Source organism: Heterocephalus glaber, unplaced genomic scaffold, assembly GCF_053883595.1.
Source record: "Heterocephalus glaber isolate CG9 unplaced genomic scaffold, H.glaber_assembly_v1.0 deba00001773, whole genome shotgun sequence".
Lineage (NCBI taxonomy): Eukaryota > Metazoa > Chordata > Mammalia > Rodentia > Bathyergidae > Heterocephalus > Heterocephalus glaber.
This window is the reverse complement of record NW_028258463.1, coordinates 8,386,506-8,440,182: the sequence shown is the minus strand read 5'-3', so window position 1 is coordinate 8,440,182 and position 53,677 is coordinate 8,386,506. Positions and strand designations below refer to the sequence as shown.

The following is a 53,677-nucleotide window of genomic DNA, read 5'->3' as shown; positions in this document are numbered from 1 at the left end:
CTTTCAGGAGTTAATGGGATTAACCTGGCTCTGTCTCCTTTTTTAGACACTTCTCCCCAGGTGTTTTAACAATGGCTTTTGCCCTCTTCACTAGACAGAAAGGAAAGGGAGTCACAGTCTAGCCACTGGCTGCCATCTTTTTCCGGAAGTCTGGCTGCAGGTTCTCTTTGCAGATGCTGTTATTTGGCTCATTAAGCTTCATTATTTTATTTCTTCACAATTAAAAGGATTTTAATTTTAATTTTCTCAGGTTTTTTGAGACAAGGTGGGCTTGAACTTGTGACCCTCCTGCCTCAGCCTCCAAGATAGCTAGTAGAAACAGGTATGCACCATCACAGCCGGCCTCTGCCTGCTTTTATTCTTTATTTTTAAAATAAATATTTTAGGGGCTGGGGATTTAGCTCAGTTGTTCTGCTGCCTGCTTCACAAACATAAGGTCCTGAGTTCGATCTGCGGTACCAAAAAAACAAAATAAAACAAAACAAAATAAATATTTTAGGCCAGGTATGGTGGTGCACACCTATAATTCCAGCCCTCAGGAGGCTGAGGCAGGAAGATTGCAATAAACTCAAGGCCAGCCTGAACTGCATAGCAAGCCCCTGTCTCAAAAACAAAACCCACACTTCAGAGGCTGAGACAAAAGGATTGCAGCAATTTTCAAGGCCAGCTTTGCTACATAGTGAGTTCAGGGCCAGCCTGAACTGTACAGTGAGATCTTGTCTCAAAATAAATAAAAATAAGTAAGCAAGTATGGCTCCTTAAGAGAATCGAGCATCCCTGGAGGAGAGATCCGTACACCCTAACACTGTGGGAACCCCAGGGACCCCCTCTCCGGTGACCCGGATGTGCTTCCTACTGGTCGCTAAGTCCCCTCCCATCTGCACCAGAGCTTTCGAGCAGCCTGTCGACCTTGCTAGTAAACATGAACCAAGGGCCCTGGGGATTTAGCTCACTGGTTTCACAGCCTGCTGTGCAAGCACAAGGACCTGAGTTCGATCCCTGGTACCAAAAAAAAACCCAAAACATGAACCAAGAGTCAAGGATCACCAAGTATTTGAGTAAAGACTCCCATCGGGAAGAGTCTAAAATAAACAAGAAAAAGGAACTTTGAGAAGACAGCAATACTTCAAGCAGCAAAAAAAAACACTTCCCCTTCTAATGCATAAATATATTTAGCAATATGTAAAAGCCATTTCCATTCATAAAATGAGAGTAGGCCTCTTACAAACATTTAGAGGATGAGAAAGAGCTTTGAGGGTTAGATACAAGGGGAGGGCAGAGCTCAGTGGTGGAGCACCTGCCTAGCCTGTGTGGGGCCCTGGGTTCTGTCCCCAGCACTGGGGGAGAAGAGGAGCTGAGAGGGAAAGAGAGAGCAGGGTGGCCGCTGAAGTTCCAGCTACTCGGAAGGCTACAGGAGGATTGCATGAGCCCAGGATTTTAGACACTTAGCAAGACCTGGTCTCAGAATGTAAAAAGGGTGAGGATGTAGCTCAGAGCAGAGGTGCTGGGTTCGATCTCCAGTACTGTTAAATAAATGAGTAAATAAATCTCGTGCTGCTCAGTGGTGGGCTCATGCCTGTGAGGAGCCACTGTACCCCAACCTGGAAGCACAGCGAGACCCCATTTCTTATTTTTAAAAAGGAAAGGAATTGTATTTTTTGTTTCTTTTAGACAACGTCTCGCTACGAAGTCCAGGCTGGCCTTACACTCACTGTGTCGCCCAGGCTGGCCTCAAACTTGCGGGGATCCTCCTGCCTCAGCCTCCCCAGTACTGGGATTACAGGTGTGCACCACCATGTCTGGCTTCTGTTGTTCTTCCTATTACCTTGTTTTCATCTTTTAAAATTATTATTGCTGTTTTTCTTGCTATTATCATTATCATTATTATTATGTGGTACTGGAGTTGAATCCAGGACCTCATTTGGGCTACATCCCCAGCCCTTTTTTACTTTTTATTTTAGTTTTGTTTTGTTTGGTACCAGGGATTGAACTCGGGTCCTTGCACTTGCAAGGCAGGCAGCAGAACCACTGAGCTAAATCCCTGGCCCCCTTTTTTACTTTTTATTTTGAGATAGTCTTGCTAAGTTGCCCAGGCTGCCCTCAAACTTCCAATCCTCCTGCCTCAGCCTCCCAAGTAGCTGGAGTTACAGGTGTGTGCCACGACATTACACGTGCCCAACTGTTGTTTTTTAACAGATTTATTTCACTTAGGATGCTGAATAGTTCCCTGGAATTTCTCATTGAATCTTCAAAAGGCCAGATAATTGAATGAGGTAACCCCACACCCTCTATTATCTACAGATCAGTTAAGTGGCTACCTGAACTCTGACCCTGTGGGGTGTCTGTCTCCACCCGCAGGAAGAAGCCCTGAAGGCCAGGTGGGCCCCATGGGCTCCACCCCACTCCCTGTGGAAGGGGTGGCCCCACGCCGGAGGGGGCAGTGCTGGGTTCAGAGCCAATGGAGACAACTAGAGCGCAGCCTGACAGAGAGGGTCTGAGGAAGGAGGAGGAATGAAAGGCAGGCGAGGCAGCGGTGATGTAACAGTGAGAGCCAGAGACCTTCCTAGTTCCAGTTCCTCTTGGGGTCCTGGCTCACTTCCCCTCCGGGCGGGCGCCCACAGCCGTGTCCCGTCAGCTCTGAGTGGGAGGACAGGTGACGAAGAGCATCACATTTGAGCGTTGTTCCTCAAGTCAGTCGTACTCCGCAAGTCAGGTCGCTGTAAGGGGCTGCGGAAGCCACGCATTTGCTGCTAGCACGCAGGACGCGTGTCCATCCCCGAGTAATGTCCGATGTCAGGCGCGGGGCAGGCGGGGGACAGCGAACACAGCCGCCGCAGGCCGCCTTTGGGAAAATTATTTTAAGGTCCATTAAAAGATTGGCCGCTATTCTGAGGTCTCAATACGAGAACTTTTAAGGTGTGGGTTCAATATGAGTAGCAAAGCTCTGGCCAATTCCTGATCACAGAGTTAAAGGTGAAAATGATCAATCAGCTGGGCCTGGTGATCCCAGCACTCAGGAGGGTGAGGCAGGAGGGTCGCCATGAGTGGAAAGCCAGCTGGGCTGCTAGGGAGTTCAAGGTCAACCTGAGCTACATAGCGAGACCCTGTCTCAAAATAACAACAAAAAAGTGAGAGCGATTGGTCAAAGCTTCTGCCCGGAAGGTGAGGAACACAAGCATAATCCGCAGCTGCGGATCACAGCCCAGGCTGCCCCCTCCTCTCTATTAACACTAGGCCCAGGGAGGCCAGAGCTGCAGGTCGGTGGGCGGGTCTGACTTCTGAGTGACAGCCCACCGCCCCCCCACACAAGCAGGGATGCGCCCCAGGGCATCGCGCATGCTTAGTGGACTCTACCGCTGAGCGCCTGCTCCAGCCCTTTTTATTTTTCTGAGACAGGGTCTTGATAAATCACCCAGGCTGGCCTCAAACTTGAGATCCTCCTGCCTCAGCTTTCTGAGAAGCTGGAATTAGAGGCGTGCACCACCACACCCAGCACCAGGTTGCCTTGTAAAGAAGACTGCATGAGTCCCTGAAGGTGGATCCAAATCTGTGAGCGGACAGCTGTTTGGCCGGATCAGAAAGCCTCCTCTAAGGGGGCTCTGGGTGTCACTAGGCCCCGGAGTCTTTGTCACATGCCGTCCTCAGCTGCAACTCCATTCTTCTGAAATGTTTTAATGTGAAAAAACATCAAACCTACCAAAATCCATTAGATCAAACAATTACCATTTTGCCATATTGCCTCTTCTTTTATTCCGATGTATTTTAGAATACATTATGAATATTGTCACGATTCGCCTCCAAATGTTTCCATCCGCATTTCTTAAAAACAAAGGCATTTTAGGGGCTGGGGATTGAGCTCAGTGGTTTCGCCGCCTGCTGCGCAAATGCAAGGACCTGAGTTTGATCCCCGGTACCAAAAAAGAAAAAAGGCATTTTCTTACAAAACTGCAGTGCCACCCTCACGTCTCACAAAGCCAACAACTTCTAGTGCTCTCTTACTACATTCTTATCTATATTTATCTTAATATCCCCTAAATATCTTTCACAATTGATTTATTTGCACAGATTCCTAACAAAATCCACACCTTTTCTCTAATTTTTTTGTTTTGTTTTGTTAGGCAGGGTCTTGCTATGTAGTACAGACTGGCCTTGAACTCACTATGCAGCTCAGGCTGGCCTCAAACTCATGGTGATCCTCCTGCCTCAGCCTCCGGAGTGTTGGGATCACACCTTTCCTTTGATTGTGATTCTCAAACCTTTTTTTGTTGTTCTTGCTGTTGTTTATTTGTTTGTGGTTTTTTTTGGGGGGGGGGATTGAACTCAGGACCTTGCGCTGTTTGTGTTTTTTGAAACAGGCTCTAGATATGTAGCCCAGGCTGACCTCAAACTTGTGGCGATCCTCCTGCCTCAGCCTCAAAAGTACTGGGATCACAGGCGTGCAGCACCGCTCTTGGCCAGCTGAAGTTCTATAGAGCAGTATTTCACTTTCTGGGTGTAGATAATTGCTTTCTCACGGTATCATTTAACTTGTTCTTCTAGCCCCCCTTTTTTTCTACAAATGCACCCACACACACATTATGCATACAATACATACTCTACACACATATAAGGTATATGTGCATGTCCAGACTTACATGTCTACACACATACATACATGTATACATGCGTTAAGGTACCATAATAAAGAAACCACAAAACGTCTAGCTCAAACAAGACGGAAATGTAATTCTTTTGCTTGGAAACCTCTCAGTGTAGGGGAAATAAGTGGCTCACCTGCGGGAATAAGCCAAAGCTATGCATTGGCCAAGTGTTTGGTGCTGTGACACCACTTCCTGCCTAGATTTTGATAGGGAGCCTTCTCCCTATAAAGTTGGCCAAAGGGAGTGGAAGCTGAGGCTGTCCATGCCACCCTCATCCCGGTGGCCACCCTTGGCCCTCACTCTGCACCCGGCCTTCCCTCCACGCTACGCAGGGCAGGGTGGGTGTGGGGGGAAGAGAGGCTCAGCGCTCTACAGCCCCTCAGCCTGGGAAGCCCAGGCCTCCCTCAGAGCCGCGGTGCAGTGTTTTGTTTGTTTGAGCACCCGCTGTCCGAGTTTCTGCACTGTGAACGCTGGTCCCTTCCCAGTCCCATGGCCGGAGAGAGCAGGAGCCTACGGGGCCTGGGCCCGTGCCTGTCAAGAGTTTCCAGACTGGCGTCTCCAGCAACTGGGTTGGGCTGCAGTTGGCAGAAGGAGAACCCCAAGAAGCCTCCGCCAGGCCAGGCGTCAGGGCCGTGGGTCTAAGTTAGTCCTCTCACCCCTCTTAGCCATCTAACATCGTCCATGCAGTGACAGGCTTCAGCTGTACTTATCAGGAGGAAGGAAGGGGCAGATGTGTGGGTTGTCCCTTCCTGGAAGCTGAACTATCCCCAACAACGTGCCGCTTATTTGTTTATTTTCAGGCAAAGTCTTGCCCGGGCTGACCTTGAACTCCTAGGCTGCCGTGATCATCCTGCCTCAGCCTCCTGAGTACCTGGAGTTCCAGTTACATGCACCATGCCTGTCTAACACGCTCTTAATATTGTAGCTTTGTATTTTGACATTTGATAACAAACGCCCCTTACTCTGTTCCATTTTTTGGGAAAAAAAAGATCTTGATTTATACTCATACACTTGTCTTCCAGATGAACTTTACACTTAGTATTTCAAATGGCCTTTAACAATCCCACCACTTGGGAGGCCGAGGCAGGAGGATTGCAAGTTTGAAACCAGCTGGAACTATTCAGTGAGACCCGATCTCAAACCTCCCCAAATAAAACAAATATAAAAATTTTTTAAATCCCACTGTGGGGAAAAAAATCCCATTGGGATTTTGGTTAGGATTATATTAAATTGATAGATTAATTGAAAGGAAGAATCCATCACATTAGAAGAGATTCCTTTCATCTAAAACCAATGTCTTGTATTTATTCATACTGTATTTTTTATGCCTATATGGAAGATTCATAGTTTCCTTGAAACCTTTCATTAGATTCATTCTTACAAAGTCAAAAGATTTGTAAAAATTGTAAGTGGGACATCACTAACCAGCATTTTCCTACTAGTAATTGTCAGTGTCTATAAGAGTCACCTGTTGGTTTCCATGACTTGTCTTAACCACATTGCTCAATGTTTTCACCCTTTTTTTTTTTTCCCTCTTCACTGTGTAGCCCAGGCTGGTCTCAAACTCATGGCAATCCTCCTGCCTCAGCCTCTGGAGTGCTGGGATGACAGGCGTGGTCACCTGCCCTTTTAATTTCAATTGGTCGAAGCGGCACAGACTAATGAGGACTCCGTGAAAGTGGGCGGCCCCATCCCGTGACTCATCTGTCCCTCCCCGGACGCAGAGCTGGCCCGATCCGCCTTCGTGGGCTCCGCACAGGCCCAGCCCACGGTCAGCAGTGCGTGGGGAGCGGGTGGTCGCCATCCCTCACACCCCAGGCCGTGTAGAAATCAGCAGACCTGAGGGCTCCTGGTCCCTTGGTGACTCCGCCACGCCTGTCTCAGCCTCTGCACAGCTTCCGGAAGTGGCTGAAAGAACCAATGAGAATCCAGACCTGGTGTTGTGCACCTGTAACCCTAGCTATTGCAGAGGCTGAGTCAGGAGGATCACAAGCTCGAGACCGGCATGGGGAATTTAGTGTGATCTTGTCTTCAAATAAAAAATAAAAAGTGGGCCGCGGATTTAGATCAGTGGTTCCACCGCCTGCCTCTCAAGAGGAAGGACCCGAGTTCGATCCCTGGTAACAAAAAATAAAAATAAAAAATAAAAAGTGCTGGGGATGTAGCTCAATGACCGAACTCTTGCCTAGTATGTGCGAGGCCCTGGGTTTCAGCCATTAAAAGCAAAACAAAACAAAACACCCTGTGACCATCACTATGAGGCATCCCACACCAGGGTGAAGGGCCACAGGGCAGTGCAGAACCCAGAAGGCAGAGCGGCTGTGTGGCCTTAGGCAGCTTGCTTAACTTCTCTGTTCCATAATCAGAGCATCTATGAAGTAGGGGTGATCACAGTACTGACCCCACAGGGGCGCTGTGAGGAGCGAATGAATTATTTATAAACCACAGAGCGGCTGCTGAGTGAGTGCTCCTTCACACAGTAATAGCTTTGTGTGTTGAAGTTCCACCTTGGGACTCCCACCGGCCATGGGCCTGCAGGTAGACTCCTCGGGGAATGGGAAGGACCTAGTGAAATTCCTCAAGTATCCACAAGAGGGCACCCCAGTTTTCCACAGGAGCCCACTTCCCCTCCGCGGACCTGCTGCTGCCCAAGGATGAGCGGCAACTCGTATAGAAACCGGGCGTGGTGGCGCACGCCTGTCACGCTGGGGCTCCGGAGGCCGAGGCAGGAGGATCGCCGCGAGTCCCCGGCCAGCCTGGGCTACATAGCGAGACCCTGTCTCCAAACAGCAATAACAACCTCCCATCGTTCCAGTTGGGGCACGAGAGCCCAGAGTGGAATCTAAGGCTCGTGTCGTCCTCCTAAGGATGGGGTCCAGAAGGAAAGGATGGGCCCACCGCCAGCCCCTGAAGCAGTCTCGCGCACGGGCCCTGGGGACCCCAGTGCACCCCATCCCGGCGCCCTGTGCGCGGGTCCTCTGGGCGGCTCAAGCAGAGGAAAGGCGCGAGCACAGGAAAAGAGGAGAGATGGTGTCGGCAGATATCCGTTTCTCCTTCCTCTTTCTCCTTTTTTCTCTTTCCTTTTCTTCCTTCCTTCCTTTTCTTTCTTTCTTTTTTTTTTCGGTACCAGAGATTGAACTCAGGACCTTGCACTTGCCAGGCAGGCGCAGCGCCACTGAGCTAAATCCCTGATCCCGGGCCTTTTTTTTTATTTTTTTGAGACAGGGTCTCACTATGTAGTTCAGGCTGGCCTCAAACTCACAGTGATCCTCCTGCCTCAGCCTCCGGAGTGCTGGGATGACAGGCATGAGCCACCAAGCCTGGCTGTAAGTGTATTCTTTAATTTTAATTTTGATCATTGATAGTGTACAAAGATAGCCTATTTTTAAGCAGGGTATGGTGGTACACACCTCCCTGCACTCGGGAGGCTGAGCAGGAGGATCACAAGTTCCAGCCCAGCCTGGGTACCTTACTGACTTAGCAAAACCCTGTCTCAAAATAAAAAGTAAAAAATGCTGGGGATGCAGCTCTGTGCAGAGAGGCCCCAGGAATCCCTAGCATCACACACACACACACACACACACACACACACACACACACACAGCCCCCAAAAAACAAACAAAAAGAAGAACCTATAATGGGGGATTTACCTCAGTGGTTTGGCCACCTGCCTCGCAAGCGAAAGACCTGAGTTTAATCCCGGGTACCAAAAAAAGAAAAAAAGAGAGAAAAGAAAAACCTACAAAAAAACTCTGCAAAATGTTCCTCAGCCTGTTTCTTAAGCGTCTTTCTTTCTGTTCATTTGTTCATTTCCTCTCGAAATTCCAGGGAGAGGCATCTCTGATTGGATGACTACTAAGTGCCTGTTCTCAGAAGTGGGGTTCACACCCCAGAAGTGACAGCCCCTGTGGCACAGGGTCCCCAGTTTCCCAGTTGCCCAAGCAATCTGCTTTCCTAGGGCAAAGTCATTGCCTGAATTATAATTTAATCTAAACCTATAACACCAATAGAAGCCTTCCAAAAGTTTGTTTTTTGTGACCCTGGGGACTGAATCCAGGGCCTTCACACTGATCTACATCTCCAGATTGTGTTTTAAATTTTTTATTTCAAGACAGGTTCTCACTACATTGTTAAATCGCCCAGGCTGGGCTTGAACCTGGGATCCTCCTGTCTGGTCCTACAAAAACGCTCGGATTGCAGACGTGCACCATCATGCCCGGTTTAGAACTTTTTTAAAAAATAAAGAAATGAGGCTGGGCATAGTGATGCATGCCTGTGATCCCAGCACTCGGGAGGCTGGGGCAGGAGGATCCCCATGGATACAAGGCCAGCCGGGGCTACACAGTGAGGCTCTATCTCTAAAGAAATAAACAAATAAATGTCAAAACTCCCTCCCTGAGCCAGGTGGGGGCAGTGGCTCAAAGGAGGCCCCCAAGGGACGTCTGGCCTGGAAGCCAGGGCAGAGCCAGGGCTGGGGCATCGCTGGGTGAGGACCACTTTCTGCCCCGCCGCAGACCTGCTTGTTGGAAGGGACCACTTCCAGGTTCCCTGCTGTCCCAAGGCCACCCAGAGCCCAGGCGGACGTTGGGCCAGAGGTCTGGGTGGGCCTGGACTGCCTGGTCAACCCGGTGTCCCCTCCTGTCCTGCCCATGTCCCTTGCTCGAGCTCCCGAGGGGACCTGGCCCCACCCAAGATCCCAGGACCCTGGGACAGTGCGGGGAGGATGTGGACCCGAGGCCACCCTGGTCCCCGTGGGGCGACACAGGCGACCGAGCCGGGCTCCTGGTCCTCGGCTCCATCCTTGGCTCCACCCTGTGGCCCCAAAGTCCCAGCCACCTCCATCCTCCAGCCGCCCGTGGGCCCCAGAGCAAAAGCAGAGGTGGGGCCTCGGCCCCCTGTGCCGGGACGCTCCGCCCTCGGGGCTCATTAGTCCCCAAGGGCCACAGCCAGCTTGACCTGGAGGGGACCCGCCCCTGACAGTCACAGGAGGGTGGCTGGGGACCCAGGCAGGTGCCCTATCTTAGGGCACCATTCCCTCCATGCCCCCCAACCCCCCCCAAGCACACCCTCCTATTGTCTCAAATCTATTGGGAAACTGAGGCACCGGCTGGTGTCTGCATGGCCACAGCAGGTGAGGCTCAAAGAGGGAAAGGGAGTAAGCAGCAGAGTCAGGGGCAGAACTCAGGTCTCCCTGCACGTTGTCCAGGGGCTCTTCCCTGTCTACACCGAGGGCATCCCTGGCATTAAACAGATGGCTGTGGCCATCAGCCCTGGCTTGGAAGAAGAGGCTGTCACTGCTGTCCCGCCCCTGTTGGGCTTTGCTAAAAGGAGAACCTGCCAGGCATGGTGGCACACACCTACACGTCCAGCACTTGGGAGGCTGAGGCAGGAGGATCATTGCTGTGAGTTCCAGACCAGCCTGGATTACGCAGTGAGACCCTGTCTCAAAAAACAAAACAAAAAAGGAGCAGAAGGGAGGAGGCTACTGTGACCTGCCCTTCCCTCCTGCCAGCTTCTTGGTCCCTTTCCAGGGTCCTGGGTGACATCGCATGAGCTAACCTGGAAGCAGCCCTATAGGTACTTTTCTCCTTGTCCTCATTCCCATCCCCTGCACCCACGCACACATACATACACGCTTCATCTTCCAAGACACAGGGAGTGTTATTCTGGCCACTTGTAACACTTGGAGGGCCCTGGGCAGGAGTATAAACACAAGCCCATCACTGGACTATGTGGTAAATGGATTTTTTTTTTTTGAGATAGGGCCTCCCTGTGTAGCCCAGGTTGGCTTCAAACTTGTGGTGATCCTCCTGCCTCAGCCTCCTGAGTGCTGGAATCACAGGTGTGCATCATCATGCCCAGCCAGTAAACGTTCAAAAGTTATAAAACAAACAGCTTAAAATGTGTTGCAAGGGTGGGGATTTAGCTGTGGTCCTGAACCTGCCTCACAAGCGCAAGGGCCTGTGTTTGATTCCTGGTACCAGGGGAAAAAAAATGTATCCTCCAGCACTGACAAATAATTCATTGCGGATTTCCTGTTTATGTGCGGTGCGGAGGATCAAACCCAGGACCTTGGCCTTGCTAAGGAGCATTTGACCACTGAGCTACATCCCAGCCCAGCTCCGGTGCTGGACTCAGTCTCCCCAGCACTTCTTGCCAGTGCAGCCCTGGTACCTAGGCCACTGCTGACCCCACTTCCCTGATTCTGTGGTCGCCATGAAGCGACTGCACTCATTCCTGGGCTCAGGCCACCCTCAGAAAGTGCACCTCAAGACAGCTGCAAGGGGCTAGAGGCCCATCGGCCAGGAATTCAGGGGTCTCTTTGGAAGCCCAAAGTTAGGGAGACACTAAATTCAGAGGTCCCCAGCGGGGCGCATGCTGGGCTCTGAGGCTGCAGAGGCAGGAGAGGGAAAAGCCCTCCTCCGACGGCCCCAGAGAGTAGGGGTCCTAAGCCAGCCATCCTGGGGGGCTTGTCACCGGCCGCCCTCCCGCAGGGTCTGGGAGCGGTTGGATACCCCCTAGAACAAGGGCGTCCCAGCTCAGGAGCGCTGCATCTCGAAGGGGGCCGCGGTAGGTGGCTGGAAATTGGCTGAAAAGATGACTGTGCTGCCATCTGTCACTCCAGAGCTGGGCCGCACCACACCCACATGCTCTGGGCCCAATGGGGGTGCAGCCACCTGCCAGGTGGCCTGCACGTGCGACGCAACGGGCCCTTTCTACGGCCCGCGCGCCCCCTTGAGGATGCTCGGAGAATCGCAGCTTCGTGTGGGGAACAGTGGACCGCCTCAGGCCAGCAGCCCGACCTCCCCCTTCCCTGCCCTGGCTCTTCCAGTCTCCTCTCCCTCCACATCCTCCCCATATCCCCTCCCACCTTCCCTCGTGGGGTCAGATCCTGTTTTTTGGTTTACTGAGACAGGGTTGCGCCATGTACTTCAGGTTGGTTTTGAACTCAATATGTAGCCCAGGCTGGCCTCAAACATGCAGAGATCCTCCTGCCTCTGCCTCCCAATTGCTGGGATGATAGACATGTGCCACCACGCCCAGCTACAGCCTTCATTTTGAGGGATCCCTCACCCAGGAACTCACACGGCCCAGCCTGCCCAGGGGGCACAGCGCCCACGGCTTGGACTGGCCCGTGTGGAAGCACTCCCTCTGTCGGTATTTGGATGCGTCTTTCAGCAACCCAGCGACTTTGTCTGCACTCAGTAACAACCTACGTTAGGAAGACACCCTGGAACTCCCAAATCCAAGGCCAAGTTCTCCCAGCCCCTGTGGCCACCCTGCCCAGCACTGTCCCAGGCACCTCAGGCTTGCTGGGGATCTCGATAGCTCTCTGAATGCTCTCTGGTGCGCTTGGCTTTCAGGCGACCTGGTTCAGCATCTGTACCCGGAACACATCACTGTGGGAGCAAGACCCAGCCCAGAGCCAGGTGTGGGGGCGCACACTTGTCATCCCAGCACTGGGGAGACTGAGGCAGGAGGATCGCTGTGAGTTCAAGGGCAGGCTGGGCTTCGTACTGAGACTCTGTCTCAACAAAACAAACAAACAAAACACACAGACCCGTACAGAGAATCTGAAGTACTTTCAACCTTTTTGGCCTCTTGCAATTCAACACCTCCATCAGCTACTCAATAACTTAATTATTATTATTATTTTTGGCACTCAGGATCGAACTCAGGACCTTGTGCTTTCGAGGCAAGTGGTGGCACCACTGAGCTAAATCCCCAGCCCTGGATAATTAAATTTTTAAAAATTACCTCTGGGTGGAGCACTGCGGGGCTGGAAGATCTGGGGCAGATGAGGTGACACCTCCTGCCTCTTCCTCCCTCTGTCCCCTTCCTGGACCCCAGAGCCTCCCTCCCTGCTTCAAGCTGTCCTTTGCCCACTCAGGGAAGGGGGACCCCAGCTTGACTCACTGGCATGCGCTGGGAGCTGGGGTCCTTAAGCCCAAGCTGCTCCAGTTCGCTCCAGGGCCCCTCTGTCTTCTAGCCAAGACCAGGCACTCGGGTCTCCCCCAGTCCCAGGGTGACGGGCTCTCCCTGGGCTGTCGGGACAGGGAAAATGGCTTTTCGATCTGGTCTCTCTCGATCCAATTATTAAAGCATGTGAAGTTGAAAGCAGGGTGGCTGTTCAGGTGTTCTGTGGGGCAGGCACGGGGGATGGTTGTGCACACCGGTTTCAAAAGGTTCTTGGGCCTGGGGATTTAGCTCAGTGGTTCCGCCGCCTGCCTTGCAAGCAAGTGCAAGGTCCTGAGTTCGATCCCCTTACCAAAAAAAAAGTTCTTGCCCAGTGTGGTGGAGAATGCCTGTAATCCAAGCCTGCAGGAAACTGAGGCGGGAGAATCGCTGTGAATTCAAAGTCAGCCTGCTCCATGGACATTCTTCATGGACACCTAAGAAGCCCAGTGAGAAACTGGGGTCTAAAACAAATGGTGAGGGAACATGAGAGCCAGGCCAAGGGGGGAAGGGATGGTGACAGCAGGGACAGGCAGGTGAGGCCTGGCCTCAGCCAGGTGCCATGCAGAGAAGAGCTGAGCAGGGGCACTTGGAGGCGAGGGATGAGGAGGCCAAGCTCCAGGTGTGGCAGAGGGTTTGGGGCTTTAGCTCGGGTGGGTGGGAAGCTGCACTGGCCCAGGGCTGCCCTAACAAACTGCCACCCATGGGTGACCTAAAACCTCACAGCTGAGCTGGGGGTGAGAACAAGGTCCCAGGAGTCCCGGGACCCTAGGCATTCTTTCTATGCCTCGCCCTAATCTCTGCCACCTGCCCATGAGGCCCACTCCTGTGTCTGGTTCTTTTTCTCCTTTGTTTGGGACAGGTTTCAGGCTAGTCTTGAACTCACTGTGTAGCCTAGGCTGGCTCTGAACCTGCAGTGATCCTCCTGCCTCAGCCTCCCAAGCGCCGAGATCACAGGCCTGCCCCGCCACGCCCAGCTCTCCCGTTGAACTCTTCTTTCTGCGTGTCTGTGCGCCCAGCTTTCCCTCTTCTTATAAGGACATCCGTCACTGCATGAGGGTCCACCCTAATCCCATATGGCCTCAGTTTCACTTATGTCTGCAAAGGCCTTCTCTGAACAAGGCCATCTTCCGAGGGAGGGACTGGGAACATATCTGTTAGGGACACAATTCAAGTCGCAATGGTGGCTTTGGTCCCTGCATGGGGCTTGAGTGCATCTTTTTCAATGAATGGTCACAGGTCAAAGTCTTTATTGGAGCTTGGAATGTCACAGCAATTCACCTGACGGAGAGGCAAACTGAGAAAACGAGCAAACATGGCGGACACTTCGGAACGTGGTGTCCGGGACTCCCGCCTGCCTGCAAGTGGGACACCGCACGCACCCACGCACCCACGCACCTACGCATGCACGCATGCGCATGGGCTCCCTTGGGTGGCTCTGAGCCAGGGCCTCGGAGGTCCCTGCCTCCTGGAGAGGGCTCCTCTGGAAAGGAAGCACTGGAGGACTGGGGGCGAAGGAGCTGGAAGCTGAGGGAGAAGGACGTGGGTGGCCAAGGACCAGGGAGCTGCAGAAAGGCCCGCTGGCCAGGGTCCGAAAGGAAATGCTGGGCGGAACTGCGGAGAAAAGGACGCCTCCTCTGCTTCACTCCAGCAGCCGGCGCCCTGGGCACAGAGGGCCGGGGAGCATCAAGGGGTCCCCCGTGTCCTAGGAAGGCACTGAATGGGGAGCAGATCCTGGGAGCCTGGAGTCCCCCCAAGCACCCCGCGGGGCACAGGAAGGGGTGACAGAGCGGGCAGGGTCTTACATGCCAGCTGTCGGGGCAACAAGACTGGGGAAGCGCGGGTTCCACCTGTGCCCCGCACGCGGGCACGGGGCATGCTGAGCGGTCCCCTCCGGCCGGCAGAGCGGGCAGGGCCGGGCCAGGGCTGCCCCTGGGCTCCGGGCAGCGAGGGGAGCCTGGCCTCACCCATGTGTCCGTGCCCAGGCTGGAGGCAGGAGAGTGAGGCCCGGCCAGGGCTACCAGAGCACGGCCCCGTCCAGGTTCCCGTAGCCCGGCTCGGCCCGCAGCCGCCAGTACGTGTTGTTGGTCACCCACCACTCCTTGCCGCTGCCGTCCATCTGCCGCCTGCGGGAAGAGGGCGGTGGGCAAGGGAGGCTGGGGGCCCCCAGGCCCCCATGCAGGGACAGGGCAGGCACCTGAAGAAGCGCGCCTGATGCGCGATGTTGTTCTCCTCCATCACCCTCCGCCTGTCCCGCTGCAGCTGCTCGATCCTCCGCTTCTGGGCCTCCGCGGCCTGGATGTTGCCCTCCTCCAGGTACCTGACGTCAGGTGGCCCAGGCCACAGTCAGGGCGCTGCCACCCTGCAGACACCCACAGCCAGGGCCGCGCCTCCTGTCGCCTGAGAGGCACCGACCTTTGGTCTGGCCGCAGCCGCGTGTCAGTGGACGGCAGCGCCCGCTTCAGCTCTGCCGTCAGCTCGTTCAGCTCCAAGGCGAACTGGGTGAAGCCGAAGTTGCGCTCATGGTCTGGGGGCATTGAGTCTGGGGGAGGTGAGGTGCTGGGGCTGGTGGGCTGCCACGGCTGCCACACCCTGCCCGGGCCGCCCCGCCACCCGACTTACTGGGTTTCCAGATGCACTGGCCACCTGGCGGGAGGCCCCGGTACAGGCCCTCGTGCCACTTCCCGAACAGGCGGTGGAGCACACGGCCGCTGCGGCTCAGCACGGCACCCTGCACCTCGTGCACGTTGGAGCTCCAGTACTTGGCCTAGGGCAGGCAGGCTGGCCTCAGGGAGGGTCCCTGGCCCCCAGCCAGGTGTTCCCCAGGCAGAGGCTGCGGGCCAGGGGAGGGGCAGGGGGCGCCCACCTTGCAGAAGGTGATCTTGCAGTGGCAGGAGCTGTCCTGCGTGTTGCGGATCAGCACCTCCCCGTAGTGCTCTATCCAGCGCTGGCCACTCAGGATGTTGTGAATGCAGGACGTCACCTTGTTCCATTCAAAGTGGTCCCCAAACCTGAGAGAGACAGGGTGCGGCTGGGGAGCATGTGGTGGGGCAGGAGACACCTGTGTGGCTGGAGCGGGTCACAGGGGTCTGTGGAAGGAACCCAGGAATCCCCGCATCGGCTCCACTGTGAGGGGCAGTCCCCTTTTTTTGAGACAGCGTCTCGCAGTGTATTCCAGGCTGGCCTTGAATTCACTACACAGCCTAGGCTGTCCTTAAGCTCATGGTGATCCTCCTGCCTCAGCCTCCCAAGTGATGGAATCACAGGTGTGCGCTGCTACCCCCAGCTCCCTATTTGACAGTTTTTCACAGATGGTTTGTGAGCCATTAGTCTTGACATACTCGTGCTGGGTTGAAGTTTCAACATTCCTTACTGTGAGTCACGGTCAGAAAGTTGCAAAAGGCACTGAATCAGGTGACAGGGAGGAGCCCTTCCCGCCATACATACTGTTCCAGGCTTCTCACCTCTTTTATTGCAGCTGCCTCAAATACAGGTGTAAAATGTGCAGGCGCTTCCATCCTGTCCCCAGGCCCCACCCATCCCGACTGGCTGCAAGAGGCGACAACCCTCACCCACCTGGGCAGGCTGACGTTGATGGTGCCCACGGGCACGATCTCCAGGGATTTGCCCCAGAACTTGTTCTTCCACTTCATGTCTGCAACGGGCGGGGTGGGAGTGGGAGGAGACACAGATGAGGCCGGCCAGGGGTCCGCCCCTGCCCCAGCGCCCTTTGCCCGGCTGGTGCCCCACCTGCTCCTCACCTTGCCAGAAGACGAAGTTCTCGGACTCCGCATGGCACGCCGAGATGGGGGGGTGGTGGGAGACCTTGGCGGACAGAGGGGCTCCCTCGAGGCTGTCCCTGAGGGCCCCAAGTCCCTCACTCCCACCGTGAGCCAGACCAGCTAGTTTGGGTCTTTGCCCCTTGTCCTTGGGGACCCCACCCTCCACAAGGTCCCCTGGATTCCTCTTACTCTTCCCGGGAGGCCTATCCAGTGCCCCGACAACCGTGCCAGGTGGGGCCCCTGCCTGCCCTACCTGAGGGTCCCTCACCCCTCCTGAAGGCCACTCACACCCTTGGCACGGAAACGCCATGCCCCCCATGGCCCTCCTGCCTGTCTCCCAGTCCCCCGGCACCCATGGCTCCGGGCAAGACTTCCGGGACCCCAACTGCTCAGGCCTGGAAAATTTTCCCCATCTTTTCAAAAGTGCCTAAAATCAAAACAAGCAAATGGCCTCGGCCCTTCATCCTTCCTCTGCAGCAGGCACTCTTTCTTTTCTTTCCCTCGTGTAAGTTTTTGGAAATGGTCTGTCTGTTTTTCAACCCTCCACTCTCCATCCTCTGTGACCCAACCTTCACCCCATTCTTACCCCCAAACCTGCCTCGCTCAGGAAGCCAGCGACACCCTGGGTCCCACAGGCCAGGGCTCTCCTCCTGCCCAACACCCCTCTTGGGGTCCCCGACTTCTCCCTCCCTGCCCAGCCCAAAGCCTCCTGCACATCTGCCTGAGGAAAGCCAACCCCACGGTCCTGTCTCCTTGACTCAGTTTCCCCCTCACATGCTCCATCTTGCCCCTCCACCGACCGCAGAACCCAGACCTGAAGGGCAAGGCATGCAGACACTCCCTGTCACCGGCCATGCTGGCCCCTCCAGTAAGGGCACTGTGGACACCGAGCCCACCAAGGTGGCGTGGTAACAGCTCTTGGGTCAGCACCTCAGGGTGGGGGCCATCGGCTCTCCTAACCGCCTGTGCCAGCCACCACACCCTGAGGCCCAAGATTCTCTACAAAGTGCAGTTCAGAGCCTGCCACTACACTGCTTCATATCCTCCCCTTCATGACTCTCTGCCTTCAGGATTTGGGGTGTTTTTTTTTTAGTCTTTTGAGGCAGAATTGCACTAGCCGAGGCTGGCCTTGACCTCGAGGTGGTCCTCCTGCCTCAGCCTCCTGAGACCTAGGATTACATCTGCCTTCAGGATTTAAAAACAAAACGCCACATCCTCCTTCCCTTCCCCTAGGCTCCTCAGGGTTCATCCGAGCCTTCTGGAATGTGCTCCACACTGGAACGTCCCAGTGCTCCCCACTCCCTCCAACTAACTCATCCTTCCCGAGCCGCCTCGAGGGCACCCCCTAGAGCAGCGTCCGGTGCGGCCTCCAGGACGCGCTGGGCCTCTTCAGGCCGGGCTCCGCCTGGAGCGGCACCCCTCCCCTCCCTTCCCCTCCCCTCCCTTCCCGGCCGGGCCGCCCCGCCCCGCACCTGCTCACTGATGAAGCGGAAGCCGCGGTCCGGCCGCTCGCACTCATAGGTCTCCCCGAGGACCGGGTTGAAGGGCTTGCAGCCGGCGCGGTGGTAGGTGGAGCAGTAGGCCGAGACTGCGAAGGCCGCGATGTACACCTGCGGCGGGAGGAGGACGCTGTGCGAGCCGGGCAGGGGCTGCCGCCCCCCGAGCAGCGGGGATGCCCAGCCGGCACCCGGGGACACCCCGTGGGTACCATGCGCTCGCAGGGGTCGGCCAGGCGGCTGGCCTGGTCCAGGAGGCTGCTGTACTCCAGCTCCTCACACAGCCGCTGCAGCGTGTTGAGCGGCTCATTGAGCTGCACGGGCATGGACACCTTGGACAGGTCCTTGCCGATGTTGTTCCGCAGGATGTTCCACAGGCTCACGTCAGCCCCAGGTCCACTGGCGGCCGGCAGGCAGCGGCGGCGCGGCGGCCCCGGGGCTCTCCCTGGAACACAGCCCCCTGGGCCACCCGGCCAGGTCACTCCTCCGGACCCCGCTCGCAGACCAGCCGTCTCTACCCGCGGTGGGCAGGGTGGCTGGGGATCGCGGGACTGAGGTGGAAGAACCACCCAGAGAGGACAGTGCCCCTGCCAGCCTAGTGCCCCAGAGCCTTGCCAAGTCCCAGCCTTGCTGCATACTTGCAAATAGAAGCAAACACCAGGAGGCTGATGATGCTGCCTCTTAGGAAGGAAGAAATAAAAAGACAGGCCTAAAGCCACTCTGCTAACAAGTGCCAAACTGGGACCTTTGTTGTTTTGAGATAGGATCTCACTATGTAGTTCAAGGTGGCCTTGAACTCACTATGTAGCCCAGGCTTGAACTTGTGGTGATCCTCCTGCCACAGCCTCCTGAGTGCTGGGATTATAGGCCTGCACCACTCTGAAAAGCAGGACCTTTCGCTTGTCTCTGGTGCTACATGACCATCTGCCTTTCTGTCAGACCCTACCCAGGGCTTCCCAGCCTACATGGCCCATGTGCTAGACCTGGTCCTGGAAGCTACCTGACTCAGTTTAGCCTTCCTCAGCTCCAGGCTCACCCCTGCGCCCGAGCCATTAGCCCACTGGTCACAAGGGACTGCCACCTTCCCCAAGCCCCAGCCCTGGGCTCCGCCTCTGCCCCCTGGCACCTTTCTGACAGCGCTCGGCTCCCCTGAGCTGTAGCACCTCCTCCGACAGGCTGCTGGTGACTTCACTGGTGCATGACTCCTCCTCCTCCTCCTCCTCCTCAGAGCCCTGGGCCAGGGACAATGGTGGCAGCCGGGCAGTGCCCAGGGCTACACGGACCTGCCCAGCCAGCCCTTTGGTGGGATGGGCGGAGAAGGCACTGGGGGGCTGAGCCCTAAGACACTGCCTGAGGGGTCTGGCATCACGGGGCGTCCCCAGTCACTTGGGGTGAGGTGTGGTGGGACCCAAGGATAAACTAGGGACCACTGAGATTCGAGGTCTGGGGAGACAGGGTCGAGGGAGCACAGAAGCTGAAAAGGGGTCCCAGGGAGATGACGGGGGCCAGAAGTGGGGACAAGGGCCCCCAGAGATTTCTGAGCCAAGCCACCTGAGCCCGCCGGTGTGCTCCCAGAAACACGGTGGGGGTGTGAGAGAGGGCTCGGCAACCTGCAGCTCCTGCTCTCTGTGAACCCCACCCGCATCCTTCCCAGGCACCCCACATGCTGGTGCCGGCTGCCTCCTGCCCTCACCTCGTTCTCTGAAGAGCTGGCGGAAAGGAGGACTTCGCAGGCGTCGAAGAACTCTGTATGGGAGTCAGCCAGTGACAGGACGCTGCTCTGGGACAGCTGCGGGGTCAGCTCTCGGCCCTTCATGTACAGAGCTTCTTGCTATGGGGACCACACAGGCGTCAGGCCCACGGCCACTGCGGGGAGCCGGGCCTGGGAGGGCTCCGGCGTTGACTCTGAGCCCCGCTCCAAGCCCCTTTCCTCTACTAACTCATGTTTTTTTAGGTCCTTTTGAGACAGGGTCTCACTGTGCAGCCCAGGCTGGCCTGGAATGTGCAGCCATCCTCCTGCCTCAGCCTCCTGAGTGCTGGGATGACCGGCGTGGTCACACAGCTGGCAGGCAGGGGCACCAGGCCCAGCCCCCAACACTCTTTGGACCCTAGTTTTGCTGTGTAGAGGGTCAGAACCGCCACGTCGTGGATGCTGGGTAAAGGGCAACGTGCCGTAGGTGACCCTGGCTGTCCCGGGAGGGGCTGCACCTGTGCTGTGGGAGCCCAGGTCTGGGCTCTGTTTCCAGACTGAACCCTAAAGTGCCAACCACCAAGAAGGAAGCCGCAGAGGCTACCCCGCTCCTCACCTCCTCGGGGTTGAGGGAACTGAAGGAGTCCGCCGTGGTGTCCGAGGACATGGACAGCGAGTGGAGGCGTCGCTGCCCCCCGGGGACCTGGGGGAGCAGTGGGTGAGGGGCCGGGCCTCCCGCCTGCACCCAGCCCGGCCCTGCTGTCTGTGAGGCCGCCCTGTCCCCAGACTCACCCCGATCCTGGACAGCTCGGAGCCCTGGTGCAGGCCCCGCAGTCGGTCCCGTTCCGTGGTGAGTGCAGCCAGGACGCTGCTGAGGGAACTGTGCACTGCGGGCCGGGGGACGCGTCACCCTCCTGCCTCCTTGAGCCCACGCACCCTCCCCAGTTCACACTCACCCTTCTGCGCCAGGGCCCAGAAGCTGCGCTGCAGGTGGGCGTAGTCTGGGGGTGGCAGCCCCCGGGGGCCCGAGGAGTCCCTGGACTCCATGTATCGAGACAGGTTGGGGACAGAGCCGTGGAGACGAGCCACCTGTGCAGGGAAGGGCGGGTAAGGGAACACTGTCCCCAGGGGCCCGCCCTGCAGCCTGGGCCCAGCCCCCTTACCCGTCCAATGGTGTCGTCCTTGGCAAAGCTCTGTGTGCACCACATGCGGGTGGTCCGCTTGCCCTTCTTGGGTCTCTCGGTGGTCCCTGAGGCCTGGCAAGTTGAGGGGCGCAACTTCACTCACGCAGTGAGGAAGGGGTCAGCAGCCGAGGAGGAGGAAGGCACCGGTACCCCGGGCACAGTGGGCATGGGGGGGCAGAGCCAGCCTCCAGCTGCTGGGCAGACTGTGGCCCTCCAGGAAACTGCGGCGGCGCAGGGGACGGGGACCTGCCCTGGGGAGTGACGGGGATGCAGGGCCCTTACCTGGTGCGTGGGAATCACAGGGGCCGAGGGGATGCGGTGCAGGGACTCCAGGCTTTGGAGGAGTCTGTGTAGCTCCTGGAGCTTCCCTTGGCACTCGGAGAGCGCTGGGAGCAGAAGGAGGACGTCACTCCCCACGCAGGCCAGGGCCCCGTGTGTCCCTCCGCCTCCTCCCTCCACGGAAGACAGGAGACCCTGACGCTGCTGCCCTGCCCTGCACTTGCAGTCCCCCTGGTGCGCTCCTATCGTGCTCCCCACCCTGCCTGCACTTCCCCCCACCTCTGCCGGCTGCGCCCGGGCTCGCTCTGCCCACGTGGGGCGCACCTCACCATGCGAGCAGCGGTCCAGCCCGTCACTGTCCCTCAGCCAGGAAGACACCTTCTCCTGGGCGCCAACACCAGGCAGGGCGGAGGTGCTACTGGCGGTTAGGAGCTGGGTGCCAGGAACCTGTGAGTGAGGCACGGGTCAGGGAGGTCCCCAGCAGTGCCACCCTGAATGGGCCCCACCTGCCCCCGCCTCGGGGCCCATCCTACCTTGCGATGAGCGGGGCCAGGCACGTCCAGGCGCTGGGCCAGGCGGTGGGCACGAAGCTGGGCCACCCAGCTTTGGAACAGGTCCTGGGATTTGATCTGCAGAAGCGATGGAGATGGGGGTACAGCTGAAGGCAGGGGCTGCTTTCCAGGAGCAAGAAGTTGGGGCTCTGGACCCAAGGAAGCAGGGTCCCTCCTGCGCATCCCGTTGGTTGAAGCCCCTTGCAGGCAGGTGGAACACGACATCCCAAGCGTCCAACACCGAGCTCTGGGCCTGCTCCTGTGACAACCGACAGTTGCCCTTGGCTGTTCTATACAATGGCAACTTCCTTCTTTCCTTTTCTTTCTTTTCTGACACTGGGGATTTAAGCCAAGATATTCCCACTGAGCTGTATCTCTGGCCATTATTTTAACTTTTTATTTTGAGACAGAGTCTCACAAAATTGCTAAGTAGCCCAGGCTAGGCTGAATTTACAATCCTCCTGCCTCAGCCTTCCAGAGTGCTGGGATTACAGGCATGGCCCACCATGGCCGCCTACAATGGTGACTTTCTTCCTGCCAGCTCAGGAAAGGCCCTGAGCTGCATGGATCCTCGGCCCTGTGCCCGTGTGCTCAGCCCTCGGCCAGGCCAGAGCACGGAACACTTCCTGGCTTCCCAGGTGCTGCCTCCAGGGATCGAACCCAGGACCTTACACCCTGGGGAAGTGTCTGCCACTGAGCCACATCACCAGCTCCTGTGTCACCTTGAGGTGATAAATGTTGTCTTCGGTGTCGAGGTCGATGCGCTGGGCCTTCTTGTTGATGGACATGACCGACAGCCGGACATCAATGGAGCCGTGCAGCTTCCCCTTGGCGATCTGGTGTGTGGTTGGTGGGAATCGGGACCGGGCTTAGCTTTCCACAGCCAGAGGGCCACCATCCCCTGAGCCCACTCTAGGCTCAAGGCCCAGGCAACAATGCACCCTCAGGCCCAAGTGACACTATCAGAGGGGACGTGTCAGTCACCTCCTGTTGCAGAATGCGACAGACAACACCTAAGAGTGTGAACGCTACGTCAATTATCGTTGTGCTGTCATGTTTAGGGCTTAGTGACAAGAAGAAAACCTGTACATGTTCCGTACCGAGGTAGCTTTAAAAGGTAGTTAAGTAGTTTGGATCCACAGTTGGTGGAATCTGCAGACTTGGGGCCTGAGGGAGGGGACTGAGGACACGGAGCGTGGCTGTAAGCTGCTTCCCTGCAAAAGCTGCACCTGGTGTTCAGAGCCTGCCCGGCTGGGTGCGGATGCCCACCGCCGGCTCTGTGCTCTGGCCAGGCTCCTCCCCACCCCAGCCAGGGCCCTGACTCACATCTTGCCGGGTCGTCGCATAGTGGAGGATCCCATCCTCGAGCACAAAGTACCTCTGTGACATTGTTCAGCAGGGACGGCCGGCGAGGCCGCAAGGACAAGCGCAGGAGAGAGCAAAGAGCAGACACTTCGACTTTTCTTCTTCCCAAGCAGACGCCGGCGCCGCCCAGCAGCCTCCCCCCACGGCCCCACCCTGGCCCTGCCACCTACCTTGTGCCAGCCCTTCAGGGGCCACTTCCTCTTCTTCAGCAGGTGCCCTTCCTGCCGCTCGGGCCTGACACCCTCTGCTCCCAGCCTGCCCTGGGGCTCCTCCACCACCTCCCACAGCTCAGAGGCCTGCAGTCCAGGGTACAGGAAGGGGAGCGCGCGGCGGGTGAGTCCACTGGCCACCCTGAGTCCCAGGTCCACCCACCGCTGCTTCCCCAGACCTGCTGGCCGCTGCTGGGCTTTGAGGACTGAGTGCTGTCAGCCAGGGATGGGGTATCCCTCTCCTGGAAGTCCATGGAGGAGGGAGAGGCCACTCCCTGTGGAGGGTGTGGAGCAGGTGCAAGGGTGAGGATCTCACCAGGTCCTGAGGGGGCCCTTGAGAAAGAGAGAGACGCCCTGATAGGACTCCGCCAACGTGTTTCCCACCTGCCAGTGCCCTCTGCTGTACCCCATGCCACCCTGGGTGGGTCCCTCTCCCCACACCCTGGAACCATGGCCTGCTCACTGAGGTGAATGAGCGCAGACAGACAGGCCAGCACCAGCCCGGTGGGCACACTCAGGGGCCCCGGGAGACCCGGGGTGGGGGTGGTTATGGGGAAGCAGGGACAGGGACCGCCAGCAGCCCCTCCATCAGGGTCCCTCTTTCTCCAAGGCCCCTCCACCCCTCCACCACGGCTTGGCCACATCTTCTGGCAAAGCACCCTCCGAGCCCCCTCGGTTGGTCCCCATTTCCTCAGGGCCCCATTTTCTGCACCGGGACACCAAGGCCTGAAACAACCCTCGTTTTCCCTGCGCTTCCTCCTGCCCCACATGCCCCTAGATCCCAGACTTGGACCCTAGGTCTCCCAAAGCCCCACGTTCCCCCTTTCCCATGTCAGTCCTCCTGGCTCCTGAGAAGGGGCACCCACCCAGAGAGCGCAGGCCACGGGGCTGACGGGGACTTCGTGACCAGGAGAAGAAGTGGCCAAGAACATGCCGAGGTCCGCAGGTCCACAACGGTGCCCACAGGCGCCTTCCGCACGGGCCCTGGCTGCCCTGGCTCCGCAGGAGATCAATAACGCACGGGGCTGTGTGCACCCGGGAGGGCACTGGAGGGGCGAGGCTGGCCCGAGGCTAGGGGAGCAGCTCAGGTCTTCTTGTACAGCTGGTGAGCAACGGAGGAGCCAGGCTAGGAGGGGAGAGGGACGTGGCAGGGGAAGGGCCGCTGGAAGGTTGCAGCACGGGGACCCCGAGGCAAAACTCCTGCATTCAGCCATTGAAAGTTCACAAACTCTCCCGCTCCCTGCGTTTCTCAGTGCCCTCGTCCTCGGGCCCCTGAGCCCTCGCTGCTGGCCGCTGCAGGGGGGCTCAATCAGGAGCCAGGCGGGCGCCCTCTGGCAGCTCCATGCCCTGCCCGGTCAGTCGGGGAAGCAGCGCCCAGCTCAGGCGGGTGGAACCCCTCACCGCCTCCCGCGGCCGCCTTACCCCAGGGTCCATGGACGCCAGCGCTCCGTGGCCCTCGCGCCGCTGCACCTGAGTCACCCTCGGCGAGTCACCGGCTCCGCGAGGGAGCCGAGCAGTGGCAGGAGCGGCTACTGAGGGAACCAGGAAGGAAGGCGACGTCGGAGCCTCCCCTCCGGCCGGATCTCCCCACCTTCCCCTCCCCCGGCGCCGCCTCCCGCCCAGCTCCGGGCGGCCGCTCAGCTCTGCCCCCCTGCTCCCCGGAGGACTCAGGGCCCAGCCGCTGCTGTGCGGCTGTGCGGCTCGGGGCGCGGCTCCGGAGGCTGGGAGGACTGGGTCGCCACTGGCCTCGTGCCAGGGTTGGGGATTTATTCCGATCCGCTCAGCCTTGATCTCAGGGAACCAGCAGCCAAGGCCGGTTCCGGTTCCGTATGAACCCCTACCCCTCTCACTTTACATCTGAAAATAGATGGCAAAATTTGGAGTGAGCAAAGGTATCAGGTTGAAGGGCAAGGGACAAATGTCTCCCCTGTCCGGGACACCACCATCCAGGACTAGTCAGCAGGGCAGTCAAGGCGACAGGGTCTGCCCATGGCCACACGCCCAGGATGCTCACGGGAGTCTGGGTCAGCCACCACCTGTGAAAAAGGGGCACCAACCTGGGTCCCCCACCTCCCTCTCTGCGTACTCTTAGCTATGTTGAACTGCTCAAGTCTGAAGGGTTTTGTTTTTTTGGTACTAGGGATCGAACATCGGGTCCTTGTGCTTGTGCAGCTGGCAGCAAGACCACTGAGCTAAATCCCCGGCCCTAGGTCTGAAGGGAAAATTGGCTTTTAAGAAAGATCTATGCCGGGTGTGATGGCACACACTTGTAATTCCAGCACTCAGGAGGCTGAGGCAGGAGGATCACCCCAAGTTTGAGGCCAGCCTGGGCTACATAGTGAGTTCAATGCCAGCCTAACTGCATAGCGAGACCCTGTCTCCATAAAAAAAAACAAAAAACACAATACCCTAAAATTCCCTTAAATGGATGTGGCACAGACTGATGGGTTTAACTGCCACAAAGTAGTTTTCTTAAAAGAAGTGGGTTTTAATGGGAGCTTCGGCCACCATCCCCAGCAGGGGGAGGATGTGATTTGAGGTCCTTCTGGCCCGGGGGAATGGTGTGGGGTGCCTGTCCACTGCACCGTCCCCAGAGGATCCGAAGCAGGTCGGGTCATCCACATGGCTCAGGGACACCAGTGGTCTCAGCTCCATTCAGCTCAGCGCGGCTCAGCCTCCCAAGGGTGGCATGGGCACCAGCTTGGGCACTGGGGACCCTCCAGGGCTTTCCATCCCTTCCACACCAACTGAACGCCCCCAGGCACCGACAGAGCCGGCCGCAGCGGGAAGCTGGTTCTGGCTCGGGCCACAGCAGCTGCTGCACTCCAGGGCCAACAGTACCTGCCCAGGACTAGGTCTGCCAGGCACCTCGCCAAGCCCAGGAAGGGCTGCACAAGAGCCACCCACCTGGCACAGCCCGGGCACTACCTCAGCCCTTTGATTAGGAGGTCCTGGCTCCAAGACTTGGAGGAAGCAGCCTCCCGGGCCCCAGAGCCCCTTGACAGCTCTTTTGTGCAGCACCCCATGACATGGGCACAGCTGTCAGTGGCCTTCAAAGGGACCGGCATGAAAGAGATGCCGCCGGTGGACACGGCACGGGGAGGAGGAGGAGAGGTTTGCTAGGAAGTAAGGCCAGGCAGAGGCGACAGAAGATCCTGGAAAAGATTCTGCTGACACCAAGTCCTTCGTACAATCCATTTATCACCACGCACCGCCCACCACAGGGCCCCCGAGGGCAGGGTGGTGACCTCCAAGCTACCCAGGATCACGCAGGTGACCCCGATTCAGGGCGAGAGCCTGGGCCGCGTCCCTGTTCTGCCACTGTGGACTGCAGGACCTTGGGCGTCCACTGACGTTCTCTGTCCATTTCTCCTGTATGACACTGGGAGGGTCCAGGGACTGACTGTGCGTGCTCAGCAGAGGGGGTTCCCCACAGGGCCACTCTGCACCACCACTCAGCGGAGGTTCTGTAGCTGCCTGGGCCCCCAAAGTGGGCAGGGAGACGTCCACAAGGGACAGCAGGTGAGGGGGAGGTGACCAGGGCAAGATTTGAAGCCCTCTGGCCTCATGGCGGAAAACGGAAGGGATTGCTTCCATCCGGGCCCCATGGGAAACTAGTGAGAGATAGTGACCAGCAGCCTCACTGTCTCGAGTGGTCCTGTCCCCGTGCAGGTGGCTATGGGTGGAAGCCACGTCACACGCACCACCCCGAGCGCCTTGGCATCTAGGACAGAGGCCGGCAAGTCAGGGTGGGGTGTCTGTGGGCGGGCTGGGGGCACAGGCCGGCTAGGAGTCCAGAACCGGCTCGGGAGGGTCTGGCTTCTCACTGGCTGTCCTGGCCGAGTCCCCCTCCTGCTGCTGTCTGATGTGCTGATCCAATAGGGCAGTGAGCTGCATGGGCTGGCGCTGGAGCAGGGTGTGGGTCTGGGCCAGCAGGAAGCTGAGTCCTCCTAACAGCTCGCCCTGCAGCAGGGCCTGGCTGGGCAGCTTGGCGTAGTTCAGGAAGCCCTGGCTGCTCAGGATGGTGTCATCGATGCAGCCACCTGCAAGACACAGGCTCAGCTGGGCTCCCTACTAACATAGCACCCCAACTCTACCCGCCCCCACCAACCTGCCCAGAACTCAGCTCCGCTTATAGCCCATCCCATCTCCACTGTCGGGGATCAACCCCCTCTGCTTCTCTCCAAAACTTGCCTAACACATCACCTGGCCCCAGCTCCCCATAAGCCAGTGTTTCCTGTCTTTTCTTCTCATCCAAGGACCTGTGCACTGGGCTACATTCCCTCCCACCCACCTTTTTTTTTTTGAACAAGTTCTCACTAAGTCACCTTAGGCTGGGCTCAAAGCTGTGATTCTCTTGCTTCAACCTCCCAGAGTGCTGGGCCTAGAGGCATGTGCCACCACACCCGGCTCACTAAACTTTTTTTTTTGGTACTGGGGATCGAACTTAGGACCCTGTGCTTGCGAGGCAGGCACAGTGCCACTGAGCTAAATCCCCAGCCCTAAACTTTTTGGAAGACAGAATCCTGTAGTAGAGGAAAGAAACAGGAAGTTATTTTTTGGTGGGTACAGAGTTTCAGTTTTATAAGATGGAATTATGAAAATGGATGGGGGTGATGATTATACATCATAAACACAACTAATATTGTCCATTGTGGTGGTGCAGGTCTGTCATGCCTGCACTCAGGAGGCCCAGGCAGGAGGACTGCCGTGAATCAAGGCCAGCCTGGACTACCTAAGGAGATCCTGTCTCAAAATAACAAACAAACGGAAGAATGTGCTGTTGACTCAGGCCTCTCCCTTGAGAAGATGCGCCCCACAACAACACCAGGCCCAGGGGCACCCCCCTCTCCCCCTGGCCCTCAGAAGCAGGGCGCTTGCTCACCTAGCAGTGGCAGGAAGGGCATCATCTTCAGGATCCGCACCATCTCCTTGACTTTGGGCTCCTCGCTGACCAACAGCATGTTGTGCCCCACGAACAGGGGCAGCAGGCTTTTGTATTTGGAATCCTCTAGAAAGGGCTTCAGGACCTGGTGTGGCAGGAGAGTGGCCGATGGAGAACAGCAGGGGGACAGGCCTCTCACCGTGGTCACAGGTGGCTATGGTGGCACCAGGGTGCCTCACCCCCTCGCCACAGTCTAGGCACTAGAGCAGACAGCAGCTAGGCCAGGCCGACAGAAAGCCCTAGAGGGAGCAGAGCTGAGACTGGCTGGCGACCCTGGGGGCAGAGGGGTGCCCTGCCAGAGAGGCCCCTACCTGGTTGGGGAAGATCTTCACCAAGATCTTGTGTTTTCGCAGCTGGTGCCGCATGAGGAGCTTGTCCTCACCGCTGATGGCCACATTCTGGCAGACGGCTATCATGCGGTGGTCCCGGAAAACTGCTGCTATCTCCCGCCGGAGGACCCGGATGAGGCCTGATTCCTACGGCGAGGGGGGTGGCCAAGGGGAGCCAGCTGTCTCTCCTCCTGGCACCCTTCATTCACCCCAGAGAGCTGCTGGGGCTTCCAGTGCGGCTGGACACAACAGCTCGGTGGACAGGTGGGACGGTCGGGCCCTGACTCTCAGAGACTGGGACATCACCCACCATAGCCCCTCCATGTTCGATAGTGAGTCACAGACTCAGGCCGTGCTGCAAACCCAAGCACCCACGCTGCTCCCCACAGTCAAGACTGTGGCAATAATACGTGAGCATTACCTCAAGTAGCAATCTGACACTCTGCTCACATTGGGTTATTTTACCAATGGCAAATACAAGACAGGGCTGGCTGGGGTTCGGCTCAGTGGTAGAGAACACGCTTAGCATATATGAGAACCTGGGCTCCATCTTCAGCACCAATAAAGAAATAAACAAACAAAAAGAAATGAAAGGTAGCTCTTTAGGCCAGACATGGTGGGGCATGCCTGTTATCCCAGCACTCAGGAGGCTGAGGCAGGAGGATTGGTGCAAGTTTGAGGCCAGCCTGGGCTACACAGCAGACCCTGTCTCAAAAAACCAGTTTTAAGGGCCGGAGATTTAGCTCAGTGGTTCCACTGCCTGCTGCGCAAGCACAAGGACCTGAGTTCAATCCCCGGTACCAAAAAAAAAACAAAAAAAAAACAAAAAAAAAAAACAGTGGTTTTTTTTTTTTTTTTTTAACCACTGTTTGGCAGTGCAGGCTTAAAACTGAGACATTTTCACAAAACAAGCTTTCTTTTACTGAGGACTGAACCCAGGACCTGAGCTATATCCCCAGGCCCCTCCCCTTTTCTTTCTTTTAATTTTTTATTCTGAGACAGGGTGCAGCTCAGGGCAACGTAATGACTTCACCCTGAGAGAGAAAGTCATCTCAGGGCACCGTCGCGCCACCCAGCCCTGTGCGCCCAGTGCGCCCTACCTCCCTGGGGGGCTTGGGGGGAGGCGGCAGGCATCTCGGGCTCACAGCGGGCCGGGGTGGGATGTACTCAGTCACAGCCATCAGCTTCTGCCGCTGGTAGTGCATGACACGCCAGTGTCGGGTCACCGCCTTGGAGCCGTGGCGCACGGTCTGGAGGGTGGGCAGCCAGCCTGGGAAGGGGACAGCGACAGCGAGAGGTGGTTTTGGAGCCTTTGCATGCTCCTGTGCAGAAAAAGTCCACACTCTGGACAGAGACAGCTATGGCTCACAGAGGGCAATGCAGCATGACAGTGGGGCAAGGAGCGGCTCAGCAGAAACCCCGAGTTCCCAACCTTTGCTCTTTTTAAAATTTTATTTTATTTTTGAGACAGGGTCTCGCTATGTAGTTCAGGCTGGCCTTGAACTTTGGCAATCCTCCTGACTCAGCCTCCAGAGTGCTGTGATCCCAGGTGTGCACCACCACACCTTGCTACTTTAGGTCAGTTGCTTGGTCCCTTGAGGCCTCCGTTTCTCCATTATTTATTTATTTATTTGGTACCAGGGATTGAACTCGGGTCCTTGCGCTTGTGCAGCTGGCAACAAAACCACTGAGCTAAATCCCTGCCCCTCCATTTTTTTTTTTTCCTTCTGTACTGGGGACTGATCTTAGGGCTTCAACACTAAGCTGAATCCCCAGCCCTCTTCTGAGATAGGATCTCAATAAACTGCCCAGGCTGAGCTCAAACTAGTGATCCTCCTGCCTCAGCCTCCTAGAGTGCTGGATTACAGGAGTGTGCCACCATGCATCACTTCCAGACCTGCCCTGTACTCCATCAACAGTACTGTAACTCAAAACAAAGAAACCACACAGTGAGCAGCCCTCCTGGGATATGTCAATCACTGGTTTAAACCAGTGGTTGTTTTGGGGGTTTTTTGGTATCGGGGTATCGGGGATCAAACTCAGGACCTTGCCCTTTTCCAGGCAGTCCGAGGAACCAGTGAGCTAAATCCCTGCCCCTACCCACTGATTCTTGAAGTTCTCTCCACCCCACCCAGCTAACATCAGCATCATCCAGGTACCTGTGAGAAGTACGAATTCTTATGCCTGCTCTAGACTTACTGACTCAGAAACTCTGGAGCAGGCCAGCAAAAGGTCATTTAAAAAGCCCTCCTGCTGATGCTGATGCTGATGCCTGCCACACCCTAATCACTGCTCCCAGGCTGCTGCCATAATTTGAAGAAAGAGGGGGGAAAATTACACCAGCCTCATAGCTCTCCCATTTCTCTCTCCTCTTTCCTTCTTGTGGACAAGCACTTACGAGCACCCCTCAGAAACAAGGAGATAGCCAAAAGCCCTGAGCCAAAGTGACCCCTTCATCCTCCACCCAGGGCCCAAGATTAGAGCTGCCCACTTTTACCTTTCCCAAGGCTGAGATGGGACCTCAGAAAGAGTCAGCTAGAAGGTCAGACAGCACAGATTTGCTGGGGCAAGAGGTTTCGATGCCAGTGGCCACAAAAACCTAAATGCTAAGAGCAGCTTTGGAGGCAGATGGGGTGGCTCATGCCTGTAATCCCAGCACTCAAGAGGCTGAAGCAAGAGTTCAAGGGCAGCCTGGGCTTCACAGTGAATTCAACACCAACCTGAATTGCACAGTGAGGCCCTGTCTCAAAAAACGAGCAGCTTTGAGATCAGATGGAATTTTTTTTTTGGCGGGGGGGGGGGGGGGATTGAACTCAGGACCTTGCACTTTTGAGGCCAGCACAGCGCCACTGAGCTACATCCCCAGCCAGCAACTGGGGTTTGTTTGTGTTTTTTTTGGTACTGGAGATCGAACTCAGGTCCTTGAGCCTGCGCAACAGACAACGAAACCACTGAGCTAAATCCCCGGCCCCTAGCAACTGGGTTTTAACTGCTCTCCTGCCACTTACTGTGAACTTGCCCAGTCCCTCAACCGGTACAAAATTGTTTCCTCGTGTGAAGAGGGAATGATAATGCCTTCCCCATAGAGTGCTTTAAAGTTTAAATGAGGTAATACAGGCCTGAGATTTAGCTCAGTGGTTCCCCCGCCTGCCTTACAAGCACAAGGACCCGAGTTTGAACCCCGGTACCAAAAAAAAAAAAGAACTCTTAATAAATGAGGTAATACATGTAAAAGATTTATCATAATTCCTGGCCCACAGTCAGTACTTAAATTCATTGAACAAATCTGCTGCGTGTCACTAACATCGGGCATCATGCCACCTGCAGGCTATGCGGAAGGAACACGGCTCTACCCTTAGGGGGTTTAAAATCTCATAGAGACAAGCGAATAAACAAAATGCAAAGTTACAGATCCTGATGGGACCATGGGCTGACTAATACAAGAAAGATTTAATCGAGAAAACTTGCTTCACAGACAGTGGAAAGGCCTGAGGAGGCGACATTCATGCGGAGGATTTATGAAGGAAGGAAGGAGGCACGGAGCACAACGTGCGGGCAAGGGCCGGGGATTTAGCTCAGTGGTTTCACCGCCTGCTGTGCAAGCGCAAGGACCCGAGTTCGATCCCCAGTAACCAAACAAACAACGTGCGGACAAGAGTGGTCTAAGCAAAGAATATGGGTCGGCGGCAAGAGCTGCGTGGTGCATTAGAAAAACCCAGAGCCGGGGGACTGGAACGTAGGACATAAATGCTGTTGTTGGTGACATCGTTGCTGCAATTACCAGTCTGGAGTCACCGAGAAGTGGGTGGCATGAGGCCAGCGATCTAGCTGGTGTTAGAGATCACCCCGAGCGGTCCGGTGCAAGAAATTAATGGAAGGGTCAGAAGTAGGGGAGGGGATACAAGGACCAGGGAGCGCTGCCCAGACGGGCAGCGAGGTCTTGGGTCACTCCTTACCCGCCTGGGGCAGGAGACCACCTCGCAGTACCCCAGCCACGGCCGCAGCCATTGCCACCGGAAGAACAGACGAGAGCCGAAAGGAGCCGGAAGTAGCTCAGGATTGTGGGGCAGAGAACCGGAAGTGGTAGGCGGAGCCACCAGAAGAAGCTGTACTCCGCATGCGCAGAGTCGGACCCAAGGAGCGCCACCCCTCCCACCGCGTCCAGTCTCCTAGCCACGACGAGGAGCTCTTGGGAACCGCTAGTTTATTCCTCCTGCCCGCAACTCCTGTTTGTTGCCAGTAAAGCGCCTCCACACCCATCAAATCCAGACTTCTTCATCCCTATTTACTACTGTCTTCAAACTTACCCCTAAAAAGTTACTGTAAATCAACTCCTTTCCCTTGTCTCCCAGGGCTGAGCTTTTTCCTCTATCTCAGGGCAGTCAAAATTCTCGTCTATTTTAGGTCATGTCTGGAGGTGAGCAGGGAGGTGGGCGGTTGGGTAGAACAGCACAGCAGAGTGAACAGTAGGATCGGCCGTAGGGTCGGGCCTCCAAGAATGAAGAAATGACGACTAGAATCATCGTTTCACAGATAAACCTGCCCAGAGCCCAGAGGACGGTGTCTGCATCACCGAAGCCCTTATCATTAAGCGCAACTTGACTTTCCCCGAGGATGAGGATCTGTCAGAGAAGATGTGAGTGGGGAGGGGAAAGAGGGGATGGCCATTTCCCTGAGCTGTACGATTCGTCCAGTCATCGCTGTCTCTCAGACAGCTCCACACTCCAATCAGTGATAATGCCAACTGATTTCCCCTCCTTAAAAATCGTTCTGAAGCCGGGCATGGTGGGACACGCCTGTAATCCCAGCACTTGGGAAGCTGAGGCACGAAGATTGCTGCAAGTTTGAGGCAACCTGGGCTACACAGTGAGTTCAAGGCCAGCCTGAGCTACATAGTGAGACCCTGTCTCAAAAAAAAAAAAAAAAAGGAAAGAAAGAAAAAGAAAAAGGTTGAGAAGGATTGGGCTAGCACATACGTGTACCATTTGTTCTGCTTGTAATGCCTCTTTCCTGGTCCCTTCCTATCTTTGTAGCTAACTCCTATTCATCTGTCACTTCCTCCTGGAAGCAGTCCTGAGCCTTCTATGCCAGACTAAATCTCCCACGACTTCATCAGTTCTTTGTACCTGCCTCTGCCACTCACTTGTCATAGGTGTCTGGCTGGCTTCTCTCGTAGTGGTGGGCAGGGACTCTGTCATTTGTAGGCCCTCAATACAAGTGCATGGCAGGAGCACATGCTGCTCCGCCAGGGACACTCAGAAGGGAGGTGAGGAAGGGTCTTCCTGCACAAATGGCCTCATCTCTGCCTCGACCATCAGGCTGGCCCGGGGAAGGCTTCTCTCATCTCAATCTCTTTAGGAACCATGAGCTGCTGTCTGCCAGTTTCCCAGGGGACTCCTGGATCGGGCTCTCACTCTGACCCTGACCACTGACAAAGATCCTGGTCTCCACAGCGAGCCAGTTCCATGACCAGACACCACTTCATGGGTCCAGAAGCTGTCTGGACATCTGATCCATCCAGCTGTCTATCCCTCCTTCCTCTCCTCTTCCCACCTTCCCATTTTCCAGGCTAAGAGGCCACAGAGGTGAGCCCTGTCCCACACTGCACTGCCGACCCTTGTCCCAGGTTTCACACCCTTGCTGACCTGCAGACGGTGCGCCTGGACCGAGAGCAGATTACCGCGATCAGAAACCTAGAGGGCCTGCAGAATATTCACAGCCTCTATCTGCAACAGGTAACTTTGTCCCCTCCCCTTCCTCTCCTCTTGCTCCCTGTGGACAAAGTCTGACTAATCTAAAGGCAGCCAAGGGCCGGGGATTTAGCTCAGTGGTTTTGCCACCTGCTGCGCAAGCACAAGGACCTGAGTTCAATCCCCGGTACCAAAAAAAAAAAGAGAGAGAGAGATAAAAGCAGCCAGACTGGCATCTCATGCCTTCTTTGAGTTCGGCCAGGCACTTAAACCATTCCCAGATTAATTGAACACAGTGTTGCACACATGCGATCCCAGCACTCTGGGAGGCTGAGGCAGGAGGATTGTAAGTCAACCGAGCCTGGACAGTTCGGCAACTTAGGGAGATCATGTCTCATAATAAAAAATAAAAAGGGCTGGGGATGTAGCTTAGTTCAGAGGCCCTGAGTTTAGTCCCCAGTACTGACAGAAAAATATGACTCTGAAAATACTCTAGTCAGACACTTCTCTTGGCCTAGAAATTCTTCTTGGTATCTACCATAACCCTTTCAAGTTTCACAGCTCAAGCCCATTTTCTCTTTTGAAGAAGAGGAAGAGTAATCTATAAAGATTCTTCTACACCCTTGGGATCCTTGAAGGGCATTTGGTGGTGGTGGCTGAGTGACCTGCAGCCTTCCCTGGGTCCCTTAGACTTACCCACAGAATATGTTTGTTTGTTTGTTTGTTTTGAGACAGGGTCTCACTATGTAGTTCAAGCTGGCCTTGAATTTACTATGGATCCCAGGCTGGCCTCAAACTCATGGTGATCCTCCTACCTCAGCCTCCCAAGTGCTGGAATACAGGCCTACATTACCACATCTGGCTCCTACAGAAATTTTACAGATCAAATTAATATATGCTCATTGTTCCCTCTGGTTAGGACAGCCACTTAGCAGCCCTTGGTTTCTTCCTATGATTTCTAGGTCCCTCTTTGGTTGTGGGGTCAGAAAAGTGTACTTTAATCCAGTTTGGCCAGCCCCAAGTTTATACCTTTATCCATCCACCTGGAGAAAGCCAGTGGTCTAGTCACTTCTGTCAGGGGTGGGTGGTCACCCCCAAAGTACACCACCTTATGCAGGAACAGTGGACGAGGCCTTGGGGCTTTGTCCCCTGAAGGGCCCCCACCAGCTGACCTCAGTCTGGTTTCTTCTTGCAGAACAAGATCCAGCGGATCGAGAACCTGGCTTGCATTCCCTCCTTGCGGTAGGTGGGACCAGGCTTCCGGCAGGGAGGAGGTAGGAGGGGACACTGGCAACTGGCAACGCTGCCCCAGAGAGCTGGCTGCAACCTGCCCAATCCCAGCTCTCCATCAGCCTTGACCCCTGATTCTGGCCCTGCTTCCCTACCCCCGCAGGCAGTGTCCCTGCTGGTCACCCAGGTGCTGGTGCCCTCCTCCCTCCCCCCAGCTGTCCTGTGTTCATCTCTGCCTCTGTCCCCTTCCCTCCCCTGCAGCTTCCTGTCCTTGGCAGGAAACTGCATCAGGCAGGTGGAAAACCTTCTCGCCCTCCCGCACCTTCAGTTTCTGGACCTTTCTGAGAACCTGATAGATTCCCTGCTGCTGGGTAGGAGCATGCTTGTCCCCTCCACCTTGGCTCACAGAACATGTCCGTGGGCGGGAGGGGGCCTCTGCCTGTCTCCCTGTGCTGGTGTTTGCCACACCCCACATGTGTTCCCTTCTACCGAGGATCTGGAGAGCATGTGGCACCTCACTGCCTCTCTCTGCTGTGTGCAGATGAGCTCCCCCAGAGCCTTCTCATCCTCAGCCTCACTGGAAACCAGTGCACCACCCGGAAGGGATACAGGTGAGGAGGGATGGAGGGTGGGGCAAGAGGTGCTGGCCAAGGCCAGGTGTGGTGGTTCACGCCTGTCCCGGGAGGCTGAGGCAGGAGGATGGCTGTGAATTTGAGGCCAGTGAGTGCATCATGAGTTCAAGGCCAGCCTGGATCACATAGTGAGACCCTGTCTCAAAAAAAAGGTGCTAGGTGGCTCCCTGAGCCTGCAAACCCAGCACTGTCCCTGGCCTTCTCTTCCATGCCTCCGGATCAGGCTGCCCCTTCCCATCCCATCCCCCATGCGCCACCCAGCCAGTCTGGGCTGTCTGCCTGAGCCCAGGCCCCACTCCCAGCCTGTGAGCTGCCACCCCTCCAGCTGTGGGGCTATGGCCAGCATCACTGCGTCCTCCAGGTTCCATGCCAGGGCTCCTCCTGGGCAGCCTCTGCTCTTTCTGCCCACAGGGAGATGGTGACTGCAGCACTGCCCCTGCTCCTGGACCTGGACAAGCAGCCCGTGGCCGAGCGCTGGACCTCAGAGGAGGAGGACCAGGCCTCGGGGGACGAGGACGAGTTCCTGGGGCTGAATGGCCCGTTCTGCTCAGAGCGAGGTAACCCCACTTTCCAAGGCTGCAGGCTCCCCAGAGCCTGCCCTGCCCTGCAGGGCCTGGGGACGATGGCAGTGGGGTCCAGGGAGTGGCCACAAGCCCGGGCGGCACTGGGGCACAAGCAGTGGACAGGTGGCAGCCCAGGACAGCCAGGGGGCCAAGCCCCCCCGGCCCCAGCCCCAGCCTCAGGCTCTGCCCCTCGGGATGGCAGAGGTCGGCCAGGGACCTCCCTGAGCCACTTCCCGCCCTGGCCCCACTAGGCTTCTTCAGGGAGCTGGCTCGGGAGACAACTGGGCCCCTGGAGCGCCGGCAGCAGGCGGCCCTGATGGAGCACCTTCTGCGGATGGAGACGCAGCCCGTCATCACCGAGCTGCCCCCTGCCCCCCGCGCTGGCGACAGCAGCCCTAGGGTCTTCCCAGCCCAAAAGGAGGAGCCACGCCCGGCCTCCTTGCCCCAGGCTTCATCTCCTGCCACCAAACCAAGGGTGCTGGCGCCCAGGGACCAGAAAAGCTCTGGCCAGGCTGAGAAGGAGCCTCAAGCCGCCTCGGCCTCTGCCCCTGCCCCTGCCCCTCAGACCTCTGTGGTCAGCATCCCCAGCACAACCAAGACTACGACCGAGAGAGCCAAGAAGTGAAGCGTGGCCTCTGACTGTGGCTTCCCTCTGACCCACGCCCTCACTTGCCCCAGCCCTCTCAATAAAGGGTCGCTGGCCTCGAAATGCCTTTCCTGTCACTTGGCATCTCAAGGGAAGGAACCTGCCCTGAACCAAGAAGCAGACCTAGTGCAAGCAAAGGACCTCACCCTCGCGGTCCTGATTGTCCCCCAGCAGTCACCAGCCACTGTGTGAGGCAGAGTCTTTGGTCCCAGAGCACGCACACATGGACAGGGACACTTGTTCCCATCCTCCCGCCCTGTCACCACCTTCCTGCCTACAGCCAGCTCGGGCTGCCCTCTGCCCTCCCTCGGCTCCCTCCCCCACACTGGCCCTGGGATCCAGTTCACTGAAGCAGAAAATACAACACATTTATTGAGGCAAAGGCTGCTCTCCCCACCGGGGCTCAGGAGCTGGTTCCAGGTACGCCATGCTCCCCAAGTCGGGTGCTGCATGCTAGGCATAGGCCTGGCCCTCTCTCTCCACGAAGGCCTGGAAGAGGCTGCCCAGCTGCTGGGGTGGTGGGGTCCCCTCACCGGCGGCCAGCAGCCCCCACAGGACCTCCAGGCCTTCCCGCTCCAGGTCATGCTGCTTCTGCCGAAGCTTCTGTCCCCTCTCCTGCTGGGAAAGTGGCAGGGCTGGGGCGGTTGTGTCCCCTCTTGCACAAACAAGACAGAGCCAGGAACTCGGATGGTCTCCCAGGCAGCAAGCTCCAAGGAGCGCAGCCCTCTGTCAGCTCTGCAGTCTCCTCCATGCCCAGCCCCTCTCAGTCCCAGAGAGCTGCGCCTGGCCGAGGTGTGTGGCCCCCAGGCAACCCCCATTCCCAGGGTTACCTGCTCAGCCTCCATCAGCCCCAGGGCCACCTGGTGTCCACGGTAGAGCGAGTGTCTGCGATCCACCTGAGTCTGGAATCGGGGCAGGGTCCGAACGGGGTCCTGGGCTCCAAAAGTGGGGGACAGCACCTGGGGGGCCTGGGTCACCCCCTCCCCAAAGATGAAAGGTTTGAACACCGACCTGAGGGGACAGGGATGGAGGGACAGAGGGAGAGAACATCCCACTGTCTCCCCGGCCTGGCACACTGTCCCCTGTTCCCTTGTCCGTCCCACCTGGACGGGTCTGGGGTGGCGGTGAGGAAGTGGACACAGGGGCGCTTAAGGTCACGGGGCAGGATGGACACCATGCTGGCCGTGGTGCGGAAGCCCCCAGAGTCCATGCAGATGCCGCTGTCCTTGTCCCTGAGGATGTCCATCATCGCCTCCACTGTGATGTCCCCTGCCCAGGAGCAGGACAGGGTGAGGCCCTGGCAAGGGCAGGGGTGGCTGCCTGTGGGGCTCCCCTCTCCAACCCCACCGCCCTGACCTTGCCGTTGCTGCAGCAGCTCTCGCCCCGCCCGGAAGCGGGCCTTGGCCGCCTCCATGCGCACTGGCTGCTGGGTCAGCGAGAAGACCTGGGCAAAGTCAAAGGAGCCCTGTCCGCCCCACCAGCCCTGGGCCTGTGCATGGCTCCGCAGCTCCGGGTGTTCTGCCGAGATGTCCACGCCGATGCTCAGCTGGTTGGAGAGGTTCCGGGCCCCCGCTAGGGAGGAGGGGAGCCCTTCTATTACCACGGAGCGGCCCCTCTGTCCCAGGCACTGGGCTGGTTGCCTGCTTGCATATACAGTGTGCTCACTGCCCAGCCAAGCCCGGGAGGACTTCCCAGAGGAGGCGGCAGGCTGAAGAGGGCAGAGATTTGCTCAGTGGGCTCATTTCCCATCTGCCTGGCACTAGGATGGGGGCCTGTCCACCCCAGCTCTCCTGCCTCCCCAGGCTGGCAAAGGGTGCATCTCTAAGCCCCTCACCCTGGATCCGCTGAGCCGCCCACAGCCTCCCTGCCGTCTCCAGCACCCACGCCTCTGTCCGGTCGGCCAGCAGGAAGGTGTTGTGGTAGCAGAACGGAGCCGGGTCCTCCCGGCAGCTGCCACCCTGTCCATAGCGCTCCAGCAGGCCGGTGATCACCAGCATGGCCTCCAGGGCAGTGCTGCCCCGCTCTAACGCCAGCCTGGCAAAGAGGGAGGGCAGAGGGCAACGGGGCTAGCAGTCCCAGGTGGCAGAAGCTCCGGTGGACACAAGGGGCCCAGAGAAGCCTGGTGACAAATCCAAGTCACACAGCAAATACACTGGCATCAATCACAGTGAACACTGTGGGGCCAGTGGGTTCAAAGCTGTGGTCAGAGTACCATGGCAAGGGCTGAAACCCAGCCTCGGGGACAGGAGTGTCTCAGGGACAGCAATGCCCTGAGCCCCTGCCTCGACTCAGTCACACCATTACCGAGCCACCATTCCACTTTTATGAACTGGGACTCCACGCATGAGGTTTCGAATGAAAAACAGTTACAAGTTGGGTGTGGCACACGCCTGTCATCCCAGCACTCGGGAGGCTGAGGCAAGTTCAAGGCCAGCCTGGGCTACCTAGTGAGACCCTGTCTCAAAAAAACCAACAACCAAAACCAGCTCACAACTATTAAAAAACTGAAGTGCTGCCAGCCTGTCTCCAAGCCAGGCCAGGCTCTTTATCAGCCCCGGGAGACCGAGCTAGGAGGAAGGAGGGACCGGGCAGTCTCTGGGAAGGCAGGAGGACAAGGTCAGCCAGGGGAGGAGGCCACAGGAAGGTGGACTGGGGAGCGCCAGGCAAGGGACACGGAGGAGGGCCGCACCTGAGCAGGTCCATCCCCAGCAGGGCCTCCCCGGCCCTAACTGGCTCCTTGGTCCACACGGCTTCATTGCCAATGCAGACCCCGTGCTCGTTGGCGCCCATCTCAGCCCCCCACAGCCAAGAGGGGCGGCTCAGGATCACAGCGTGGGTCTTGGGCACCTGGTCCACCTCGATGTAGGTGCACTGGACAGAAAGGAAAAGGCCACTCGAAAAGGGGGCACTGCTTATGCCCTGCTTTCCACCAAGGTCTTAGCCCCATTTTACAGATGATTTCAGGGCCTGGGAACAGAGGAAGGTCTCCCACACCTCCCAGCGCCCACCTGCAGGCGGCTCCCCGGGGCGTGCGTGCCCGCGGGCACAAATACCACCTCCTGCACCTCGTCCCGGGGTCGGTCTGAGTTCTTGGCAAAGATCACGGCCGGGATGGCAGAGGCCGGGGGCACAGAGACAAAGCAGTCGCAGGAACAAGGGGTGTCACGGCTCATCGACGCCATCTGTAGAGAGGCAGAGGGATGATGGCGTCCCCCTAGCCGGGCCACCTCTCCAGGATCCCGACGGCGCGGTTCCGTCCCCTTTGCTCGCTACCCTGTCCGAGAGTCGCACGCTCCCGCGCATGCCCAGAGAACCGCCCCTCTCCTGTCCTCCCCTTTTCGCGTCCTCAGGACCGTGTGCCCCTCACCCTTCCGGCCTCCAAGACCCCCAGTTCGGTGGCGGGCACCACCTTCTCCGTCTCCGGTCAGGTTTGTCCTATTGGACAGAGGCTCCCAGGTGACCAGGAAGCGCCTTGGCCCCAGGGGCGGAGCCAGGACAGAGCACCTGCAGTTCCGCCGTTTGCCACCAGGATGCGCCAGCACCACTTCTTGGAGCCCAGTGGCTCTCCAAATTCTAGTAAAACCTGGGATTTAGGTCAGTGGTTCCGGCGCCTGCCTCGCAAGCTCAAGGTCCCGAGTTCGATCCCCGATACCAAGAAAAACCCCCAAAAAACAAAAAGCCTGGGACAGATCCACAGGATGGGGTCAGTGGCAGGAGCTGGAGCCTTCGTTAAAAGGATTTGTAAAGGGCTGGGGATTTAGCTCAGTGGTTCCACCGCCTACCTCACAAGCACAAGGACCCGAGTTTGATCCCTGGTACCAAAAAAAAAAAAAAAAAAAAAAACACTATAAAAAAATAAAATTAAAAAAAAAAAAGGATTTGTAAAGGGCTGGGGATTTAGCTCAGTGGTTTTGCTGCCTGCTGCGCAAGCGCAAGGACCTGAGTTCAATCCCTGGTACCAGAAAAAAAAAAAAGGATTTGTAAAACACCGGCGACTGCTGGGGCATCTGAAGATTAACAACCTCAGCTATTTGAGTTCTGTCCTGAATCCCAAAGACAAGAGTCCCCACAACATGTGATGGGTCACAAGCCAGGAGGTGTAATTTGATGCCTTTAAAAAGGCACAAGGATGGGGAAAAAATAAGAACCAAGATGCATTATATAAAGGTACAATTCCCAATGAGAAATGTAATTGTGTTGTATACCTACAATGTACCAATAAAAGAATTTAATTTAAAAATAAATAAATAAAAATAAAAATAAAAAGGCACAAGGACACAGATGCACAAAACCCACCCGATCCCAAAGTCCTGTTCCGCCCCACTGTGCTCAAGCTTCTAGGAAGATAGCTTGGAAACTTAGAAAGTTTAAATTCAAAGATTTCGTGCCTTTGCATACAGTGACACTCAAAGGGCAAAGCCCGTTTGGTGGATTCTGATTTCAAATACTCTGCTTTCCGGTTCATTTTCCTCCATAACTGCACAGCCAGGATTTCATCAAATGCATCCCCTACACTTCCCCTCCCTGGAGCTTTCCAGGAGCAGGGGACAGGAGATGCTACAGAGAGCCCACTTCTAGGTTGCATTCAATCTGGACCTTGCTTTGGGCTGCATGGGCATTTTAGCAATATGAGTTCTTCCAGTCTGTGAATGTGGATATTGTTCCACTTTGTGCATGTCTTCTTCTATTTTTTTCATCAATGTCTAAATTTATATCTGCCAACACTGTTTATATCTATGTGTTTTTGTGTTTTGTTTTGGTGGAGTGGCTTGTGAGAAAGACTGTCTCCTTGATCTCTTGGCCATGTATTTTGTTAGTAATAACAGAGATTCTGCTGCTGAGCCCTGTGTAGGGCTCCCCAGGTACTTCGACAGAGGCTGGGAGGGCTGAGCCCAGGTATGGAGGCCACAACGAGCAAGAGTGAGATTCTGTCAAAGAAAGAGAAAAAGAAAGGCTGATTTTTGTGTGTTGACTTTATGTCCTGTAACTTCATTCACTGATTAGTTCTAACAGTTTTGGGGTGGCATTTGGTTCCTGAGATTTGTTTTGTTTTATTCTTTGAGAGGGTCTCGCTATGTAGTTCAGGGTGGCCTCGAACTCGCAGCGATCCTCCTACCTCAGCCTCCTGAGTGCTGGGATGACAGGCCTGCACCACCACCCCAGGCCGGCTCCTGACATTCTTTCCGAGCCTACACTGCCAGGATACTGAGCGCGGGGACTACTGGGAAAGTGACAGTTGCAGCTGGCCCATCCTCGAGGAGGCGTTGGGAGGCTGCCATGAGGTTGCCATTGGATGTCGTTTCTGCAGCAGCCCTCAAGGTTAGGCGCCCCCAAGGCCTGGCGGCCGAGGCCCCTGCAGGAGCGCCGGTTCCCTTTTGCACTTCCCGGGCTGCCCGCTGTGGGGCGGAAGCAGGCTCGGAGGAGCCGGTGGGCAGGCAGAGGCCCCGGCACAGCCCCGGGCTGCACTCGCAAACTGCCTTCTCTCACGTTTCCATTCCTAACTCCTTCCACCCACCCTGGAGGGATTCCATACACCTCCCGGGCGGGGAGCGAGCTCAGAGAGGTCACCCCGAGGGTCAGGGAGAGGTGCCGATTTCCCTAACTCCCTCTTCAGGGTCAGCCTGCTGGGGCGCCACATCTAAGGGGTCCGCGGGGCCCCGGGCAGCCAGGCAGCATTGCAGGAGAGCGCACAATCCCAGAGCCCCATCAAGGCCCCCGAAAGAATGCGGGTCAGCGGGAGGAGCCGCGAGGGGAGGAGGGGCGGCCCGGCCCTGCCCAGACTGGCCCAGCCGGCCCGAAGCTGCCCTGGTGCCCCCGGGGGCGGCGATGGGGAAGAAGGGTGGGATCCGCCAGGTTCCTGGGGTCTAACTCCCCCGGGGCCAGGAAGACAAAAGAGGTGCCCGGCAGGAGAGCCGCAGGCTGGAGGTCCCAGAGAAACAGCCTCATTCTCCTGCCGGGACGCGAACCCCTCTGCCAGATTTGGCTGGAAAGAAGTTGGGTTCGGGAAAGAGTGGGGGAAACAGGACTCCCACGAGTGGAAGAGAAGAAATCTGGCTAAAAAAATATAGGAAGAGGGCCGGGGATTTAGCTCATCGGTTTCGCCACCTGCTGCGCAAGCACAAAGACCCGAGTTCGATCCCCAGTACCAAAAAAAATAGGGACGGTGAAAGAATATGACACGCCCTACATCCACTTCCTTTGGAGCCCAAACCAGACCCTCCATCCACCCTCCCAGCGTGGGGCTCCAGTGCCCAGGCTTTTTTTCAGTTTATGTGAATCGGGCACCAACTGCACGAGCACTGAGGCCCGGGCAGGCGGGGAAGCCCTCGCGTCACGCACGGTGGCTCAGTGGGTGTTTGCACTCCGCGTAACTGAAGCGGGTCCCTAGCTGCCGGGCCCAGTAACAACCTTGCCCTCCTACTTCCTAGCTGGGCAGGAGCCCATCAGATACTGTGGCAGTCTTTCATCGCCTTGTCCCTGATAGGGATCGTCCTGGGTGAAGAAATCACTGTTAGTCACCCCCGCCTTGTTCACAGCCAGAGGGACCAGAGGGACCAGTGGACTCACCTGTCCCCACAGGCCAGGGACAGCCACTGTGCCCAGGGAGGGAACCACGGTGCTGGGGAGCAGAGAAGGGAAAGGAACTCTGGAGTCTCATCCCTGCAGGGGATGCCCAGGGAGGGACAGCCAGGCCATCAGCCTCCCTTCCTCGGTCAGGTCACATCCCAGCTCTCACCTGGCTACGTGGATGGCACTGAGACCACCCTGGGGCTGCAAGATCCAAGCCAGTGCCACCCTTCCCCTGCAGCCCTGACCCAGTCCTAGTCCCAAACGGACCAAGCTGGAAGACAAAGGAGGCCGAGATGCTGTTGATGACTTTATTGTTGCATAAAAAACACAGGCTGTTTCTTCCTCCTCCTCCTCCTCCCCCCCAAGGTGGGTTCACAGCAAAGAAAAAAAATCCTACATTTTCCTCTAGGGGGGCTGCCTAAAAGGGCAGGCAGCCAAGAAACCTAGATCTATGAAAGGGGAGCAGAAGAAAACCTATCCAAAGCCCCTGCCTGCATACTTTAGGGGACAGGGTCTCTAGAAGGGGGAACATCGGTGCCCCCCATTGCCAACACCCACTTGGGAGTTCCCCCTTGGAATGGTCACTGGAAAAGGCCATGGTGGTGGCACAGGGAGGGGTGGCTGGTTTCGATGGGTGGAGGAGAAAAGCATCCCACACCCACGGTGCCCTCCTTTCTCCCCTCTGGCCAGGCCATCCAGCCTGCCGAGCACAGTGCACAATGGCCCGCCCCTCCCCTCGAGGAAGGGGACCTAGGCTGGATTAGCAGGAGGTGGGGAAAAGGGGGAGTATAAAGAAAGAAGCTTACTTCTTACCCTGCCCCAGGCCCCTGAGTCCCACGGGGGAACTCCACCCTGTCCCTTTGAAGGAGGAGCCCTCCCTGCACAAACACATTTTCCAACCCAGATTCCAGCCCCTGCTTCCCATCGAGCTCCCAGTCCTTGGACAGGGTGGACAAGATGGGGTCTCAGCGACCCCAGGCTCAGTAGAGAAACACACACGCTCACTCACTCACACACACACTCACTCACATGCCCTAATATTAAATAAAATACCCTTTGCTTATAACTTAAAAATCAATGCACAGCTAATCCCTGCAGAGGGCTCTGGGTGGAGGGGAGCGGGAGGAAGCGAAGGTCAGAGGGACTAGAGGCCTCTGTCAGGCCTGGGAATGTCCCCAGCTCCAGGGTCCCCTGGCCTGCCAGACCCTCCCAGGCATCCTCTTCCCCTCTGCCTGGCTCGGCCTCCTCCTGGCTTCTCCCTGCCCCGCCCCCGCGATCATAATCCATATATATTCCTAGAATCTAAAGGGAAACGGAGGGATGGAGACAGCTTCCTGAATCCCTTCCCGGGGGGAGGACTTCTTCATACAGAAGGCCGGAGGCGGGTCTTCAGCAGGGGCAAGGGACCGGAAGTGTCAGGCTAGAGCCCGGGCTTCGGCTTCGCTTCGCGGAGCAGGAGAGGCCTGGCAGGGGCTGGGTCCTCCGCCAGCGGCTGGGAACCCCCTGCTGGGACCCAGGCTCAGCTCCTCCTAGCCCCAGTAACCTCCCTTCCGTCCCAAGGGGAAGGTACAGAGTGGGGACCTCGAATAAGGAACTACATCAGTTCTAGAGCCTTAACCACCGACCTAGGGCCAGAGATGGGGAATGTGACTTTCATTTTTGGAAAGACCAAGAGTAAAGGACTGAACTAGTTGATGAGGGAAGGGGTTATAGTTCCTTCCACTCCCCCCCCCCCCAAATCCCTTTCTCTATTTTTAAAAATTTTTTTCGGAAGGGGACTTCCCGCTTCCCCCTCCCCCTTCCCATCTAACTCTGCCCTGCACCCGCCACTCTGGCCTGAAAACTGTCCCCTCTTCCTACGTGGCTCCATCAGACTTATCTGGAAGGGTTAACAGGAAGGCAACATCAAAAGATCTACTCTACATCAACAGCCCTCCAAGTTAGAGAGCCATCCCTGCTAAGGGGACCCAGGAAAGGGGACCCCCAGCCGCCCAGCTCTCCCTCCGGAAACCCTAGGGGCGGGAGTACGGGGAGGGGGATGAAAAGGGCCAGGCCGCAGGGCGGCTCCGGAGGAGGCGCTTTTATGTCGGGGTTCCCAGGCTCTGGGGACGTGTCCAGACAGCTCCCCCAGCGCCCCGCCGGCCCTCCTCAGCTCGGGGACGCGCCATCCTCTCTCCAGCCGGCTCCGCCACCCGTAGGCGCGGGCGGGGGTGCCCCCTCTCGGCCCCCAGGAAGGACGGAAGGGCTTGGCAGCCCTGCCCCCGCGTTCCCAAACCCTAAACCTGGCGCCCGCCACCGGCCCCGCTCAATAAATAACCACCTCCCCGTACTCAAGCAGCCCCCCAAGACGCCCGGCCGGGGCTCTCCTCGGACCCCCCCACGGAGCCGGCGGGGAGGCGGCCGCCAGGAGCGGCTCAGTTGGAGGGCGCCGCGCTGCCCTCAGCCTCCCGCTTGCTTTTGCCCGCGGGAGGCTCCACCGCGCCCCCGGCCTTGGCCTCGCCCGGGGCCGCCCCAGCCGCCGCCTCCTCCTTGGCGCCCTCGTGGGTCTTCATGTGCTTGGCCAGGTGGTCGCTGCGCATGAAGACGCGGCTGCACACGGCGCAGGGGAACTTCTTGGTGCCCGTGTGGGTCTGGAGGTGGCGCTGCAGCTCGTCGGAGCGCGTGAAGCGCTTGCCGCAGAAGAGCCAGTTGCACACGAAGGGACGGTCGCCGCTGTGCCAGCGCAGGTGCGCCTTCAGGTGCGACGTCTTGGCGTAGGCTTTCCCGCAGCCTGGGATGTGGCAATTGTGCAAGTGCTTCTTCTTGCTCCCGTCGGGCCCGCACGGGGCCCCCAGCCGCTCGGCCTCCATGCAGTTGGGGCAGCGACACACGGTCTGGCCCGAGCTGCGGGGCACCGATCGCCGGGAGCCTTTGGGTCGGGCCGCCGCGTCCAGACTGGAATCCAGCCCTTGGGATTCGGGCGCGGCCGCTTCCAAAGCCTTGGCTCCGTCGGGCGGCCCCAGGAGGTGCTGCCCCCCGGCGGCCGGGAGGAGGTGGTGCGGGTGCGGGTGCGGGTGGGGCGGCGGGGCGCAGAGCTGGTGGTCGCCGACGTAGCCCCCCAAGCCAGCCTGGAGCGCCCCCGGGTGGCCGGGGGAGGCGAGAGCGCCCTGAGTGTGGGGGAGGTCCATCCAGCTGGTGCCCGGATGAAGGTCCCACCACGAGCCGTCCTCCGTGCCGGGGTGGGTCGGCCGGAACCACGATTCGTAATGGTGCGACATGTCCGGCTGCAGGAGCTTGGAAAAGGGTCCTGGGGTTAGGGGACTGTCGCTTTCCAGGTCCTCGCAGGTCACCCGCGAGGAGGCCCCCGGCAGTTCATAGCCCTGGGAGAAGTCCACCTCCGGGCCCAGCGGGAGGCTCTGCAGCTCGGCCGGCTGCAGCGGGGAGGGGTAGTCCCCGGCCTCCGGGCTCGTGTGGCCTTGGTATGTCTGGAGCGGCTGCAGGTCGAGGCGCGGCGGGGAGGCGTGAGGCGCGTCCGGGTGCTGGCTGCCCAGAGAGCCGCAGACAGCGGTTAGCATTGCCGGGATCCGGGGTGGGGTGGGCAGGGATGGTCAGGGGCACCTCAGGAGGGACCTGAAGGAGGCAAAGAGGAGGCGACGTGAGGAGAGAAACTGACGCGCTTCAGTCCTAGCTCGGATCCTCCCGCTCGCAAAGGCTCCCCTCTGGCCCCCAGGTGCTAAAAGTGGGTTGGGCTCTGGGCGGGGACCAGAGGGGGGGTGTTGCTAGGAAGGGTGCCAAGCTGAGCTTCCACCGGGCATAGGATGGCGGCCCGTCCTCCCGGCGATCCGGCCCATCAGACCCAGCTAACCCCAGGGTCGTGGGTCACAGTGCTAGAAACACCCCCACCCTAGCTACCAGGCCGTTTCCCCTGCGAGACCCGCTTGCCCGTTCCAGGGAAGGTTCCAGACCCCTTGAGCATGCCCAGCTCACCTGGGGACACAACTGGATAGAGGGCACGAACGAACGAACGAAAAGGGGCCGTCTGCTCTCAAACCCGAAGCTGAAGGTGACTTGCCCTTCAGAGAGCCCAAAGCAGAGCGAGTGTGGGGAGAGGGCCCTCACTCAGCACGGCGGGCAGGTGGGGGAGGAAGAGCGTTTCATCTCTCACACGCTCCCCCACCCCACTCCCACGCCTGACCCCCGCTCCTTTCCCTTGGGCAGGGACTTCACCTCCCTGGGGTGCAGTTGCAGTGCTGCTTTCTGGGGAAGTAGCCTCCAACCCCGGGCTGGAGAAAACCAATTTCCCCTTCCCTGTCCGGATCCACACCATGCCAGGCACTCTCTGGCCGCTGCTACCCGCGCCCTTCTCCAAGGTAGGGGAGACTCGGAGAAACACTTTCTGCTTGCCGGTGAACTCAGAACGAAACAACTGCCCTGCCAGCCCCTGGAGGGATGCAGGGTCCAGGGTCGCAGCTGGGGAAGAGAAAGGCAGCAAGAGAAGCCACAGTTTCAGAACTTCACCGCAGGAATTGCCCAGAGAGATTACATGGGGGCGCACCCCAGTCCTGGATGGATATCTTTTAGGAGCTCCCAGAGGATTCTAACACGCAGTCAAGCGTGGAGAACCATTGCTCCGGGCCAACCCCCTTTTATTTTTTCCAACCCACCGATTTCCAAGAGAACGAAACAGGTGGAATTTGGAGCCGTAACTGAAACAGCGAACGCTGTCCATTTATTGTTCAGTCAGCGGCGAGGTACTGCGAGGTGCCTGAGAGAGCCAGGCCTTCTGACTCCTGCTTCTTCTCCTCGCCTACACTGTCAGGGTCCCAAAGACCCCTGCCCCTTCCTCAACCACAGACCTGTGACTTAGGACCCCTTTTCTCAACATCTCTCCCCAGCCCCTGGAAGCCCTTTCCCCGGTCTGCGGGTTTTCTCTGAGGTTGGGGGGAGGAGAGAGTGATTTAGGGCACCGTTCCGCCCTGCCCACAGCAGGGCTCTGCTAATCCAACCACCTTGTGCGCCGGGACCGGGAGGCGGCGGATCGTCTGGGAGAGGCCGGGAGAGGAGGGCTGGGGCGCCTACTCAGGCTCTGGCGGCCTCGCCACAAGAAAGGAACAGGGAGAAGCAGCGGGAGCGGAGCCTTAGGCCCGGGCGGGGCGGGAGCGGAGAGGAGAGGCCTGGGACCCTAATAGGTTTTGGCGCCTGGGAACTGCCCCGGGGGCTGGGGGATGGGGAAGCCGGGACGACCCAGGCTCCAGAGGGGCCTCTTCCGACAGGGAGCCCGGTGGCCCAGGTCTAGGGTGCAATGGCTGCTCCCCAGTTTCAGGACGGGGGAGAGCAGGGCGCGCCTCGCGCTCTGCGCTCCCCGATCCAGGAAGGCGGACAGACACCCGTGCCACTCAGCCGGCTGCCGCCCTCCATGCCCGAGGCCCGGGCGGTCGGGACCTCCCTGCTCTTGGTTCCCGATGTTCCAATTCTCCGGTCGTCCCAGTCGCTCCAGTTTCCCCAGTTTTAGCCTCTTCGACCCCTCCAGTCTCTCCCGTCCGCCCGGTTTTCCCTGGGTCGCGGCTCTGTGTGCCCCGATCTTTTGGGGCCACCCCCTCCCGCGTTCGCAGGAGTCCGCGGCGCGCGCCCCCGACCACCCCGACCCGGCTCCTACCTGGGGGCTGCGCTCGGGCTCCGCGGGCGCGCGCGCTACAGACCCGCGCTCATCGGCCCCGCGCGCCGGGCGGCGCTGAACGGCGAGGGCCAGAGCCGAGGGCGAGGGCCCGGCGAGCAGACCCGGGGGCCGCGGGGAGCCAGCAGCAGGCGAGGGCGGGCGGGAGCTGGCGATCAGGCGAGCGAGCGAGCGAGAGCAGCTCCCCGTGACTCACCGCGCGCTCTGCCGCCTCCTCTCCCGGCACTCCTTTTTCCCCCCGGCCCGCGGCCCCGCCCACCTCACCTGCAGTCTCCCTTAACCCTTGCAGGCTCGGCGGGACGGGGCCCAGCCCGGCCGGCCAGGGGGGAGGGCGGGCGATCGGGCTCCTCCCAGCCCCTGACCCCCCCACTCCCTGGGCGAGGGCCCCGATCCGCTGGGAAACTGCCGTCCTGCGAGCTCGCTCTGCTCGGGGACGCGGCGCACACCTTGGGGGGACGGGGGAGGGGGCCAGGGGGTGCTACTGAGCCACCCTTTTTAGGGAGTCGATTGCTTCGCCCGACCCGGGGAGTTGAGAGGGAAACAGGATTGAGCATCGAGAATATATATGTCCGGTCCACTCGCAGCCGAGGCCGTGGGGAATTGGGGCTGCTCCCCCTTATGCTTCCGCCCCCTTCCTCTTCGGGCTTTCCAGGGTTCCCTCTCTGTCCCCTCACCTTTCTCTGGTCTCCGCCGGCCCCCACTGCGGTCTCCCAGACCCCTCGGGCCTCGCCCTCCACCTCCCCTTAGGGCGGAACCCCAGCGTCCCCAAGGCCACCCCGCCAAAGTGCCTCCCCCTCCTCTCGGTCCCCGAGGCGCTTGTCCTCGCCGGACGTCCGGCTCTGCGGGCTGACCAGGGGTCTAGGCGGCCCTAGGCAGGGACATTTCTGGAAAGAGTTGGGCGAGCCCTTGCGGCCAGTTCTTCCCGGTTCTGTGCGAATGTCTCAGTTTGGGGAGGGGTCTTGGATTCCTTCGGGAGAAACAAAGGCACGGGCCCAGCGCAACGTTCAGGTGAAATTTCAACGCGTTCCTGGCGCTCGCCTAAAAACTCCTGTAAAGATCCCCAGCAGCTGAGGTCCCCCACCCCCAAACGCTGGTGTAGGGGAGACCCCCCACTCCCTGCCTGTTAGCCTGTTAGTGCCTGGAGGTGGCCTGGGGGTGGCCTTTCCTGGATCTTGTCACTCAAACCCGAGGCATTGGCCTCCGGAGGTGACCCCTCTGATCAGTTTCTGTATTTGTTTCCTTGCTGGAGTTAGTTTCCACTATGCCCTTGACCACTGGTTTTTTATATTTTCAGTGGGTTTTTTTTTTTCTTTTTACTTTACAGTTAATTTCCTAGAATCGTGCTGAAATTTAGGCTGATTTAATCTCGCCCCTAGCCAGGTGGGGTGCCACGTGGCTGTAATCCCAGCACTCAGGAGGCTGAGGCAGGAGGATCGCTGCAAGTTCGAGGCCAGCCTGAACTACGTAGTGAAATCCTGTCTCGAAAAATAAAAAATAATAATAATCTCGCTCCTGCGGCCCCCTTTCACCCACACTGCTTTACCTGTCCTGGATTCCTGTTTCGGACACACTAAAGAGTCAAAAATAGTTTCATTTAACTTAAAATCCACAACCCATTTGAAAGCCAATCTCTGCGTGTGTGGTCAGTGTCTGATCAATTTCTGCATCTTCCCTCTTTTCGAAAGCTCGATTGCTTCATCTTGACAACCAGGGTACAAGTTGGGAGGGTTTCCTGGGGCTTACAGGGGTTATAAGCCCCGGGGGTCCTGGTTAATTAACCCAGGGCGTTAGAGACAGACATCCTTGCTGTGATTATTAAATGCATCAGTTCCCAGGGTTGTTTGGTGTTCACAGAGGTCTTGGGATTAGAATCCACAGACCTAAGTTCTACCCCTGTCCTACACATTTCCCACTGCCCCTGGCAGACCAGGGTGCTCTGAAGCCCCCCTTTCCTCAGCCATCCTGTGGGCTGAAGGGTGGGCATTGGGGATCCCCAACACCGGGTTTCTTTCTTCCCCGAACTTGGGGTGCCGCCGAGGTGGAGTCACAAGGACTGCTCTGGATCTTTGTACCTTGGCTAGGTGAACCTCCCTCAGCTGTATTTCCCTCCTCTCTGCTTGCAAACCCTCTCCTCCCAGTTCCCAGCCACCTCCGGGACAAGGTTGGGTGCTCACCGGGTCTAGAGCGGAGCCCCCCAACCTAACTGGGAGACTCTGGGTCTTGGGTTAAGACTGAGCAGACTTCCACTCTCCTGTCTCCCCTTGCCCACTGCATGCTGCTGTAGCATCTGCATCTGCGACTCTTGGAAGCTAAAGTGGGCGCTGGGGGTCTGATTCCCAAGTGGGGGCCTGAGTTCCATCTCCCATAAATAGGCACCAGGTTGCCTTCATCTGCCAGTGCTGTCCCTCTTTTCCTGGAAAGCAACAGGGAAGATGAGGGGAGACACCCCACCCCACTTTTACCCTAGCGCCCCTGGGACTCACTCCGCTCTGACCCACCGTGACCAGGAAGTTGCCCCTGAGCCATTCGAAGTCCTGCCCCGCCTATCCCTGCCTCTCTCCCACTCTCTCCTCAGCTTCAGCTCTCTGCTTCCAGCCCCTTTCTGTTCCCCACTTGCTAGACGTTTCCCTACAAAGTGATGGCTGTGGTCTGATTCGGACAAGGATGAGACTGCTAAAGTCACCACAGCCCAGATTCTTGCTGTGACTCAAAATGGAACAATGCTGTTCGTCACACAAACTGAGCCCTGCCCAAGACTTGGGCCATTTCTGCCCCTCTCCCTCTTCCTGCAAAGACATAGATTCCCCGGCCAGTGCCCACCTCCCAGCCCTGCCAGCCCTCCTCTCCTCAAGCCTCACTGATCCAGTTCATGCCAGGGGCAGCCTCTTTCTCTGCTTGTTTATCATAGGCAGCATTTATTTATTGAGCACCTACTATGTGCACTCCAGGCACTTTCCATAAACCTTTCCTGTTCTCAGGAGCATGCAACAAGGTAATTATTATTATTCTTCCCATTGTACAGATGAGGAAGCCAGGGATCAAAGGAACTAAATGACTGCTCGAGATTACAAAGCTGTTAAGAGACAGAGGAGGAAACTGAGTCCAGATCTCAGACTCCAGAGCCCACATTCTTCCTGCTGTCCCACGTGGTAGAAGTCATGGCCCAGGGGGCCTGGCTCCAGAGGACAGGATCCTTAAACTGAGGCCCAGATCCAAACCACCCACCACGGGGTCTAACAGGACAGATACACCCAGTGCACTGTCCTGTGGAAATGGCGCTGCTACAAGTGTTGTGGCCGCTCTGTCCAAGCCCTCACTCAGTGGGGAAACTGAACCCCAGAACGGGGCAGCTCAGAGTCAGCAGCAGGGGCCAGACCCCAGCCTCTGACTCTCTGACTCGAGGCTCCCTCAGGTGTCTCTTCTCCACCCACCCACCCACCCCAGGCCACCTCCTGACTCCACTTCGGAGACTGCGAGATGGTGACCCTGGACATCCACAGGGCCCTCTGTGGGCCTCTCTTCCCCCCGGGAACCCTCCCAGGTTCCTGGAAAACTTGGTGTGGTACCCAGAACTGGGGTCTAATCGTTTTCTGTTATTTATCCTTTATTCATTCAACGAACACTTCTTGAGGTTTTACCTGGGGCCAAGCACTTTGGTGGACACTCATTGTTTTATCAATGCAAGGGTCACTAGCGTGCGCCATCCCTCTTCGGCGTAGGCTGAGGATAGCGCTTGCGTGCGAGCGCGTGTGTGCTGGTGTGAGTGTGCGCATCGACAGGCGAGTGCACCTCGTGCCTGTGTGCGCGGCGCCCTCTCCTGTGGTTTGCACACTGTCCTGCGTCTCGGAATGAGGCCCGCGGCCCGTCCCTCTCCCCCAGGCCTCGTCCAGCCCGGTCCAGAGATCCCACTCCGTCCCCTCTGTCCCCTCTGCTTCTCCCCGAAGACCCCGACAACCCCTCCGCCCCCATTTAAGGGAAGGGGCCGGCGCCCCCCCCCCGCCCTTCGCTGCGGCCCCCTGGGAGTGGAGACCTGGGCCCCCGCGCCGGGTGGGGGGACCCTTGCGGGGCAGGGAGCGGCCCCTCTTACCAGTCCATGGAGCCCGGCGCTGGCCGCGGCGTGAGGGTCGAGTGGGGCGATTAGAGAGCCGGGCTTTATAAGGGGGGCAGCCGCAGCCGGGGGGGGCGGGTGGGAGGCGCAGGCAGGGGACGTTGCCAAGTCCTCGCGGCCTCGGAAGCTTTTAGGATAATCCAGGAAACAGTGGCCCGG

At 57.8% G+C, this 53,677-nt stretch overlaps 5 protein-coding genes across 14 annotated transcripts; 1 reads left to right on the top strand and 4 right to left on the bottom strand.

Annotated features, from left to right (window-relative positions):
* Positions 1-13,829: 13,829 nt before the first annotated feature.
* On the bottom strand, positions 13,830-24,754 carry Osbpl7 (oxysterol binding protein like 7). 2 transcript variants are annotated; one of them, XM_013077766.3, is made up of 24 exons: positions 24,575-24,754; positions 24,019-24,278; positions 23,332-23,485; positions 23,114-23,239; positions 22,905-22,958; positions 22,301-22,414; positions 21,561-21,656; positions 21,357-21,474; positions 21,031-21,134; positions 20,728-20,820; positions 20,521-20,653; positions 20,357-20,451; positions 20,181-20,267; positions 19,568-19,705; positions 19,001-19,106; positions 18,087-18,334; positions 17,851-17,988; positions 16,358-16,421; positions 16,173-16,251; positions 15,463-15,607; positions 15,219-15,363; positions 15,012-15,138; positions 14,794-14,916; positions 13,830-14,722 (listed from the first exon to the last, which is right to left on the bottom strand). In XM_013077766.3, exons 3-24 carry the CDS (start codon positions 23,404-23,406, stop codon positions 14,614-14,616), a joined length of 2,517 nt encoding a protein of 838 aa, XP_012933220.1. In that variant the 5' UTR covers positions 23,407-23,485; positions 24,019-24,278; positions 24,575-24,754; the 3' UTR covers positions 13,830-14,613. The 2 variants fall into 2 exon arrangements, with proteins under 2 accessions (XP_012933220.1, XP_087058697.1); XM_087202571.1 differs by lacking the exons at positions 21,561-21,656; positions 22,301-22,414; positions 22,905-22,958; ... (2 more) ...; positions 24,019-24,278; positions 24,575-24,754 and having other exon boundaries at positions 20,181-20,451; positions 21,352-21,474.
* A 1,579-nt stretch (positions 24,755-26,333) lies between these two features.
* Mrpl10 (mitochondrial ribosomal protein L10) lies at positions 26,334-32,514 on the bottom strand. The gene is made up of 5 exons (XM_004859567.4): positions 32,383-32,514; positions 29,527-29,696; positions 28,409-28,573; positions 28,038-28,182; positions 26,334-27,195 (listed from the first exon to the last, which is right to left on the bottom strand). Exons 1-5 carry the CDS (start codon positions 32,432-32,434, stop codon positions 26,939-26,941), a joined length of 789 nt encoding a protein of 262 aa, XP_004859624.1. The 5' UTR covers positions 32,435-32,514; the 3' UTR covers positions 26,334-26,938.
* Positions 32,515-32,550: 36 nt separating this feature from the next.
* Positions 32,551-37,250, top strand: Lrrc46 (leucine rich repeat containing 46). 3 transcript variants are annotated; one of them, XM_021239978.2, is made up of 9 exons: positions 32,583-32,665; positions 32,779-32,843; positions 32,960-33,062; positions 34,053-34,161; positions 35,312-35,358; positions 35,608-35,717; positions 35,840-35,957; positions 36,390-36,535; positions 36,793-37,250. In XM_021239978.2, exons 2-9 carry the CDS (start codon positions 32,834-32,836, stop codon positions 37,164-37,166), a joined length of 1,017 nt encoding a protein of 338 aa, XP_021095637.1. In that variant the 5' UTR covers positions 32,583-32,665; positions 32,779-32,833; the 3' UTR covers positions 37,167-37,250. The 3 variants fall into 3 exon arrangements, with proteins under 3 accessions (XP_021095639.1, XP_021095640.1, XP_021095637.1); XM_021239980.2 differs by having other exon boundaries at positions 32,551-32,843; positions 35,888-35,957; XM_021239981.2 differs by lacking the exon at positions 32,779-32,843 and having other exon boundaries at positions 32,559-32,748.
* A 291-nt stretch (positions 37,251-37,541) lies between these two features.
* On the bottom strand, positions 37,542-40,676 carry Scrn2 (secernin 2). Of its 7 annotated transcripts, none has more exons than XM_013077791.3 (8): positions 40,555-40,676; positions 40,196-40,369; positions 39,877-40,058; positions 39,022-39,221; positions 38,544-38,759; positions 38,291-38,456; positions 38,018-38,198; positions 37,542-37,805 (listed from the first exon to the last, which is right to left on the bottom strand). In XM_013077791.3, the coding sequence occupies exons 2-8, from the start codon at positions 40,367-40,369 to the stop codon at positions 37,641-37,643; spliced, it is 1,284 nt and encodes a 427-aa protein (XP_012933245.1). In that variant the 5' UTR covers positions 40,555-40,676; the 3' UTR covers positions 37,542-37,640. The 7 variants fall into 7 exon arrangements, with proteins under 7 accessions (XP_012933245.1, XP_004859628.1, XP_012933246.1 ...); XM_004859571.4 differs by having other exon boundaries at positions 37,542-37,802; XM_013077792.3 differs by having other exon boundaries at positions 40,244-40,369.
* A 5,344-nt stretch (positions 40,677-46,020) lies between these two features.
* Sp6 (Sp6 transcription factor) lies at positions 46,021-49,527 on the bottom strand. Its single transcript, XM_021240177.2, has 2 exons — positions 49,393-49,527; positions 46,021-47,366 (listed from the first exon to the last, which is right to left on the bottom strand). Exon 2 carries the CDS (start codon positions 47,309-47,311, stop codon positions 46,172-46,174), a length of 1,140 nt encoding a protein of 379 aa, XP_021095836.1. The 5' UTR covers positions 47,312-47,366; positions 49,393-49,527; the 3' UTR covers positions 46,021-46,171.
* Between the last annotated feature and the right edge of the window lie 4,150 nt (positions 49,528-53,677).

Bases quoted from the DNA above. Each gene is read 5' to 3' on its own strand.
- Osbpl7 (XM_013077766.3), bottom strand. From the start codon at position 23,406: ATGGACTTCCAGGAGAGGGATACCCCATCCCTGGCTGACAGCACTCAG. The intron at 22,415-22,904 runs GTGAGTCAGGGC...ACCACACACCAG, and splicing joins ATGCGACGACCCGGCAAGAT to ATCGCCAAGGGGAAGCTGCA. The intron at 19,107-19,567 runs GTGAGGGCAGGA...TCCCTGGCCCAG, and splicing joins CCAGCTCTTCAGAGAACGAG to GGCTCTGAGGAGGAGGAGGA.
- Mrpl10 (XM_004859567.4), bottom strand. From the start codon at position 32,434: ATGGCTGCGGCCGTGGCTGGGGTACTGCGAGGTGGTCTCCTGCCCCAG. The intron at 28,183-28,408 runs GTAGGGGCCTCT...CTGCCACACCAG, and splicing joins TGAAGATCTTCCCCAACCAG to GTCCTGAAGCCCTTTCTAGA. The intron at 27,196-28,037 runs GTGAGCAAGCGC...TGTGTCTTGCAG, and splicing joins GCCCTTCCTGCCACTGCTAG to GTGGCTGCATCGATGACACC.
- Lrrc46 (XM_021239978.2), top strand. The intron at 35,958-36,389 runs GTGAGGAGGGAT...TTCTGCCCACAG, and splicing joins ACCACCCGGAAGGGATACAG to GGAGATGGTGACTGCAGCAC. The intron at 36,536-36,792 runs GTAACCCCACTT...TGGCCCCACTAG, and splicing joins CCCGTTCTGCTCAGAGCGAG to GCTTCTTCAGGGAGCTGGCT.
- Scrn2 (XM_013077791.3), bottom strand. From the start codon at position 40,369: ATGGCGTCGATGAGCCGTGACACCCCTTGTTCCTGCGACTGCTTTGTC. The intron at 40,059-40,195 runs GTGGGCGCTGGG...CTTTCTGTCCAG, and splicing joins CCCCGGGGAGCCGCCTGCAG to TGCACCTACATCGAGGTGGA. The intron at 38,760-39,021 runs GTGAGGGGCTTA...CCTCCTCCCTAG, and splicing joins GGCGGCTCAGCGGATCCAGG to CGGGGGCCCGGAACCTCTCC.
- Sp6 (XM_021240177.2), bottom strand. From the start codon at position 47,311: ATGCTAACCGCTGTCTGCGGCTCTCTGGGCAGCCAGCACCCGGACGCG.